The sequence below is a fragment of the Rhododendron vialii genome, chromosome 11a (assembly GCF_030253575.1).
Source record: "Rhododendron vialii isolate Sample 1 chromosome 11a, ASM3025357v1".
In the NCBI taxonomy this organism is placed as follows: Eukaryota; Viridiplantae; Streptophyta; class Magnoliopsida; order Ericales; family Ericaceae; genus Rhododendron; species Rhododendron vialii.
This window is the reverse complement of record NC_080567.1, coordinates 17,100,914-17,173,002: the sequence shown is the minus strand read 5'-3', so window position 1 is coordinate 17,173,002 and position 72,089 is coordinate 17,100,914. Positions and strand designations below refer to the sequence as shown.

General features: G+C 39.9%; 1 protein-coding gene, 1 long non-coding RNA gene and 1 pseudogene across 6 annotated transcripts; 2 read left to right on the top strand and 1 right to left on the bottom strand.

Moving 5' to 3' along the window:
- Positions 1-17,535: 17,535 nt before the first annotated feature.
- On the bottom strand, positions 17,536-19,483 carry LOC131306689 (uncharacterized). Its single transcript, XR_009193979.1, has 2 exons — positions 19,408-19,483; positions 17,536-17,818 (listed from the first exon to the last, which is right to left on the bottom strand). It is a non-coding gene; the product is annotated as an uncharacterized LOC131306689 (long non-coding RNA).
- Positions 19,484-29,018: 9,535 nt separating this feature from the next.
- Positions 29,019-51,961, top strand: LOC131306667 (bidirectional sugar transporter SWEET17-like). Of its 5 annotated transcripts, XR_009193960.1 has the most exons (8): positions 29,019-29,142; positions 29,263-29,299; positions 29,412-29,622; positions 35,036-35,197; positions 35,422-35,541; positions 35,826-35,926; positions 46,731-46,975; positions 51,944-51,961. XR_009193960.1 is itself a non-coding variant. In XM_058333065.1 (7 exons), exons 1-7 carry the CDS (start codon positions 29,109-29,111, stop codon positions 48,361-48,363), a joined length of 672 nt encoding a protein of 223 aa, XP_058189048.1. In that variant the 5' UTR covers positions 29,019-29,108; the 3' UTR covers positions 48,364-48,603. The 5 variants fall into 5 exon arrangements, 4 of the variants coding, with proteins under 4 accessions (XP_058189048.1, XP_058189049.1, XP_058189047.1 ...); XM_058333065.1 differs by lacking the exons at positions 46,731-46,975; positions 51,944-51,961 and adding an exon at positions 48,350-48,603 and having other exon boundaries at positions 35,826-35,919; XM_058333066.1 differs by lacking the exon at positions 51,944-51,961 and having other exon boundaries at positions 35,826-35,909; positions 46,783-47,152.
- A 6,552-nt stretch (positions 51,962-58,513) lies between these two features.
- LOC131306933 (magnesium/proton exchanger-like) lies at positions 58,514-71,817 on the top strand (annotated as a pseudogene).
- Positions 71,818-72,089: the final 272 nt, after the last annotated feature.

The following is a 72,089-nucleotide window of genomic DNA, read 5'->3' as shown; positions in this document are numbered from 1 at the left end:
GGGGGCAATATATGATGCTTAGAAACAGAATTCTATCTAGACCAAACTCTTTTGATCCCGTGCAGTCATAATTTCAATATCTCATTGATGCCTTTTGGCGCCTCTGTCATTATACCATCTCGAGGTAATGACTCCACGTGGCATGTTTCATATGCCTAGCATTAAATTTGAACTGACGTTCTATGAAACGGCGTCAGAACGGTTTCTTCTTTCCGTTACTTTTACCTGTAATGGCGTGAGAGGAAACGTTTCGTCTCCGTCTCCCAACCTTAAACCCCTGAAAGGGCTCTTTTTGGTTTTTTACCCAAAACATTCGAACTTTCAGTCTTTCTCTCTAAGCTTTCCGCCATCGCTGCCATCTGCAAACTTGATTGCAACCCAGGGAATCGTCACAGTACTCTTGTAAGATTTCTCGTTCTCACTTCATTTCATCTGCTTAGATTTCCATCTGAGATCTCATTTCTCAGATTCGTGGGTCGTTTCTAGGGTTTCAATTCGTACCCATTTCCATTGTTTCTCCTTTTCTGAATATACTCATGGCGGATGACAACCCTCCTAGACCCAGTAAGTTTAGGAAGCTTTGTGATACCCCTGCTGCCATGGCGGCATTTAGAGAAAAATACAATATTCTTGAAAACGTAGGGCTTGAACTCGCCCCATTAGGAGCGGATAGGGATGCTGGATCGTGGGATAGAATGTGTATCCCAATCGTGTCCATTGTCGAAGGCGGGGTCCATTTCCCCCTTCATCCATTACTTCGCCAGATTTTGAGCTGGTACCGTCTTACACCCATGCAAGTTTCTACGAACGTTTTTAGACTGATAATGGGGACTATAGCCCTAAATGGGATTCTAGAGACCAATTTAGGAATCTGGGACATCCAGTGGTGGTATAGTATAGTACTAAACCCTGAGTACAATACTTACTACTTCAAAGTTAGGAGGGCAGAGAAGCGCTTCGTGCTCAATCTGCCAGATTCTGCTCGTGACCATGAGATCGACTTCCTCTATGTGACTGAAGCATTCGAGCCTTTAGGGGAAGATGGCCAAGTGCTGGGGCTCCATTGCCCCCACATATGGGGCTATCCACGTATGCTCTTGATTTTCCTCTTTTACAATTCTTCATTTACTGCTTTCTCGTAGCTTTCTCATGAACTAAATTTGGTTTTTCAATTTGAATTTTGCAGCTGAAAACGTTAATCATCGTCCCAGACGTACACCAAGCAACATCCGAACAGAGGACATTAACAAAGTCCTAAAATATAAAGGCGTGCCTGGTACCCGAACAGCTGGTCGGGGCGTGACGCTGACGTGCTTCTGGGATACGATCCCGCGTACAGAGGTGTCATTGACAGGCGGCTTGCTCATCCTAGCACCAGTGCTGCCTCTACATCAACTGCTCCTCAGCCTAGGAGCACAAGAGCTAACGCAGGAGTAACTGTAGCTGGTCAATTGGGTGAAATCCCAATCTCTGAAGGAATTCCATTACCACGAGTGAGAGTTCGAAGATCCTCACGAAGTCAGGCCTCCTCTCTACCATTACCCGAACAGCCAGCTCCGATCTGTGTGACTAGCCAATCCTCGTCTTCAGGTTATTCTGCATCTCCTCCTATCTCAAGCATTATGACACGCCAGCCCCTAAATCTCAGCTCCCTCGTCACCGTCTCTTCTCGGGGACGTGGGACTGGGCGGGTGGCCTCAACTGGGGCCCCTCCCCTACGATCTCGTCGTAATAGGGGGGGTCCGCACGGTCATCATCTTCTCCTCGAGAAGTGGACGCCACTACAGAGGCTGCTGACCTTCATAAAGACAAACGCTCAAGGGTAGATAATCAAGATGGTACTACCACACAAGCAGATACCAAAACTCATCATCCCATCTCACCAACCACTCAAGTCCTCCCTCAGACGTGGACTCCTCCTTTCACTAGGGGGGACCGTCCCGTTCACGTCGGGGATAGTGCTGGTTCATCTGAAACCGCACTTGCCTTAGCTCAAGGATTGCTGCTCCCAGTAGCTATGCAAAAAGAAAATGCATCTGCACCTGATCGGCTCGTTTCTATTGGACTTGTCAGCGGTATCAAGGTATTTGTTACTTGATTTTTCTTTGTAAGGTCTATACGTATATTTGCTATCAAACTTGTATTGCTACACCTGTTTCTGACTATTTGATATTTTTGTCAGTTTATTCAAAAGATAGTTACTCTGGGTAAGAAGTACCAAGAAGCAGATGCTGAGAGGGTGAGGCTGATGAACGATAACACCAGATTGCTCCGAACAATCACCAGGTTGGAAAGAGAAAGAGACAAAGCCAAATCTGATTTCAACCAAACTAAAGAAAAACTTGAAGTTGCCGAAGAGAACCTCAACCAGGCTTTATCAGAGATTGACAATGCCAAGAAAGCTGCATATGAAGAAAGGTACCAGAAGGGATTCGACACCACAACTGCTAACTATGTAGAACAGATTCCTGCTATCCAAGATCAGATTTGGATTGCTTGCTGGGAAACTTGTCTAACGAAGGTTGGCGTTGCAGAGGACTCTCCTCTCTGGACTGACAATGAACTACCGAGCAGCCGTGCTGCAGCTTCCCAAGAGCAAGAAGTTCCTCTGGAAGATGACTTTGAACAACAAATTGAAGAATTTACTGGAATGGAAGAAGATATTCCCTCTGGATCTCAGACTGTCCAGTCTCCTGTTCGGGATTCAAATCCTGAACCTATTAACTTGGAGGAAAATGCGACTGAAGGAGATGTCACAGCTGAAGAACCAGACAGGGCAAACTCAGATGTCCAAAACCTGGACTAAACCTTTGGTAGGTTTGAAAAAAAGACTTTCTTTAGAACAGTTGAGCTGGTCCTGCGTGACCGTAGCTTTCAAACCCTGCGTGGTACCAGTACTTTCTTGTGGTAATACTCTGGATAATACAGGTATTCGGCCCTTCGTGGCACTTGCTCGGCTCTCCTCTGTTTGTTGCATCTGTTCGGATGCACTGTTTTAATCTCAAGTATTTCGTACTGTTGATTGTCTTATGTTATGCAAGTTTCACATACTTTAAGAGCCATAACAAACATACAATTTGTTCCTTAAGAGTCACGTACTTAAGAGCAAAACATATAATTTGCAACAGAACATACAAGTGTTTTTCGTACTTTGTAATTCTTCTGAGTTTCACGTACTTAGTTAGTTTTTTAAGTTTCTCGTAAATAAATGTTTTAAAAGTCTTTCAAGTGTTGTCATACAAACACTTGATCATAAAGGTTTTCCTCAAGTTTCAAATAAGTTTCATGTACTTAAACTAAATGTGGCTTACATTTAAGTCAAGCCAATATAGTTTCTCAAGTATCACGTACTTAAAATACCATATAAGTATCTCGTACTTTGAACGTCCATACAAGTATTTCGTACTTGTATTTTTTAAAAGAAAACATACAAGTGTTTTCATACTTGCTAAGTATCACGTACTTAAGAAAATACATACAAGTGTTTTCATACTTTCGTTCAAATGTATACCCAAGTTTCACATACTTGAAATTCTATACAAGTGTTTCGTACTTGTATTCGTTAAGTGTCACGTACTTAAAAATGTATAAAACTTTTAAGTTTCACATACTCAAAAGGTATACCCTGCTCCCCAATACGAATAAGGAGAACCAAACTCGTAGTTCGTACTTAAATACCACAACAGTTATTTGAAAGAAGTGATTTTATTCATAACCTGTAAAACGCAAGAGGGCGTTACTCGTACCCTTTGCAAAAATAATCAAAACTAGAACAAAGGAATTATATTCGTAATTCCCACACAATCACGTAGTGTAAATCCAAAACAGATTTTAATAGTTCTAAACAAAGAACTTTCGTAAATTATGAATATTCCAAGGCCTCGGAATTGGATCACCATCCACATCTGCCAATCTATAGGCTCCTATGCCCACAATCTCAGTTACTCTATACGGGCCTTCCCAGTTGGCCCCCAGCTTGCCTTCATTTGCCACCTTGGTGTTGCCGAGCACTTTTCGTAGCACAAGGTCCCCAACACCAAATTCTCTAGGATGAACATGTTTGTTGTAGCTTTTCATCAGCTGTTCTTGGTAAGAAGCAAGATGTACTAAGGCCTTTTCTCTCTTCTCCTCGGCAAGATCAAGCTCGATTTCAAGGGCCCTGTCATTGCCTCCACTTTCAACCAAAGCTGTCCTGTTGGTCGGCAGACCCACTTCCAGAGGTATGACAGCCTCTGTTCCAAATGCCAACGAATAGGGGGGCTCTCCCGTAGACCTCCTGGGCGTTGTTCGGTGAGCCCACAAAACTAACGGTAACTCATCAGGCCATTTTTCCTTTGCTTTGTCCAGCCTCTTCTTTATCCCATCTAGGATAGTTTTATTGGATGCCTCTGCTCGCCCATTACTCTAAGGGTAGGCCGGAGTGGAGTAATAATTTCGTATTCCATACTGGGCACAAAAAGCCTTGAATTTCTTCTGAAATTGGGATCCATTGTCTGTAATCAATGAATAAGGGACCCCAAAGCGAGTGATGATGCTTTTCCACACGAACCTTTCTATCATAGGTTCAGTGATTTTGGCCAATGGTTCTGCCTCAATCCACTTCGTAAAATAATCAGTTGCTACAAGCAGGAATTTTCGATTCCCAGTTGCTTTATGCAATGGACCCACGATATCCATTCCCCATTGGGCAAAAGGCCAGGGACTCGTCAAAGGCACCAGATCCTCGGCAGGTGTTCGAATCATTGGTGAGAATTTTTGGCACTTCTCACAAATCTTTACATAAACCTTTGCATCTTCTTGCATGTGTGGCCACCAGTAGCCTTGAGTAATTGCTCGGTGGGCAATGGATCTCCCTCCAGTATGGCTCCCACATGTTTCCTCGTGGATCTCATGAAGGAACTTCTGTACCATCTCAGGATGTACGCATAGCAAATAGGGACCTATAAAGGATTTCCTATACAACTTACCCTCCGGGGACAGCCAAAACCTAGCAGATTTGACTCTTATCTTGTGGGCCTCCTTTTTATCAGAAGGGAGTATCTCGTCTCGTAAGAACTCCATTATTGGGTCCATCCAACTTGGTCCTTGGTTCACGTCCAAGACCAAGTCTACACTCCTCCCAATGCTCGGCTCATTTAGGTATTCTACTGCCACCCTTCTTTTGAACTCTGTTGGTACTGCTGCAGCCAACCAAGCTAAAGAATCTGCATGAGCATTCTGTCCAGAACTTATTTGCTCAATATATACCCTCTCGAAGGTATCAAGCAAGTCTTTTGCTGCCTGCACGTAGGCTACCATCTTTTCATTCCGAGTCTCGTACTCGCCGGACAATTGATTCACAACGAGCTGGGAATCACAATACACCCTGACCCGTTCTGCTTTAAGGGTCTTCGCACTTCTCAATCCTGCCAAGAGTGCTTCATATTCAGCCACATTATTCGATGCACTGAATCCAAGCTGAACAGAGAGTTCAATCAGAACTCCTTGAGGAGGAAAGAGGACAACTCCAATTCCAGAACCAGTATTACACGTTGATCCATCAACGAATAACTTCCATTCTTTGGGATCCTGTTCGGCTATGGGTTGATCCTTCAAGGATGATGTCTTAGCTGCCTGTTCCTTTCTCGTAGGAGGCAAGGGAGCAACAGTGGGGGAAAACTCTGCCACAAAATCAGCCAACACCTGGCCTTTAATTGCTGTGCGTGGCTGATACTCGAGATCATACTGACTTAACTCCACGGACCACGTCGAGATCCTTCCCGAGAAATCTGCCTTTTGAAGCAGTGATTTCAATGAATACTCAGTATAAACCACAACCTTATGGCTTTGGAAGTAGTGTGGCAATTTCCTGGTTGCTGTCCTAAGTGCCAGGACAAGTTTTTCTAAAGGCAGATATCTCGTCTCTGCATCCAACAATGTCTTGCTAACATAATAAATGGGGATTTGCTCGATCCCCAAATCCCTCAACAAGACTGCACTTACTGCGTGCTCGGAAACAGCTAAGTACAGAATTAAAGACTCACCGGGCTATGGAGTTGACAACAGTGGGGGTTCGGCCAGGTACTTCTTCAGATCCTGGAAAGCTTGCTCACATTCTGCTCCCCATTCAAATCCCTCCCTCTTTTTCAGTAGCTGAAAAAAGGGTCTGCACTTGTCACTTGACTTGCTGATGAATCTGTTTAGTGCTGCTGCCATCCCAGTCAGCCTTTGGACTTCCTTGGTAGTTTTGGGACTCTGTAATCTCTGCAAAGCATCGATCTGCTCGGGATTTGCCTCTATTCCCCTCATAATTACCAAATGGCCCAGGAACTTTCCTGAACCAACTCCAAACGCACACTTCGAGGCGTTGAGCTTCAACTTGTATTTCCTCAAAATTTCAAAGACTTCTTTTAAATCAGTAATATGCCCTCCTTTTTCTTTACTCTTTACCACCATATCATCTATGTAAACTTCCAAAGTCTTCCCAGTGAGCTTCTTGAACATAATGGTTGCAAGTCTTTGGTATGTAGCCCCAGCATTCCTCAGCCCAAACGGCATGACACTGTAACAGTATAACCCTCGTGGTGTGATGAACGAAGTCTTCTCTTGATCTGGTTCAAACATAGCAATCTGATGATATCCTCGATATGCATCGAGAAAACTCATTCGCTCGTAACCAGAGGTTGCATCAACCAATTGGTCAATCCTGGGCAAAGGAAAACTGTCCTTAGGACACGCTTCGTTCAGGTCTGTGAAGTCCACGCAGACACGCCACTTACCATTCTTCTTCTTTACCACAACAGTGTTGGATAACCACTCTGGGTAATAGACTTCACGTATTGCCTTGGCCTCCAGTAATCGATCGACCTCATCAATCACTGCATCTACATGCTGCACGGCTGCCCTTCGTTTTTTCTGAATGATCGGCTTGTGCTGAGGGTCAATGTTTAAATGGTGACAGATCATATCTGCATCCACTCTGGGCATTTCCTCTGGCACACATGCAAAAACATCAATATACTCCTTTAGAAATCTTATCGACTCAGCCTTTTCGTTTGCTGGTAGTGATTCCCCAATTAAAAAATATCTTTCAGGATCAGTATCGTTGATCTGAATCTTTTCCAATCCTTCAATCACTTTTTCAGCCGGGCTTCTTCCAACATCCTCGATGGTTGGTTGATCTGGTACTTCTAATGTATGAACATGGAGGGCCTTTGGAGCTGTTTTGATGATAGAAATCAAACATTGTTGTGCCACCTTCTGGTTGCCTTTAAGGACTTCAATCCCATTTGAACCTGGGAATTTCACCATCTGGTGATAAGTCGAGGAGACTGCTCTCATTTTGTGCAACCACGTTCTCCCTATAATCGCGTTATAGGAAGATGGGACATCGACCACCAAAAAGTCTGTTCTCAACACCACTGATCCAGCCCGAACAGGTAACGTTACCTTTCCAAGGGGCCAGACTGCTCCTGCACCGAACCCAATAAGAGGTGTTGTTGACTGTTCTAAATCTGATTGGGCCAGGCCCAGCATTTTGAATGCATCATAGTACAATACCTCTGTACAACTCCCCGAGTCCACTAGAATTCTCTCGATGTCATATTCCCCAACTCGTAGGGTTACGACCAATGCATCGTTGTGGGGTATTTGGACCTCCCCCAAGTCATCATCACTGAATGCCAAGCTCTCATTGCATACATCAGTCTCTCGCCCTCTCTTGTTTCCCAATCGCATCACGTGCTGATCGTGTTTGACCTGTCTTTGCAACAGCCTCACCTCACTCCTCGTATAAGGTGCAGCCAACCCATGTATCATATGGATCACGCCTTTAGGGTGTTGCTCGTAACCCAGCTCCATAGCCTTCCCTTTCTCTTTAGGGTCCTCCTGGATAAACTCCTTGAGATAGCCCCGAGAGACCAAATCATCAAGGTGCCTCTTGTATACCTCACAATCCTCGGTCATATGGCCCCAATCTTTGTGATAACTGCAGTGCTGATTCGTAGCACGTTTTGCATCTTTGTCTCCGCCTAGACTTGGGGGCCATTTAAAATATGGCTGATTCTTTATTCGATAAAGAATCCTGTATATTGGCTCCTTCCAAACCGTAGTGATAGAAAAGAAGGACTTGGGGTCAGGAGCTTGCTTGTCCTTGTATGGCTCTTTCTTAGCTTGCCCATACTCCCTTCTGTCTTTGTATGTCTTGGGCTCTGTCTTATCCACTTTTTTGGCAGGTGCCTTCGGCTGTTCGGCAACCGTCCTGCCATCCTCACGGAGTATGTCATCCTCCATTCTGGCGTGTTGCTCTATCCGTTCCATCAATTTAGCCAAGGTGGCTACCGGATGTTTATTCAATGAACGGCGCAGCTCTCCCCGAACAGGCAAACCAGTCTTGAAGGTAGCAATCGCGTACTCCTCACTGCAACTTTCAATCTCGTTGAAAGTTTCCCAGTACTTCTTTGTGTAATCCCTGATCTGCTCGTTTTCCTCCTGCTTCATGGTGGAAAGACTTTCAAAAGTCTTTGGGGCCTTTCTGCTCGTTAAGAACCGAGCAGTGAATTCCTCTGCCAACTGCCTCCATCCTCGTATGGATCGTGGGGCCAACTTATGAAACTAGGATAAAGCCACCTTGCCAAGACTGGAGGGAAACATCTTGCACAAGATGGAATCATCCCCTTCATGCATAAACATGGCCTGTTGATAATGCTGTATGTGAGCCACAGGATCCGTATTTGTCTCATAAAGTACGAACGCTCCGTGCTTCACTCTGCTCGGCAATCTTGCTTCTTGTAGCCTTTTTGTAAAGGGGGAGGCTGCAATATTGCTCAGGGCCTTGCGCGCTGCTTCTCGTGCAGTTACTGTCCCATCCTCTTGCTCTTTTGACTTGTGGGCCGAAGCCTTGACCCAATCAGCATCAGGTCTCTCGTACCTGTCTCGATGATGCTTTCTCGTGTCCTCTTCCTCGGGGGTAGAACTTCGGTCTCTGCTCCTCCTTTTTCGTGAGGAAGTCCTTCTCTCTAGTGTTCGGCTTCTACTTTTTCTTCCCATTTTTCGTGGAGAAGCCTCATGACGCCCTATAACAGGACTTCTGCTCCTGCTTCTGCTCCTTCTTCCTCGTGAAGGAGCTTTTCTGTATTGTACCACAGCATACCTACTACCTCTAGAATTTCTTCGAGACAGTCCAGAATCCTCCGGATGCTCCCTAATTTTTTCCAATTCTCTGATCTCATGCTCTCGTTTTTTAATCAGACGAGCATACTCCTCGACTTCTTGCCTCTTTCTATCAAGAACGTCGTCGCTATGGTGCACACTCCTGGAGTGCGCGATCGATTCATCCCTTTGATGGGATTTACTCCTTCTCGTGGATCTCGAAGCCGTCTCTCCATCTCCTCTATTTTTGGAGTTATGATGCACGGTAAGGGGGCGGTCCTTACTCGTGTTCCTCCTGTGCCCACCCTGGGGCTTTCTCGGAGCCCCAGGTAGTGATTTGTCCCTTCCTCCATCTAACACATCTTTTGGTTCATGCGGTGTTGCTGGAGTTACTTCCACCATGGTCGTATTTCAAAAGGGAATTCTTTCGTTTCCCACAGACGGCGCTAATTGTAGGGGGATGAAAACAATTGATACTTCGGATCAACTGGATTGCAACGGCTTATTCGTGCCTCTTCACCGGAACCCTAGCTCGACGTCTGAACCCTAATCTGCAAAATAGACAGGGGGTGAGTGCACCTTTGCCTCTCGTGGCAAAGGCCCTCCGATGCCTTTGTTAGTATCACGTACTAGAAAACTTAACCCTAATTATCAGTAGGAAAACAATAATAATGCAATGTACTGCGTACCTTTCACCTCTAGGTTTACCTCATATTTATAGATTTATGGATGCTTGCTGTCCAAGCATCCTTGTTGCCATAGGATTCCTAACTCGTATAGGAAACTCAGGATATCAAGGAGTCTCATTTCCTTTATCAGTTTATGGAAAAGAGTCCTTTTAGGATTCTTTTCCTTTAAGAGCCGAACATCCCATACTCGTTGGGTATCTTTCTCAGATCCTATATTCTTGGGATCTTTATCCCTTTATGGGACATGACTACTCTGGAATCTTCTAGAGTATTCCCTCTGCTCCTACTCTTGATTGGAGCTCCTTCTTTGTTCGGCTGTCTCATGGCCGAACAGACTACTTGGACCAGGGACTTCACATGTAACTTGGTCCAAACGTAATCAAAATGTCTCCTATCTGCCGAACAGATAGTTTACACCAGTGACTTGTCATGTCATTGGCCTTTATTCAGCCGAACAGATTACATGGACCAAGGACTTCACATGTCATTGTTCCATATCGCTGTTCTTCATACTGCTCGGCGATAAGTCCAGTCGTATTTACCACGTGTTCCCAAACATCACGTGTTCCCAAACATCACGTGCTCGGTAACTAAATGTATCTGCTCGGGAATACCTCCCTACAAATTGTGAGCCTGTTAAGGCCTCCAGCATTTTATTCTATGTTTATGCTTATCTGTTTTAAGACTTGCTCAGCCTGTATAATAGAAATAATAGTTTGAATAAAATCGAAAGATTAAGAACTTTCTCCTTTTGGCCCAAATGTTGAGCACTGCGCCACTTCGGACATTTGAGATGTACCCTGGAACAAGCAACCATGGATCAAGTTGATTGAATATGACCGAGTCTCAAAGAGAGACTGCCTGCGTATCCCACATTCTGGGGAATCAAGTCAAAACGTAGTTCAGGCTAAGGTTTGCTCGTGTATTTTGGCTCTCCTTTTACGCTCTAAATTTATCCTAATGCCGCCACTTTGGGTTTTTGGCCTAGCGAGTTTTTGATTTTGGCTTATTTATTTTTGCCTAGACCGCCTCGTTAGGTTTTCGGTCTAGCAAGCTTACTCTAAATTTTGCCTGCGACCGCTCACCCTTGTGGTTTTCGGCCCAGTGAGCTTCTCTCAAGGGTAGTAACGCTTGAGCTGATCCAGGTTGACCAAAGTATTGAACTCGTTGCCGTCCAGATCAATAAACTGAGCTGCTCCTCCAGACAGAATTATCTTGATGATGTAAGGTCCCGAGCGCTTCGGACGGAACTTATCACGAGAATCAAAAACAGGGGCCCAAATTTCCTTAGTAACCATATCCCCTTCGACCAAGTCTCGAGACTTCACCTTCTTATTGAAAGCCCGAGCAATCCTTCGCTGATATCCCTGAACATGATACAAAGCACAGAGCCTCCTCTCATCAAAGAGCATGAGTTCAACGAATCTTCCACTGAGCCACTCGAATTCCATGAGTTCACATTCTGTCATGACCCTCAAAGACGATACCTCAAGCTCAATGGGGAGCACTGCTTCCATCCCGTACACTAGGGAATAAGGAGTTGCCCCTGTTGACTTTCAAATCGACGTTCGATACCCCCAAAGAGCTAGGGGTAGTTATTCGTACTAGTCCCTAGTGGACTCAGTCGACTTCTTGATAATCGTCTCGACATTCTTGTTTGCTGCTTCTACCACGCCATTAGTCTGAGGGCGATAGACTATTGAATGGTGCATCTAAATGTTGAATTCCTCGAAAAGCTCGAGAACTCTGCCTTTGAAATGAACCCCATTATCTGACACAAATGCCTGTGGGACACCGTATCGATAGATAATATTCTTCTTGATGAAGTGAGCAATTTGAACCGCAGTTACGGTTTTGTAAGACTCATCTTCCACCCACTTGGTGAAATAATCTATTGCCACCAGGATGAAACGGTGACCATTCGAAGCAGAAGGTCTGATCATGCCGATAATGTCAATACCCCACACAGAGAAAGGCCAAGGTGAAGTCATACCAAATAGATTGGAAGGAGGAACATGCATGAGATTGGCGTGAATCTGGCACTTGTGGCAGCGTCGCACATAATCCACACACTCGGATTCCATAGTGGACGAAAAATACCCCTGCCGGAGGATCTTCCTGGCGAGCATGACACCACTCATATGGGGTCCACAAATTCCCTCATGAATCTCCTCCATTATTCTGGTGGCCTTAGCACCGTTAACACAGAGCTTGTGCATGCCACAATGAGATCTCCTATACAACTTCCCTCCACAGATGATGTATTGGGCAGCCAATCTTCGCAATGCAAGCTAATCCTTTTCAGAGGCCTTAGCCGGATACTCCTCACTTTCTATGAAATTCCATATGTCATGGTACCAGGGTAGACCGTCATCGACATCATTGACGGTGTTGACGTACTGATAGGCAGGGCAGTCCCGCTGTTCGATCAGAATAGGGCGGAGTTTGACACCAAAAGGAAGTTCGATCATGGAAGCCAAAGTCGCCAAGGCATCGGCGAATTGATTCTTTAAGCGAGGAATGTGAGTAAATGTAACCTTGTTAAAACTAGGAATAAGATCTTCCAAGTCTTGATGATAAGGTTTCAATCTAGGGATGGCATTCGGGGCGTTCGGGGCGGATATGGGGAATTCCGTACCCGATCCCCGAAACCGAAATGCAACCCATATCCGCCCCGATACCCGAACGGGGAGAGGAGAAATAAACCATAACCGAACCAAACAGGGTTCGGGTAATCCCCGAACCGATTGGGTACCCGAACCAACCACAGAGAGAGGGACCATTGAGAACCCATAAATTTCAGATTACACGAACCCATCAATTCCAGATTACGCAATTAAGTATTAGAAATTTGGGAAATTTAAGTGAAAATCAAAGTCCTTAGAAGTTGGATTACAACAATCGCAAAACAAACAATAGCCTCAAATTCAATTTAGATCTGGTAAAGAGAGAGAATACCGAGTAATTATTTAAAACAGATCATACAACCATGTATAGAAACAACTCGAGATGATTCTTCATCACCACAACCACAGCAAAGAACAATAGTAGCCACCAACAAAAGCTTTTACATTACAGCTAGCAACAGCAGCTCTTCGATCTCCTTGATCGCCGACGACCGCAAGAGGAGTGATGAAGATCGACGGCGACTCGGCGAGAGCGGTGATGATGATCGACGGCAAGAGGTGTACGATCAAAGTGGCGATGACAGGAGGTTGGGGTTGGGATTGTGAGAGAGAGAGAGAGAGAATCACCTCACAGTGGAGGCTGAGGCGTTGTTTTTGAAATGGAAATAGGGCTGGAAAACCCTAACTCACGTAGGCCTATATATATAGGCAGGGGTAATTTTGTAATTTATTGGTTCGGTTCGGGTTCGGGTTCGGGTTCGGTTCGGTTCGGGTATCAGCTGAACCAGAACCGAACCGAAACCTGTTCGGTTATCCTGTGTGCCAACCATACCCGTACCCACTGGGAAAATTTCGGTTATGGTTCGGGGATAATTTCGGTTATCGGTTCGGGTACCCATCGGTTCGGTTCAAATTGCCATCCCTAGCCCTCCTCACGTACTTTCCAGTCCCCATTGGCTTGAGATACGACAAGGTTAGAATCACCAATGACTTCGAGCCTCTCGACACCGAGGGTGATAGCGGCTTCCATACCAACAATACAGGCTTCGTATTCGGCTTGATTGTTTGTAACATCGAAATTGAGTTTGAATGCAAGTGGAATATGAGAGCCATCAGGCGTGATTAACAGTACTTCAATCCCATACCCTTTTTGGTTGGCAGCCCCATCAAAGTAGAGAGTCCACACGTCTTCGACAACTGTCAGCACTTCCTCATCCGAGAATACGAAGTCCGAGTCCTCCGGTCCATCCACGGGATGATCAGCCAAGAATTCTACAACCGCACGTCCTTTAACGGATTTCCTTGTGACATACTCGAGATCGAATTCCGCCAGTAAGACCAACCAGCGTGCTAACTTACCAGTAAGCGTTGGCTTCTCAAATAGATATTTAAGAGGATCCATTCGAGAAATCAACTTCACTGGATAAGCCAGCATGTAGTGTCTCAACTTCTTAGAAGCCCAAACAAGAGCCACAAAAGTCTTTTTTAGAAGTGCCATAGCCATTGGAGAACCACCGGCCGGCACACGACGCCTAAACGACTTGCTCACCCCTCAGCAAGGAGGCATTCCCTTAAGGAACACCAATGCATCGTCGAGGAAGATTTTTTAAAATTTCAGTAAAAAGTGGTGTGCGAAAATCAAAATCCTTTTTTTTTTATCTGACCACAACCGAAACCTCTCATATCCTGGACCACACCTGACACCTCCCTTTACCTTTTACTCCCTCCGTCTCATTTTCATTGTCCATTATTCCTTTTGTCATTTTTGTGTCTATTGCGTATATCTTTTAATCTATAATATTTTTCATGATTTTGACATCTTTGTATTATAGAACAAATTGAAATCTATCAAATAAGATCCATATTGCATATTTTTGGAGATTCACATTGGAAGATATGAGTGATTGAAAACTGACACGAATATCAAAAAAGGACAATGAAAATGGGACGGAGGGAGTATCTTTTTGGTATAAAAACCTGGCACAACTCTCTCTCTCTCTCTCTCTCTCTCTCCCCTTTCTCTTCGTTTTTTACATTAAAACTTAAATTTAAAATTCTTGTAGTAACTTTTATGTAATACACTTATTTTTTATAAATTTATATATTTAAAATCCACTCTTAGATATCTACCTAATGAGACCAATATTGAATATAAAATTACGTAACTATTAATTAGTAGTGTTTTAAATCCCCAAACCCTAAATTCTAATTTTTAACTATTAATTAGCAATATTTTCAAACCTAATCCCTAAATTCTAATTTTTAACTGTTAATTTGCAGTATTTTCAATCTCTAAAACCTTGACTCCTAAAAATTCTAAACCCTAATTTTAACTGTTAATTAGCAGTAATATTAATTTGAAATTGTTAATTAGCAGTGTTATTAATTTCCAAAACCCCTAAATCCTGAAAACTGTAAAATTTTAATTCGTAATTGTTAATTAGTAGTGTTATAATAATTGTATTTAATATTTTTAGATCAGAACAAAAAAAGGAAAGAGAGAATAAAATAAAATACTGTAGTTATCACAGAGAGAGAGAGAGAGAGAGAGAGAGAGAGAGAGTAGCGGATGGGATAAGACAGTGCCTGCTTGACACACGAAAGAGGACGGAGAGAAATTAATCCCACGCACGCGTGTAGACGTAGGATTTAATGGGTCAAAGGGTAATTTTGAACAAAAAATACAGACAGGGCCTAGTAGGGTATGGACTTTTGTTGGATTAGATTGTAGAGGAATTTTTAGGCCGGCCCCAAAAAGTAGGTTTGGACTTAATTTAGTTCTGACAAAAATATTTCTTCCTTATTTCAGTCTTTTTTCTTGACTTTTCATGCATTTTTATTATTTTGCCCATTTTTCTTAACTTTTTATGTACATGTCCATTTTTAGTAAAATTTATATTTTTAGAATCAACTCCTGACCCATATTATTTCGGACAAAAATACTCTTGGCTATGTGAACTGGCTATGAGAACTGTCAATTCTCATAGCCAGTTAACATAATATTTCGGACAAAAATATCTCCGCCAGTTCACATAGCCCAAGTTAACATATTATTTTTGACAAAAATACCCTTGAATGATGGATATGAGAACTGAGACTATGAGAGCTATATTTTTTGAATCAATTCCTGAATCATATTATTTTGGACAAAAATATCATTGGCTATGAGAACTGCCAAGTCTCATGTCAGTTATATGAGAATTGCTCTGCCTATGTGAACTGAGCTATGAAAATTGACCATGTGAACTACTAATTCTCATAGTCAGTTCTATGAGAACTGCCAATCTCATGTCAGTTCTATGAGAATTGCTCTGGCCATGTGAACTGAGCTATGAAAACTGACCATGTGAACTGCTAATTCTCATAGTCAGTTCTATGAGAACTGTCAATTTTCATAGTCAGTTCTATGAGAAGTGACTGTTCTCATAGAGAACTAGCTTTGTGAACTGGTTATGAGAACTGGACTATGTGAACTGACAAATACACAGTTCACATAGTCTTTACCACACACTAAAATATATAGTTCTCATAAAAAATATATAGTTCTCATAGAAAATACACAGTTCTAATAGACAGTTCTCATGGACAATACACAGTTCTCATAGAAAAATACACAGTTCTCATGAAAAACACACAGTTCTCATAGAAAATACACACATGAACAAAAATTGAACAAAAACAAAAAGGTAATCAAAATCAAATATAGTTATAAATGTTCTCACCGCCATGTCTTAAATAATTAATCAAAGTAAAAAAGTAATAGTTCACATAGGAAATAAATTGATTTAGAATTGAATTTTTAACTGTCAAGTCTTATAGTCAGTTCTATGAGAACTGCTTAGTTCTCATAAGGAACTAGCTATGTGAACTGTCAATTTTCATAGTTAGTTCTATGAGAACTGCCAATTTTCATAGTCAATTATATGAGAATTGATTATTCTCATAGAGAACTAGCTTTGTGGACTAGTTATGAGATCTGGACTATATGAACTAGCTATGTGAACTAATTCTCATAGACAATTCTCCTAGAAAATACACACATACACTTCCCTTTTTTAAGTTGTACTACTCTCAATTCCGCTCCAAATTACACACATGCGTACATCTACATACAAAGAGATGCCTTACTCACCTGGATGTTAACAAATTAGAAGACGATAAACCTCTAATTTTTACCCAATCTGACAAGTCCAAGATCGGCGTGAGTAAGGGAAATGCCTTACTCTTAAAATATTACAAGATCAGCGTGAGCAAGGGAAATGCCTTACTCTTAAAATATTACAAGATCGCCTTACTCCTTAAAATAGTCCTGACTCAAGTCCAAGATCGGCGTCGGTTTCGACGGTGAGAGTCGGTTCGTGGAAGATCTGTTGTACGTTGAGACTTCCCGCATACAGAAACAGCATCAATAGATTGCACAAAGAACTCCTTCGCATACACAATTCGCATAGCACATCTTCAACAACTCCTTCTCTTCCCCGCCACAAACTCCCCCTTCAAGTCCCCGTCTCCGGTGCCTAACATCGTCATGCCGCCGGCGCTGTCCACTTCAGTGAAGTCCATAGCTGAGTGCAGCAAGTTCTTCTCCAATATAGATCGATCTCTCGCTGTCATCGACACTTGATTTCACCTGCACACACCCGCCGCTGGCGACGGCAATTTTTTGATCCTCCCCTTCGATTGCGGCCGTATGTTTTCAACTGTGTGCAAGTCTATGTCGTCAAACAATTTGTTCAACTTCATCAGAATGAGAGAGAAGAAGAAGAGTTCAACTCACGATGTCGCCGTCGGACGATTTGTTCTTTAACGGGAACCTGGTGCTGTTGTGAGATCGAGATGGGAGAGAGAGGGGATTTGTTGATGATGGAGAGATGGAGAGACGTAATAAAAAAGGCAAAAAAGTCCTCACATAACATATCCAAGCCTACACAGGTTTGGGAATAATATTCAGGGTTGGGATCAAACCGAACCTAAAAAGGGGACCGGCCTTGTCACGCCCCCGCCCCGCAAACGACACCCAAAGTGGGCCCGAGTCGGCGCGGCCACGTGGCATTCCACACAAAAGACCACACCACACTCTACAACCAATCAGAATACAACTTAGCGGAAGACTTCTCACAATAAAACAGAAATGAGTCAACATACCGATCAACCAATCACAAGCCTGCATAGCTAAAACCATAACCACTACTACAAGACTTATTAAGTTCTATACTTCAACATATTCACCAATGACTAAATTACAACTTATAAAAATCAATTCCTTCAATAACTACCTACAGCACGCTCGACCACCAACACCTCCCAAAGCTAATACTCGAGTACACCTCAACACGTCGACCGGTAGTGGAACCACTCTAAGGAACCTGCTACCTAGCAGACCAAAAAGGAAAGCCAGAGTGTGTGAGATATAGAAATGCTCAATAAAATATCACAATACCCATAAGAATATCAAAAAGAATATTCACCACCAACATAACTGCAATACCCATATGAGTATATTAGTTATAACCACCACATCCGCCAAACATAGCAATATTATCCAATAAACAGCCACATAACAATAACTGAATTAACGACAGCATGAATGTAAATCACACAAGCATGCAGTGACACGTCTGCCACATTCCCATGTACCTAAGGCATTGTGTCCCGCAAACCATGCTCCCAACCTCCGTTAATCAGACGGAATGGCATACGACATGGCGTGACTCACTCCACAATCCTTTCGCAGGTACAATCAACATACAACAAGCATGCATACCATTAGCTAAACAATATATAGCATGATATACAATTTCGACCACATATATCCATATCAATAGCTAAACCTCGATTAGCATGATATCATTGATATATAATCACCTCCACCGCATTATTTACATATCGATAATCATATTGAAAGCTAAAATACCATAGCAAGATATATACATACCACCATAGCAATATCTTATTGAGAAGAACCATATCAGACACACTCACCTTCGCTTCGACTGGAGTATGCCAAACTTATGGTTTCGACACCTCCCACTTGACCAACTCGCTACCTAATCACAAGCTAACCATATTAGCATACGACTCCATTGAAATGCTCAAACAAATATATGATAACACCTCATAACATTTTACCAAGCTAACACATGCCAAAAAGTTAACCGAGTCACCAAACATCCCTAAGGCATTCAAACGAATGTTTAATATCGAGTTGTAGAGCTAACTAGGTATTAAACAATACCCAACAAATACAAACATGTCCATCTCAAAGACCTATATGTGTACCAAATCATACATAAAGTTAGAGTAGCACTTAATCTCCAAAATCTATATGGAAACTTATAACCATTTCACCATATTTTGACCATAACTTCTTTTAGGATTAGAATTGGGTTATGAAACCTCCACCATTAGAAAGTACGTTTTGAGTACATCAATTTCGATATATTATTTGCCCAAAAAGGAGTTCGGATGAAAAAGATATGATCGTCCGAAGTTTCACAACAGTTGCTGAAACGTTACCCGAGAGGTACAGGTACCACAAAAACTCAGTACGGGTACCCACCCAAAATCGACCCAAATGTTTCAATTCTGATCTGCCGGTACAGGTACCACCAAAAAGTGGTACGGATACCGACTGGGTTTTCAGCGAAAATTCAGTTTGTTCATCCTCCGATTCCCAACCTTTTCTCCACTCAAATCTCATCTAAAACCCACTAAAACTTCACAAAATCATGCTCAAACTCGTACATAACAAAGAGCTACTCAAGAACATCAAAACCCACGAATCAAATCAAGTTCTAAAAACCAAATTCAAGGGATTTAAGACTAGGTTCTTAATTTCTCCAAGAACTCCAACCCACATCCAAATTAACCCAAGCCCATCTATTCTAAGCACGATTTCAACCCCCAAACATATGAACTCAACAAATTAAATATGAAATCAAATACAAGAAAACATGAATTACCATGTTAGGACTTCAATTCTAAGAAAGAATGATCATCCACAAGCAAATCCCCTTCTCTTCTCTTCTTCTTTTCTTTTCTTCTTCTCCTTCTCCTCTTCTTTCTCCCAGCGTCTCTCTCTCTCTCTCTCCACGAAAAATATCAGGGAAAGGGGGAGGAATGAGATATTTAAGAAATATCTCCTTTGAAAAATTATGTGGTGTAACCACACCACCCATCCACTTATGCAACCGACCAATAGCATTTAGTTAAATTCCCATCAAATAATAATTAACCTTGTAAACATATAATTCAATTAAAATATGAGTTTAAAATACTAAATATTCGGGACGGGTATTACAGGCCTCTAATTTTCTATAGATTGGATCAGGACTTATTGGACTTTCTTTATCTACATAGGACTGGCCCAGAAGAAGCCCCAAAACCTAAGGTCTTTTTTTGGATCGACCTTTTTTACAAGCTCATTTATTTATTAGAAAATTAGAAACCAGTCCTGGTTTTTAGGCTCGGTTTGATCCCAACCCTGAATATTATTTCCAAGCCTGCATAGGTTCGGATATGTTATCTCATGACTTTTTTGCCCTTTTAAGTTCGCATCGTCAACTCCATCTCGTCATTCCTCCTCCTCCTCCTCTCTCTCTCTCTCTCTCTCTCTCTCTCTCTCTCAAGACGATAAAATGAAAGTCCAGTGAGTTTGGGGACATGGAGACGGGCTCGACGACCCGGAAGACGTGGACGAGGAGGTAGGCGATGGAGGAGCAGAACTGCAGAAGGCCATGTGGATCATGGTGTGGGAGATTGGGAAGGGCCAGTTGAACATCTTGCGGTTGAGGATGTACTTGTTGAACATGATCACAGTGAAGCTGAGGAAGATCCATATGGCCATGTACATGTAGGACACCACGATCTTTCTCGACACCCTCGTTTTCATCTATTTTGGTGGCGGCAGCCGAAAGACAGCCTGTGCAGATTCTCCTTTTTTGGTCGCGAGCCTGCGACGGTGATTCGGCGTAGGTGGTGCCGCCGTCGCCGTCGCTGAACGTACATGCAAAGAAAGCTAATGAGGACGGAGCGGACGATGCTGACGTGGACGCCGAGGCCGTGGTTCTTGCCGGAGCATGAACACATGAAGAAGACGTATGAGACGGAGGCCCACTAGTATTTCTCCGATCTAATTCCAAAACACTTTTGTTTTGCGATCCAGATTTCATAACATAAATTTTTTGAGATCCAGAGACCAATTGGTATTCAAATTTGCAGTCGGATTCAAAACATCGCTGGTCGTCATTGGTTTTCTTGTATGAAATACGAAAAATTGGGTGAACTGTTGTGCAAATGGGGACAAAAAAGGCAGAGGGCTGTTTGGCTGCTCATTTCAATGCTTCATTTGGTTAGTCTTTTTGTTTTAGGAATTTTCAGTTGACTAATGACTTTCTTCTTAGTTGATTGAGGAATTTAGAACCATTTTTTATGCAAACTATACAAGCAAACTATATATGGGATTATGTGAGCGGTGTGTGTTGGGGTTATATGAACTGTTTTTTTTATTTATGAGAATTGTATATTTTTCTATGAGAACTGTGTATTTTTTTATGAGAACTATGTATTGTTCATGAGAACGGTGTATTTTTCTGAGAATTGTCTATGAGAACTGTGTATTGAACTATTTCACTTTGTTTTTTCTATGAGAATTGCCTATTTTTCTATGCAAAGTATATATTATTTCAGACTATTTCACTTAGTTTTTTTCTATGAGAATTGTTTATTTCTCTATGAGAGCAGTCACTTCTCATAGCCAATTCACATAGAACTGACTATGAGAACTGTCAAGTCTCATAATCAGTTCTCTATGAGAACAGTCACTTCGCATAGTCAATTCTCATAGAACTGACTATGAGAATTGGCAGTTTATATAGCCAGTTCTCATAGAACTGACTATAAGACTTGGCAGTTCTCATAACCAGTTCACATAGCCAAGGGTATTGTGTATTTTTTTATGAGAACTATGTATTGGACTATTTCATTTTGTTTTTTCTATGAGAATTGTATACTTTTTTATGTGAACTATATATTTTTTATGAGAATTGTGTATTTTAGTATGTGGTAAAATTATGTGAACTGTGTATTTTTCAGTTCACATAATCCAATTCTCATAATCAACTCACAAAGCTAGTTTTCTATGAGAATAGTCACTTCTCATAGCTAATTCTCATAGAACTGATTATGAAAACTGAAGGTACTCATAGAACTGACTATGAGAATTGATAGTTCACATAGCTAGTTCTCATAACTCAGTTCACATACTCAGTTGTTCTCATAGAACTGACTATGAGACTTGACAGTTCTCATAGTCAGCTTACATAACCAAGGGTATTTTTGTCCGAAATATATGATTCAAGAATTGATTCTAAAAATATAGCTCTCATAACCTCAGTTCTCATAGCCATAGTTCAGGGGTATTTTTTGTCTAAAATAATATGTTAACTCGGGCTATGTGAACTGGCAGGGATATTTTTGTCCGAAATATTATGTTAACTGGCTATGAGAATTGACAGTTCTCATAGCCAGTTCACACAGCCAAAAGTATTTTTGTCCGAAAAAATATGGGTCAGAAGTTGATTCTAAAAATATAATTTTTACTAAAAATAGACATGTACACAAAAAGTTAAGAAAATGGGCAAAATAGTAAAAATGCATGAAAAGTAAAAAAAAGGAACTGAAATAAAGAAGGAATATTTTTGTCAGGACTAAATTAAGTCCAAATCTACTTTTTGGAGCCGGCCTAAAAATTCCCCTTTATTTATTCGTTGATAGTGTGTTAATCTGGATTAAAACGTCAATAAAAAAAATATTAAAGCCATACAAAAGGCAGTAAAATCCAAGAAAGATAAAGGGCGCTACTATTCGCAGCCCTCGATTTTCTCCCATAGCCCATTATATTTCGGTAAATAGTTGTTGAAAATCATACATAACATTTCGGTAAATAGCTGTTGAAAACAAGATTATATTTCGGTAACTACATGTTGAAAATATGTTCAACTTTTGGTAAACCACAGCCGAACATACATTTTCGGTAAATAGCTGTTGAAAAAAATATTATATTTCGGTAATTGGATGCTGAAAATATATCTCAATTTCGGTAACTAACTGTTGAGTATAATTGAAAATTTTTATCGGGCTATGGGAGAAAATAAAGGGCTGCGAATAGCGGCGCCCAAGATAAAACCTTCTAGACAAAAGGTAGAGAATGAAAGCCTGCTGTTCCAATCTACCAACGTCAAAGTGTATATTGTCAAAGTGTATACACGAAAAATGGGTGTTCGGATTAAACACATTACACACCTCAGATGCCGTTGATTCCCGCGTGGGGCCCCCTCGGGTTTGTTTTATAGAATTTTTGGACGGCTCAGAACAGGCCGTCCGGTGGTCGGAGACGGCCCGGCGCCCATTACTCATTGCACAACTCCTTATTTTTTAAGAAGGTAATTTCAAGCTCAAAAATCATGTACTTACGCAAATAATTTTCTTATCAATATGGATCTTGTTTGATAGATCTCATTGAGATCTTTAATACAGTGCAAAAAAAAATTCATTTACATTATTTTTGAGTTTGTAAATGTGAAATAAACTTTTTATTTGGATTTTGTGGAATGACCCTTCTTATTTTACTTTGAGAAGTTTCAAAATAAGTACTTATTTTTTAAGAAGGTTTCTGGAACGGGCTCTAAGGCCTGCACTTGAAAAGACAAACAGCACAAGAAACAGCTTAAAATGGATCATTGCTCAAATTCTTTTACAAACAACCTAAACTATAGAGCACACATTTGTACATGAAACAATCGATTAGGGTTCAATTTTTTTACCTCGCTTATTAGCATAGTAGGGGCCCACACACAGTCCCCAGATTTCACCGGCCTGAAACATGAGTCATTCTTTTGACATTCTACAATTTAAGGCAAAACAAAAATGGAACTGAAAAGGTTTAGGATTTTACCGTTCCGCCGCGTAGAACGGAATCGACGGCGAGAGAAGAGCAGGGGACCTCGCCGTCCATCTTTCTCTCCCTTCATTCCTTCTCTCTCATCATCATAGGGAAGATGATCGAAAGTTTGGGAGGGATACTCGCAAGTACGAAAACTAGTGTGAAGATTCAGAATAAGTAGTGTGGGCTGGCCCGTCCTGATTTGGGCTTTAAGATAGTCTTGTCAACACCGAGTTTTAGCCCAATGTACACGTGATGGAAGCTAAATGTAACTCTAGTTTTGGCATTGTTTAGATTGAGGGATGTGGTCCTGGGCTACTAAATGAACCAAGCTACTCTGGTTTGGGCTCGTGTTCGTTCGTTAAAAACTTGTTAAAGATTGGTTTGCTATATAATCAAACCAAGCTTGAATATTCTTTTTGAAGCTCGTTAAGATTTCAAGCCAAGCTTGAACAAGCTACTATTCGACTCGTTTGGCTTATTATGTATGTATATAAAAATTCAAGCTACTCGAGATCGGCTAGTGTTTGGCTTGATTATAACTCGTTTGAGATCACCTCGTATTATAAACAAGCTAAGCAATGCCAAAACTAAGATTGAAGAGCTATCTGCTCGGCTCGTTTATCACCCCTAAATGTGGAGGGGAAGTGAGATATTTGGAGGTGATTTTTCCTGTTAGGTCATGTTTGAAGGAAAACTGATGGGGTGTAGAGGGAAATGGAAGAGTAAATTAGTGAAGTGAAACATTAGCAAACTCATAGTTTAATAGGAGTATTAGATTTAGGAGGAAGCTATGGTACACAGGGTATACCGTATGCCTAAATTATGACAATTTGTGATTTTCATTATGCCAATTTTTGGTTTTCTAATGCATATTTATGATTCTAGTTACGACTTGTACATTAAAATTTACATGTTGAACAGGTCATTAGCAGGTTACCCATAATTAAAAAATATTGTTATTATGTAACCATAATTATTCGTACCGAAATCCATAATATTTGTACCCTAACCAAATATATGCGTACAATATCAAAAATTAAATAATGTTACCCACAAATGTTATAACAACACCATAAATTGGCATTATCTTACCACAATGAATCGTACCAAATTTTTTTGACTCGTATGATATTCCGTAACAAAATCAAAATATGTCGTACCAGAATCAACAATTGTTATACCCAAGCCAAAAATATTTGTAAAATGCCACAAATTTTAGAAAATAACCACAATTATTATGACAACACCTAAAATTGTCATTTTCTTAATACAACGTGTCATATCAAAAGAAAATATATTTAAATACCACGAATTTTATAACAAACCATAATTGTTATGACAATACCATAAATTGACGTTTTCTTACCACAATGTGTCGTACCAAAGAAAATTAATTAAAATATTCCGTAATAACACATGTCTAAAATACCACAAATTTAGTAATATAACCAAATTTGTTATGACAACACCATAAATTGACGTTTTCATATCCACAACGTGTCGTATAAAAAAATTCAATCAGAATGTTCAATTAACGGTAGTTACAATCAACAAAATATCATACCTCAAATTCAGTAATATAACCAAATTTGTTATGACAACACCATAAATTAACGTTTTCATACCCACAATGTATCGTATAAAAAAATTCAATTGAAATGCTCAGTTAACGATAGTTATTATTAGCAAAATATCATACCACAAATTCAGTAATATAACCAAATTTGTTATGACAACACCATAAATTGGCGTTTTCATATCCACAACGTGTCATATAAAAAAAATTCAATCGGAATGTTCAGTAAACAATAGTTATAATTGACAAAATACAATACCACTAATTATTTTCAATTCCCGCCACATTATTTTTTCAAATTTTAAAATTGCCACCATATTGTCTTAATTTTCGATTCCCTCTACACTAATTTTTCAAATTCTTATTTGTCCCTACACAATACCTCAATAATTAAAACTAAAAATGAAGTTTTCGCACAAAATTTTCATCCAAGAAATTCACCAAAAAGTAAGTACTATACCCAAATTTTCGAATACAACTACAATTTCCTCTCAAAATATTAGTCTAAATCAAATTCTTTTTCTACGAAATTTAATTCAAAAAATCAAAATTCCTTTGTGGAAAAATTAGAGGTCACGAAAAAAATAATTATCCAACTGTCTCAAATGGACACACTTTCAACACTAAAATGGAGTACAAAAAAATAAGTGTGAATATCAAAAAATAGAGTGTGAAAATTACTCTCCTTTTTGTAATTGGTGAAATTAATTATATTAATACCCAATCTTATCAATATTTAGGGCGGTGCATTTAACAATTGGCACTATATATTTAACACATGGATCGGTGTCAAACCTTCACCCTATGCGTACCAATCCAAATTTAATGGTGGTTCTTGGAACTAGGTCGTGGAAGTAAAATCTAAATAATTTTGTAAATTTATTGTCATTGTACTTTCTTTCAAAAAAAATTATTATAGTCGACATTTTGATTTACACCAATGACATAGCTATAATATGATCTACAAGTGCAGGCCCATCACTAGGACGGAGGCATTTGAGGCCTCTGTTTTCTCAAATTTTCAGCCTGAAAATAAAGCCCTTACATATAAGAAAATATTATATAATTAATAGCATTTAGAATTACAAATTCTCAATTGTGTACCATAGTGATAAAGTGTTAGAGTTTGGACATTTATCTAAAAGATCTGGGGTTCAAGTCTTAAACCCTTCGTTCATATTTTTTTTTAAAAGAATGTCGTTATTTTTTAGAATAAATCACATAGTTAGTCTTTGAAGTTTCATACTTCAACAAATCTTATCGTTCAATTTCAATACAACATTAAAATATAATAATACACCATCTGAGCCCCACGTGAGGTGTTTTTTATTTTTTATTTTTTATTTTTATCAAAATCGTCTATCTTTTACATAATATTAATTAGGTCATTCGTATCAAGAATGAAGTTGATGGCTTATAGCTAGACACTTAATTGGATGGAAAATATCATTCTATTATTCAATTTGCGTGCCAATGATGGAGCTTCCTAAACTTGATTGAGACAAAAAATTACGTAGGTGACTTAATCAACAAACATAAAAAATTCAACGGATTTGATCGTCATTATTGTGTCACAGTCGTATGGCTACATTACATTCAACTATAATAGAGGACTAGGTTTCATACCAAATATAAATTGACTGCATAATCTAAATGTCGTTAGTGAGTGTATTTTTAAAATGATCGATCAGGACTGTTAGGATGTTAAGTTATACAATATTTAATTTGTGATATTTTAAACATGTATTTTGTTTGGGTATAATAATTATTGATTGTGCAACGATATATTTTGGTCTTGTATCTAGTATCTTTTGATCGATTTCTTTTGGTACGACACATTGTGGTAAGAAAGTGTCAATTTTTTGTGTTGTCATAACAATTGTGGTTGTGTTATATAATTTGTAGTATTTTACACATGAGGGAGAAGGAGAGAAAGTCAAGAAAGAGAGAACAATCTGTTACCTGCTAAGCCATTTTTTTATTTTATTAATTGGTTTAATAAATGGGTGGTCCGGATTATTTACTTTGAAATCCAATGGTTTAAAATCATGATGCGTACGGTACACCTCTTAATAAGGGGTGTGTACCATAGGACTACCCTTAGATTTAACACTTCTACCAGATTAAGTTAGCATATAGTATTTGACTTAAGATACGGTATCAAAATTGTGTAAACAATATTGCGGTCGACTTGATTTAATTTGTAATCGTGAAAAATAAATGATGGACACCACTGGCGTTGATAGCGGAAGAGAAAATTGTGATGTGAAATACTAGACCATAGCACCGGAGCAATAAAAATATGATGTGGAAATACCGAGGGTCCTGTAGTATGCATTTGGACCGTCCGTTTTTGCAATCGATGGTTCAGAACTCTGACCAGCGAATCTGAGTATCAATCGTAGAAACAGACGGTCCAAATACGCACTACAGGACCCCATTCTGATGGAAATAGATATCCATTCCCTCCTCTCGTCTTTTTCTCTTTCGAAGACTTGACCTTTGTGGAAATAGACATCTCTTAATTCCCACCTCTCTAGTCTTTTTCTCTTTCATAGAGTCCCCCTTGCTTTATCATTTCATACAAGTCATCCAGCAACCAACCGATTATATATATGATCCTTCTCCTCTTTGTCTTTTCTATTCCACCATTTATAAAATCATGTATCATGCATAGCAATTTAATGTTAAAATTTGTAAAATGGGCAATACGTTGTAGTTATGAGTAAAATTAATGTTCTTAAAAGGATATGTAAAAAATTGTAGTATCAAATATATATAACATACATTTGGAAAACAGAGGGGGCAGGCAAAGCCCGACCAACCCAAGTTTGGTCTATCCCGTCTAGCCGTCTTGTAAAGGGAAATCATTTTCCCTTCACATAATCAAATAATTTGGTAATAATGAAAAGAGTACGTACAAAAGAAATTTGAGTAATCTACCTTGTTACTATTAAGTAAATTATGCATTTATCCTGGTCATTTATTTGGTAATTTGAACATCAATATACTTATATGTATTTTATGACGTGTCATAAAAACAATTAGAGAATTTTAAAAAAGTCTAAAAAAGTCAGAAATTTTTTTGGCTTTTTCCAAAGAAATTTGAGTTTCAATAATAACTTTTTACTTTTTTTAGTTCCTCTCGTTAAGACGAATTTGACGCAAAACTAACAAACGCGAAATTCCAATTTTTAGCATAAATATGAGTTTTCTAAGTTATACTCCGTATCATGAATACTTTGAAAGTGTATCATGAGATACTCATACAAACAAAGAGCATAAAAAATTGTGGTGGAGCCGGCTGCTATCTCCAGCTAGCCCTGTGGATAGCAGCATCGATCCAATTAACGCTTAGGTGTAAAAGTCTAAAACAAGTGGATCGAGTTACGTGTAGTATCATTTTGTTGGGAAACAATTCCCAAAACCTAGTAATGACGCGTACAGATCAGACAAAAAAAAAAAAAATTGCAAAACCCTACAAAGCGGAATTAGGGTTTTACCACAACTCCGACGATACGAATTAAACACTGGTTGAACTTGTTATAGCACGCCTTGCTATAAATCACGAATACTGCTCGACCGTACCTTACAATCTTCTATCGTATCCCCTGCACGTCTAGAACACGAACCGAGTGTGGACTCTTTCGTGATTTGTTTGTTCTCTCTAAGCCTGCCTCTATTTCGTGAAAATAGAAAAACGTCCAACTGACCTAGAGAGCATAACATGTATATATAGGGCTACGATAGGGACCTAAGGAGTAATAAGTCTGGACTCCCAGTATAAATAAGAAAATTTAATCCCACCAGGATTCTATTTCTTATTTCACTAATTATAATTCACCACACTACAGAATTATAATTGCACTCTTGTCCTTATCTCAAATATATTACGAGCTTCATGATATTAAATACTTATTAATCTCTCCATGTTAAAATTATAGATACCCGTTGATTAAAATAAATTACTAACACATCTAACAAACTGACACCACCAAGTTGTGTTGGGATGCTTTAAATATAGACTAGAGTTGACTCCCAAATACTGTACGTAAGCTAGCTAGTTTCACTCGGCCTAGAAGAGATCAGTTGCTTAATTCCCAGATCTGATCGATCTTGCAGTACCCATCTCTATCTCACCCATGGAGAGCTTAGTTTTCCTTTTCGGTTTGCTCGGTAGTACTACTACTTATAACTTTCAATCCAATATTTTTTTAATTTGGTTGTACAAAATGTTCGTATTGTCGATCGAGTGAATCTGTATCTAATTTTTGCAGCTATATGTATTTGTTTCAGGCAACATTACCACCGGACTAGTCTATCTTTCTCCCGCGTAAGTCATTAAACTCCCTCACTTGTCGATCGGTACCAAACTTAATGTCCATATTAATTAAAGAAGTTGGGAATACATGTGGATTTTGGGGGTTTTTCTAATTTTTCTTCAGGAAAACGTTTTGGGAAATAGTGATGCGAAGAACAACAGGGGATTATGAAAGCATACCATACATATGCAAGCTGGTGAATGCGTATATGTGGGTTTACTATGGAGTTCTCAAGCCTGATAGTGTGCTGGTGGCCACCGTTAATGGTTTTGGTGGTGTTGCCGAGATAGCTTATATCATCATTTTCCTATTGTTTGCACCTCCGAGGATGAAGGTATGTATATACTATGATTTGCGCGCCTTCAATCATTCTAGCTAGCACCTTAAAAGAAATACAAACCGCATTCAAAAACACACTCGCATTCACTGTAGAACCCAAACACGGTGTGCTTGCACATGAGTGTGTTTGTGGATGTGTTTGTTCACTTGTTTATAGTGTTAGTATATCATTTTGTTTTTACTCTTTAGACTTTGGATTTAATGAATTGTACCAAATGGTCTGGAGTGACTTCTTTCACTTACGTGCTCCATTTGGACAAAGACAATGCTAGAACCACCAAAACTTACACTCACAAAGCACAAGGTCCTCACTTACATGCTCCATTTGGACAAAGACAATGCTAGAACCACACCAAAACATACACACTCACAAAGCACAAGGCACAAGGTCCTCGCTCAGTGTAGTATGAGTGGGACCTTCGATTTCGTGATTGTGTGTTTTGGGCTAATTTAAGTCTTTTCCTTTGAACAATTTCAATTGTTCTTTCTATCTATCTGGCATGTTAGTCAATGATATAAAATTGGATATGCGTTATTTTTAGGAAAATAATTTTTACACTCTCCTTGTACTAATGACACTCTCTTTTTCTTTTAATTGTGTGAATTTACTTAACTGTTCATCAATGCAGTAATCTTTTACAAAATGCATGAACTGTTATTTAAATTCACATTAATAGACAAAAAGTGGAATGCCATTGATAATAAAAGAAGTCTGAAAATTTTTTTTCCTTAATTTTTTCTTGAAAAATATGAAATTCAATCAAAAGAAGTTGAACAAATATATGTGTCTGTACATCAAGATCTAGGAAAGAAAACTCAACATCTGAGCCTATGATTTGATGGTTCCCCTATTTTCATTTTGGAAACTGATTTTCGCGCTCTACTTCTTACTGAATGCGCTCCACTTTTAATGTGAAATTACTAGTAACTTCAGTAATTTTATGAACAAAGTGGAGCGCCATCAGTAAAAAAATGGAGCGTAAAAATCAAAATCCTTTCGATTTTTTCTTAACATAAACATGTGCATTATTGTCGTGTACTGTCATCTTCAAACAGAAAGTCATATGAGAGATGCTACAACCACATCTAAATTTATACACCCAAATACACACTCTCCCACAAAACACAAGGGTCCCACACACACTGCACACATAGTGTGTGTGGGACCCTTGTATTTTTTGACAGGGTGTGTATTTGGGTGTGTGATTTTGGGTGTGGTTGTAGAATTTTTGAAGTCATATACCGTTAACAACAAGAAGTCAACAACAAGGGCAAATTTCACTGATCTCCCCTGAGGTTTTTAACAAAATCAAAGGCCTCCCTTGAGGTTTCTGAAATATCATTCCTCTCCCTTCCTTTTTCTGATAATATCAAGATTCCCCCTTCTGTCAATTTGTTCACAAACGGTGTTAGATTTGGAGGCAAAATGACACACATAACCTTGTCATTTCAACGTCTACCTGTCATGCTAGAGACCCAACAAGAATTCTATTAACATCATGCAAATGAACATCATAGGTCCAGCTTAATTTGGACATGCCTTAGAGTATCTCCAATCCAATACTCCATTTTTGCCTTCATTTCTTCATTTGAGAGTATCAAAATAATATATTTTATTACAAAAGTAATTTTGGAGGAAATCTAACTCCAACCCAATACTCTATTTCTACTTCTATTTCTTTAAAAACTCATCCCAAATCTCAAACTTCCCCACTTTCCCTCCAAAATTCAAATTTTCATTTTTCTAACTTCATTAAAAAAAATACCCAATATGGGTCTTATTTTGAAGATATTGTACATATCTTTTGATTGGTACCAATTTTATAAAGGATTAGTGTATCAAAACTATTTTGATGAACAAAATGGGATTTGGTGAGGGTGAATAGTGAAATGGAGGACATCCTCCATTTTTTTCTCCATCCTCCATATTTGGAGTACCAAACTTGATCCTCTTAAATGGAGGAGAAAATAGAGGATGGGTTGGAATGGTATTTCTTCCAAAAATAATCCTCTCAAATGGAGAAATAGAGGAATGGAGGGTGCATTGGAGATGCTCTTAGCCAACGGATCTATTGGAAATAATACCACTAGCTTTTACTCATGTAACAAAAAAAATCTAACTGCTAATTTTATTTTTTTTTGGAAAATGATAAAAATGCATTTCTAGCTGCTAATGTTGGATTAACCAAATACACGAGAGCAATGTATGTGATGTGCACTACTCTCTCTTTCCCCATTTGTTGATCCTAGGTAACACTTTTTGTTGTCATACAAAGATTGTCCATTTTAAAACTAAATGGGTAGTATTAAATGAATTTTCTCTTTCAAGAAGTTTAGCTTTCTCTCTTACTTTTTGGGATTGACTCATTATTTATTTAGACGAGAGAATTCAGAAAAGTAAATTGAAAAAAGTTCAAACATGCAGAATGACACTAAAGACAAAAAATAATAGTTGTTTAAAAAAAATCTTCTTTAGTGAAAAAAAAATTCTTTTCGCTGTTACTTTTTCCTTGTTAGACTCATCTTGTTAAGATAAATAATTAATTCCAAAAAAATATAAATTCAAAAAAAATGAGTAAAACTCATAAAAGACGAATAAAATACCGAAACAAGAATTAGAACGAAAATTGACCAATAATTTAGCTAAAATGATGGGTACTTTGGCACTCTTTGGAGTACCAAAAAAAATAGAGAGAAAACATACTTAAGCTACAAGTAGTTGTACATCAGGTAGGATTTTCCCTTTTTTTTTTGTGTGTGTGGTTAGCTTCAGTTAGATTTCATCCTTTTTATTTTTTTTAGGCTTTTCGGACTATATAACCTCGGCCTTTTGTCCTTGGTGTTTGTTCTAAAAAATAAAGTTACCAAAAAATACATTCACCGTATTTTGTGAAAAAAAATTATTTTTTCCTACATTAACTACTACGAAAAAATACTCCCTCCTTCTCATTTTTATTGTCCATTTTCGTTTTTCCTGCCGTTCTTTCAACGCTTATATCTTCCAATTTAAATCTCCAAAAATGTGCAATATGGATCTTGTTTGATAGTTCTCGATAGATCTATAATACAAAAATTTTAAAATTATGAAAAACATTGCAGATTAGGAGATATAAGGGTTTAAAAAATGGCACGAAAAAAGAAAATAGACAATAAAAATGAGACGGAGGGAGTACATTTTTTTGGTACACCTAGCATTGGAAAAAAAAAAACATATTGACATTGGGTCCTTGAAAATTTTGCTTCTTTAATGAAGTTTAGTCATTATCTTCAATTTTTTAAAATTTTCAAAATTACATCTGAAATTGAAAACTTAATTGTTAGACATTTTTATGGTAGTACTCCGTATAAGGAAAATCAATTGAAAAGTGGTTGAAAAGCCAATGGGTTCTGTACAGCAAGAAAGGCCAACAGGGCATTTTTTGCAGTTAAAAGGTTATATAAGGTGACATCAGTGTGACGACCCATTTCTGTCAATAATTCTAACGGCCAAGTAACGGAAGGGTGTGTTTTGGCAAAGTTATAAAAAGTAAGGGAGGACAGTGATATTTCAGAAACCTCGGAGGTTTCTGACAAAAGGGGAGGTCAGTGAAATTTGCCCAACAATAAATACTACTGTACCTCTCTAGTAAGAATGTTCGTCAGGATTGTCCGGCCCATGTGCTCTCCAGTCTCTCCACAATATGCGCCCCTCTTTCGCCTTCACCGTTCGGAAAAAATCAGAGCGAGCTTGGGTTAGTCCGGTAACTCAGGTTGTTTAGTGAATTTGCTTTTCGAACAATTAATCATAGTTTAATTCTTTAGAACATGTCAAAGGAAAGTAATTTATTGTGAATTATCTCATTCCTGCGTAAGTGACCTATTTTGATTAGAATGGAAAGAGAATTAATTAAAATGCGCGTAAAGTGACCCGAACATCTCTAACCGTCTAAAAGCAAAACAAAACATGTGCTCATTTGGTAGAGGTAAGTACTAATTTTAACAGTAGTACAGTACTCGTCTTTCCTTGAACTGGAAAAATTATACTATGCCCCAAGGGCATAGCCACGTGGTGCCCCCAGGGCTTTCTGCACCACTCATTTCAGTGGGTGCCCGGGGGCATGGAATAATCTCTCCTTGAACTGGCATTTTTCCAAACAGTGTACGAATCAAATCTATCTTAATTATTGGGCGCCGCTATTCGCAGCCCTCTATTTACTCCCATAGCCCGTTAAAAATTTTCAATTATACTCGACAGTTAGTTACCGAAATTGAGATATATTTTCAGCATCCAATTACCGAAATATAATATTTTTTTCAACAGATGTTTACCGAAAATGCATGTTCGGCAGTTGTTTACCGAAAGTTGAACATATTTTCGACATGTAGTTACCGAAATATAATCTTGTTTTCAACAGCAATTTACCGAAATGTTATTTATGATTTTCAACAACCATTTACCGAAATGTAATGGGCTACGGGAGAAAATAAAGGGCTGCGAATAGCGGCACCCTAATTATTGCCTTTTGATAGCCGGAAAATGCTAAAAACACCTCGAATCAAATCTATCTTAATTATTGCCTAATGATAGCTGGAAAATGCTAAACATCTCACTTGGCTGTTGTTAAGATTTTTAAAAACTGCATTGAAAAATGTAAAAAACTTATTAGAAAGATCCTGCTAACTTTTGGCTGGTAGGTGTAGGATAATAATAAATAAGTTTGGATTTCAATGCAAATAATTCATAGGGCGCCTTACGAATTATGAAAAAAGGCCTTATCGATATTGAATTGAGCTAATTTTTTGCTTGAACTATAAATAAAAACATTTTAGGAATAACGAGCAGTTTTTCTCATCTTTGAAGAACCCGAAATGTACCCCCAAATTAATAATTCATTGATCGAAGTTAATCACCCAAAGCTCCTAAACGGTGCCGTTTATTGTGGGGCAGCACCTCTGCCGACCCAAAGGGCCAGCAGGGTCCCCAAGTCCAAAGCCATGTGGCCCAAGATGCAAAGGCCCGTTTGATCCAATCATTAACAACAGTTTGTAGTGTGATATATTGTGGGCTCACCTTTTAATGGAGAAGAGTAAAGGTCAGTTAGGATCCGTATTTTGTATAGACTACGATCCTATCACCATGGACGGGCCGACCAACCATTAGGCCATTTATGCCTTTCCTAAAGGCCCAAAAACACCCTGGTGAGGCTGTACTGTGGTCTTAGTGAACCATAAAGTTCTGAGAAAATGTTTTGTAGGTTTTATATTCATTCGTAATGTAACTCAGAAATTTTCTCTTGAAATCGTACGAGTGATTCCCGTTAGCAAAACACTGTCGCTACGACATTAATGAATGAACTTCTGATAGTACTCATATAGTTTCTTTTGGATCATATAATACTGATCAGATACTATAATTGTTGATCTTGTAGGCTAGGACTGCCATAATGTTTGGCATATCGAATGTGGCATTTCCAGCAGCAGTAGTGTTGGTTACTCAGCTGATGTTGGATACAGAGCAGCAAATCGAAGCGGCCGGGTTCTTGTCCCTTTGCTTTAGCATGGTCGCCTATGCTTCTCCTCTTTCAGCCATGGTAAGAACTAAGAACCCTTTCCCCCCAAAACTATATACTCGTACTAACATCAATCCTACTACGAGCACGGACTTACGTACCATTCAGAGGTCTGTGTTTGGATCTGTGCATGCGCGTGGTCTGTACCCTTTTCCATTCTCAATTAAACTGATTGACGAGATCGACTAGAACATAAGAGGTTGATAATTTTCTAATGTGATGATCCCATTTACTGAAACATGCAGAAAACAGTGGTAATGACAAAGAGCGTGGAGTACATGCCCTTTCTTCTCTCCTTTATGCTTTTCATAAATGGAGGGGTTTGGACAGTTTATGCGATGCTTACAAGCGACTGGTTCATCGGAGTAAGCTTTGATTTAAGTTGAAATTAATGCACATATTACATGTTAATTAAATTAACGAAAGTGAGAGGATCAATGCTAATTACAAGAGACTGGTTCATGGTATCATTTTGATTTTTCTTTCTATGTGAGCGATTCACATGCAGTAAATATACAAAATAAACAACTCGAATCATAGACGGGTTTCTTCTTGGAAGGATTTTCGATGCCGTGTAAAAAGTCATTCAATATTGTCAATCACTCAATAGCTCACACTGAATCAATTACTTTGATGACTCTATATGCAGATTCCAAATGGTAGTGGATTTCTTCTTGGCACGTCTCAGCTGGTACTCTATGCAATCTACTGGAAACCCAAGGCCTCCCACAAAGTGATAAGAGGTGCTTTGTGATAAATATAATTGATTCTCATTGATTGATTAATTGGTGGAACACAGCCACACATATGTAGGAAAAGAATACAACCAACTAGGAAAGAGAATAATAATCCTAAAATTATGGGAAGAGATTGCTCCTATAATTATTCTGGTGGATCTCAATTGATTCAGTCTGCTAATACTCCCCCTCAAGATGGAGCATGGAGGGACGTAATGCCCAGCTTGGATGTCAGGAGACGAAAGTGGTCAACACCCAAAGCTTTGGTAAAAACATCTGCTCGTTGGTTCGCTGAGGCAATGTGATGGAGCTGAAGAAGGCCTTGTTGTACCCGTTCACAGACAAGGTGGCAGTCGATCTCAATGTGCTTGGAGCTCTCATGGAAAACTAGATTTCGGGCAATGTGTAAGGCTGTCTGGTTGTCACAATATAGCTTGATTGGTGATGAAAGAGGGACCGCTAAATCGCGGAGTAAAGTTTTGAGCCACAGTAATTCGCAAGTGGTGGAAGCCATGGCCCGATATTCAGCTTCGGCGGAAGAGCGGGAGACAACACTTTTCTTTTTTGTGCGGCAGGAGACGGGGCTGCCACCAAGGGTAATGAAATGACCCGTAGTGGAGCGCTGAGTCATAGGACAATTGGCCCAATCCGAGTCAGTGTAGCCAGTGAGTTGGAGGTCTGAACGGGTAGGAAATAGTAAGCCATGAGAGACAGAGCCCTTGAGGTAGCAAAGAATACGAGTAGCAGCTTCCAAATGCGGGACCCGTGGGACATGCATGAATTGACTAAGGAGATTGATAGCGAAGGTGATATCCGGGCGAGAGATGGTGAGGTATGATAAGCACCTAAGATTGCTTGATCGTGGTGCTTAAGTCCGTTAGTTAGAAGTGTTTTTAGTTATTATTTGTCACTTTTATTCAATATTGCTCGTAAGGTAGTTTGTTAAGTACTTCAGGCAAAACGCCCTTAAAAGGCGTATTTTGATTGCAAAGCCAACCCCCAAGTTAGTTCAAGTATCATCACCCGGTGGAACTTGTGCCAAAGTGACCAAAGAACGAAGGCAAGAAGCGTCGGGCAAGCCAGTGGTCGTCGGGTGTCAAGTTCTGGAGGCTAGCTTTCCTTTCTGAAGATAAGCTCTGCGTATCGATACGGATTAAGGGCCGTATCGATACGCATTGGTTAATTGGGCAGGCAGAGAGTTCCGTATCGATACGGCCATAAACCGTATCGATACGGGCGCGTTACGGGGAAATTGGTCTTTTCAGCTCAGCGATGTGGTATCGATACTTTGCATAATCTGTATCGATACGGGGAGCTCTCGGCCAGATATTTTGTTACTTTTTGGACTTTCCATTTATGGAATACTTGCCTTTAATAGTATGTTTCCCAGATATTTGATGAGAGAGAAACCCATTGTGTAAAAATAGGGGCTTCATCTCTCTCTCTCTCTTGGTAGCTAGCACATTATTAACTTTAGTTTTTCCTCCATTAATGTTCTTTTAAGCTTTTCAAGAGTAATTTCCTTAGAACTCAAGTAAGTTTGTTCTCGTTTGTTAATTTCTCGTTAATTAACGTTGTTCATACGACTTGGATCCTTTATAGTATCAAGTTTGTTTTCGTTTTTATCGGTTAAAAATCATGTCTCGTTTTTATGCTTTCTTTTATGCTTTAGCTATGTGTGAGTAGTTGATAGGCCAAGTCTCGGGGTAATCTTTCCCGAGTACTTAGGTGGTTACTTGGTTCTCAAGTCCTCGAGCTTAAAATCATGATTTTCGGAATAGAGCTTAACTTGCATCTTTGGTCTAAACAAGAGGTGTTAACTCCTTGGTAAGATGTTTAGCCAAGCGGTCTTGGCAAAAAGCTTACCGAGGGCTCGTGGCCTCCTATCATCAGTGATCAAGGATCTCACTTTTGTAACCGGTCCATGGCGGCCCTCATGCGGAAGTATACCATCATTCACAAAGTTTCAACGGCATATCATCCTCAAACGAATGGCCAAGCGGAGCTGGCGAATCGGGAGATTAAGCATATCTTGGAGAAGACAGTTAATCCTACCCGTAAAGATTGGTCAACTCGATCGATCGATGCTTTGTGGGCTTACCGTACTGCGTACAAGACTATCTTGGGGATGTCACCGTATCGGCTGGTCTACGGGAAAGCGTGCCACTTGCTGGTAAAGCTTGAGCATAAAGCATATTGGGCCATTAAGAAGCTGAATTTCAATATAGCCAAAGCCGGTGCCCGCCGCAAGCTCCAATTGACGGAATTCGAGGAGTTGAGGTACAATGCTTACGACCATTCTAGCGCTTACAAATCTAAACTCAAAGCCAGGCATGATAATAAAATTGTGATTAAAAACTTTGAGCCAGGTCAAAAAGTGTTATTGTATAATTCTCGGTTGCATTTGCATCCCGGTAAGCTGCGCTCACGTTGGGCCGGACCTTATGTTGTTAAAACTGTTTTCCCTTACGGGGCGATAGAAGTAGAAAGCATGAGTAACGGTTCCTCTTTCAAAGTTAATGGTCAACAGCTTAAGCCTTTCCTTGGCGGCTTCGAAGCTGGCGAGCCCGATGAGGTTTTGGCCGATCCCGTTTACACGGATGGCCCATCGGTTTAGTTTGTGTTACTTTACTTTGCACGGGGAGCGAAAGCGTAACCGCTGAACTTAACTGTTTGTCAGACCCAGCCCCCGGGTAGGGGGTACCCACCATTGACTTGGGTATTTGTAGCTCCGCACGCCGCTACTAAAAAAAGGATCGTATGCCCAGCTCTGGTTAGTAAGGGCCATGTTCGTTTCTTGTACATATTTGCGTGTTTTGATTGTTTTGGGATTTTCAAATCACGAGATTTCACCAATGCATCATCGTATCGAGTTTTCATTAGTCCTTCTTTGTAGTAGTTTGCCGTTAATGATCCATGCTCACCAGATATGTCCTTATCGGGGGCAACTTAGGTCTTTGGGTGAGACTTGATATTCCCGTGCTTTGGCGCCAGGCTCTGTCTTGTCTCACTTTGTTTCGATCATAGGGAACGCTGGGCTTAATTGCTTGGCGAGGTCAAGCGGTGAATTTTACTTCGGGCGTGATGTAACAAAATTGACGGTCTAGTATAGCCACCCGTGTCTTGTCTACCCGGTGAGACTCGGGAAGAAAAGTATGACTCGTGAGATTGCGTGAAGATTGGGTGGTGTTCTTTGATGTGTTCCTTTTTATGTATTTATATTTGATGGTGCCCGGATTCCACGAGCCGGGTGGTTCTCATGTCCTTTGGCTCTTAGTAGGTAGTTCGAGCTTAAGTCTTTTGCAGGGTGAACGTGCTACCACACCAGCCTTGATGGATTGGATCTAACGTCGGAGTGATTAAGGCATTCAGGAGCCCTAAGCATGGGTGTGATTACGTGTCGCGATTGTTAGTCCAATAAAGTTTTGGCCATGATCCTGTGTGACTAGCTGTGGTTCCGTTGGAAGAGCCGAAGGAGTCGACCTTGAAAGCCATTCGGATGACGAAAGGAGCTGGGGACGCAAAAACCTCCAACTTGGTCGAGGTATAAAGGGGTTGACATTCCCCCGTAGGTACGATCTTTTGTTCCTTTTTCCCTACTGTTGTTCTCCATGCTATGGGGCATAGCATATTTCAGGTTGGGGGGAGGGACATAAATCGGATATTTATGCTTTATGCTTTTTGTTTAAATTTTTCATATTTTTCATTTTTGGTAGATCAATCCTTCCGTTATTACAAAGTTAATGGAGCAACTTAGCACTTGGTCATTAGTTTGTTAATTGGCAAGAGTTCGTGTAAATATTTTTTGGTGAACTTGTACTGTCCAACTCGTATGCATGCTGAAAGAGTGAGAAATTAGGTGTTGAGTGTGTTGTGAGCAGGTTTGACCCATATCCCGTTGTTTTTCACATTATATTCTTAGTTAGGTATTAATCTCATGTCATGCCTAAACATGTTCGTTATTTACTTTAAATCGTTTCGGAATCTATGGCATATTTAAGAAATGATACAAGGCCATCTTTGTTTGATTAAAACCACAAGAGAGTCCCATTGTCCTTTAAAATAAAGCCTAGTCCGCGTCTCGCTCTTATCCATAGGAAACCGGATGTTCGGGTGGATGGTTGGAAGTTGGTTTTGAGCTTTGCTGGGCTGGCTCCAGGTTTTACAGGCTCCGGGTGTATTTTTAAAGTGGCTTCGGGCGTCGGCATTGGCTATCGGGTGGCAAAGCTGAACTTCTGGAGATAAGCTCCTCGTATCGATACGGCCATAAGCTGTACGATACGCGTTTGTTTCGTGGGGAATCAGGTTATCCCGTATCGATATGGATTAAGGACCGTATCGATACGCGTGGGTTAAAATTGAAATCTGCAGTTGATACAAGGCCGATCACTTCATCTTCCCAAGCCTCATTCTCTCTCTTAACCTCCATAACCATCCAAGTTCCTGAAACCCTAGCCCTAAACCTCCCATGTTCTCCCTCTAATCTTCACCAAAACTCCATAATCTTCCACCAAACCTCCAAGCTTTCAAGGAATTCCAAAGGATTTCAAGGTTTGCAAGTCGAATCCTACTAGTACAAAGGTAAATCCATTTTCTCTCTCTATATACGCAAAATCTCCCATTTTTCTTTCTCTATAATAGCTTCAACCCTTGATTACCCACCATATATTGCCATGCATTATCATTTTTGAACCATTTTACCATGCACTTTAACCCCTAATTCTGAAATTACCCATGAAACCTATCTGAGATTTTTGAAATTTTGATTGGATTGGGGACTGAAATTGCACTGCCATGTTACCATTATTGTACTGAATTTTAGAGGCTGAATTTGTGTTGTACAACTCGGAGTTTTGTGGACTTTGACGGGCTGCCTATTTTTGTTGGAACTTTTGCGTTCCTGGCTGCATTTTGGGTTGTTTTCTGTAGTGTTTTGTTTCAAGGTTTGGGGTGTTGTTCTGCTTGGTAGGTTTTTAGTGCAATGGTGAGAACAAAGACTGTGGCTGCTAAGGGTAAGGGCAAAGCTTCGGCTTCTTCTTCACAACAAGCGGACACTACGCCAAATTTTAGTATTAGCGGCATGAGAAGACTGCCGTTAATAGTCCCAAAACCGCCGGTAATACTCAAAACCGCCGGTAATAGTTCAAAAACCGCCGGAAATAAACCGCCGGGAAAACAATTGTAGGAAAAACAAAAGCGGCATTAGAAAACCGCCGGTAATACTAAAAACGGCAGTAAAGAACCGCCGGTAATAATACCGCCGGCAATAAAATCGGTGGTTAATTTTTTTTTGCTTTCCCAGGAATCGAACCCGGAACATCCGGATCCTATAGCGCGCGTGCTACCAACTAGGCTGACTCGCATATTGCGTCATGTAGGATAAATAATAATATTTATATTATACGGGTCGGTATTATTATAAACGGCGGTAATAAACCGCCGGTATTAAAAAAATCGTATATTCTATTATTTCCGGCGGTATTTTAAAAAACCGCCGGTAAAAGTTTGTAAAAACGGCATTTTAAAAAAAACCGCCGTTTTAGGTAGTTATTCCCGGCGGTTTTACTAATGCCGGTAAAAATAGCTTTTAACGGCAGTTTTTTTACCGCCGGTAATAATACCGCCGGTAAAAGCGATATTTGGCGTAGTGGGAGGAGATAGTGCAGGAAATGGAGGAGGAGGAGGAAAGGATCGCGAATCCGCAAAAACGGGGCCGGGCTAAAAGAAGGACGGCGGCTGAGATGCGAGCAGCAACTCAAAAGAAATGGGAAGAGGGAACTCGCAACCGGGGGTTCAAGGATGAGCGACATGTGAACGTCGACAACCTTGGCATTGAGAATCCGTTTGTTCGTCGCATCCGTGACCAAGGTTTGTCTTACTACCTTGCCCCTAATCCTAGTTATAACAAAGAGCTTGTCATAGAATTTTACAAAAACATCAAGATTCCACCCGAGGAGGATGAGAAGAAGGATGATGCTAAGGTAACATCGAAGATTGGAAAGATTCCTATTGAGGTAACTTCAGGGTTTATTGCATGGGTTTTGAATTACTGCCATCCACCCGCAAATGACGTGAATTATCCGGATGAGGAGTATGTGGCGGACGAGGCCATTGTTCAGGAATTGTACAAAAATCCTAGGGAGGCGAGTCTCCCTCATGTGCCAGGAAAGTTCAAGGATGTTTATCGGCTTGTCAATCAACTAGTGCACCACAATTTCAATCCGAGGGGGACGGAGAACAAGCCAGATAGTTACGAAGGGGGGATGATTCACGCGTTCATGAATCCAAATGTGGTGTGTGATTGGGTGAAGGTCATATTTCAGGAGATGATTGATTTCAAAGCCAAGGCCCCAACCAATTCTAGGTTGCCTTTCCCATGTTTGGTGACCGTTATTTGTTTGGCTCAGAAGGTCCCCGCTTCAAAGTTTCCGGAGCGTGAGAAGCTCAATCCGGGGGATATTAATAGTTCCATACTCACGCGGAGTATCTCTCAGTCCCGACCAACTACTGCTGCTACCCCACGTGGGGCGTACTTGACTACTTTGCCACCAAAGGGTGCAAAGTCGGCTACTTGGAATAAATTGCTTTTTTGCCAAGGGGTGGCCACTATGGGATGCCTGAAGAAAATTAAGAAGGAGACCCGAGCCAATGCAAGGAGACAGCGGAAGATAGATCACAAGTTAGACTGGGTCCTGAGTCAAGGTGTGGGGCAAACCAATGAGCAGTATGTACCACCGCCAGAGGAGCTTGATGAGGATAGCGATGATTTTGCTGGGGAAGAACCTGTGTTTGTGGATGATGAGTAGGGTTGGTGGAGTAGTTTGAAATTCCTCTACTTGGTCGGGGTGCTTGGTGGTTGACAGCCCACCTCTTATCTTTTATTTCGTTGTTTTTAGTCTAGTTTAGTTTAACTCTGACTTAATAGTTTAGCAAGTTTTTGTTGAGGCCGGCATGTGGCCTATGACTCGGTAGTTGGAGGAGGCGGCCAAGGGTAGTTGAACCAAGCTAGTATATGGCCGCCACCCCATTTTGCTAACCGTTCTTTGATTAAACCAAGGTCGGTATATGCTATGAAGCCCTTAGTAGATCTTTAATATGCCTTGATTCCATTTCGATTTATTGCTTGATAGTTAGCATACTTAGTTTGTGGCATGTTTTCTTTCGGCAATCAAATTTTCAATCCTTTAGTCGTAAATTCTATTTAATGGTGCTCTCCACTTAAAAGGCACGGTATTTTTGTTCCCCGTGCCTAATTCGAGCACCTTTCTTGTGGGATTTGGTTACTCTGAATGGAATTGGTTAAGTTATAGCTTCGTATCCGTCTTTTATCTTTTGACGCTCATTTTGGATACTTGATTATAACTTGCTCAATATTTAGTTGATCGCTCAATTGTCGGCTGCGAGTTGTTTGGGAATAATTAAGTTGTTTTAACTCTTGCCAACTAGTTGCAGTTTGAGTAGGTGCTAAGTAGTTTTGTCGGAAGGATTGTCAGCTTTTCTTTCTTTCCTTTATTTTTGATTTTGTTGTTAGGGGCTAGCAACGCTCAAGTTGGGAGTGTGATAAGCACCTAACATTGCTTGATCGTGGTGCTTAAGTCCGTTAGTTAGAAGTGTTTTTAGTTATTATTTGTCGCTTTTATTCAATATTGCTCGTAAGGTAGTTTGTTAAGTGCTTCAGGCAAAACGCCCTTAAAAGGCGTATTTTGATTGCAAAGCCAACTCCCAAGTTAGTTCAAGTATCATCGCCAGATGGAACTTGTGCCAAAGTGACCAAAGAACGAAGGCAAGAAGCGTCAGGCAAGCCAGTGGTCGTCGGGTGTCAAGTTCTGGAGGCTAGCTTTCCTTTCTGAAGATAAGCTCTGCGTATCGATACGGATTAAGGGCCGTATCGATACGCATTGGTTAATTGGGCAGGCAGAGAGTTCCGTATCGATATGGCCATAAACCGTATCGATACAGGCGCGTTACGGGGAAATTGGTCTTTTCAGCTCAGCGATGTGGTATCGATACTTTGCATAATCTGTATCGATACGGGGAGCTCTCGGCCAAATATTTTGTTACTTTTTGGACTTTCCATTTATGGAATACTTGTCTTTAATAGTATGTTTCCTAGACATTTGATGAGAGAGAAACCCATTGTGTATAAATAGGGGCTTCATCTCTCTCTCTTGGTAGCTAGCACATTATTAACTTTAGTTTTTCCTCCATTAATGTTCTTTTAAGCTTTTCAAGAGTAATTTCCTTAGAACTCAAGTAAGTTTGTTCCCGTTTGTTAATTTCTCGTTAATTAACGTTGTTCGTACGACTTGGATCCTTTATAGTATCAAGTTTGTTTTCGTTTTTATCGGTTAAAAATCATGTCTTGTTTTTATGCTTTCTTTTATGCTTTAGCTATGTGTGAGTAGTCGATAGGCCAAGTCTCGAGATAATCTTTCCCGAGTACTTAGGTGGTTACTTGGTTCTCAAGTCCTCGAGCTTAAAATCATGATTTTCGGAATAGAGCTTAACTTGCATCTTTGGTCTAAACAAGGGGTGTTAACTCCTTGGTAAGATGTTTAGCCAAGCAGTCTTGGCAAAAAGCTTACCGAGGGCTCATGGCCTCTTATGTGTTCGATAAATATTAAAAACAAGTTGGTTCGTCTCCGTTTAATCAAATCTTTCGTTAAACGAAGTCATTAAAGTTAAATTCTCCGTGCGTGAGCACGCGGTCGTGACTCTCGTATGAGTTATAATCGAGAACCGGTAACGGCTTAAGTCAAGGGTTAGACGATCCCTAGACTTGCCTTTTCTAGTTTATTAAGCTCTTATCTAATCTGTTACTTTAGCCTTTTCACCTTTCAAAGCAAAACCAAGTTGGCCGACTTAAACGCCACAAACCACCTTATAAAACCTACAATCCGATTAAGCTATCTTGCGAATTCCCTGTGGTACGATCCCCGTCTTACCGGTTTATTATGCTACCGACGACCTAGCCCTACGCTTGGGGTTTTTTCTCAACCTTATTTGAAGGCGAGGTTTGGAGGCTAAGCAAGGTATATCAGTCGTCCAATAAGCCTGCGATAGGAACTCGGATCGGAAATTGGTTCACCACTATCAGCCGTGAGTTTAAGATGTTGCTCCATCGGGGAAGAGGCTGGACGACATCCTGTTTGGCCGGCATCGGCGAGGATGTCAAGAGTATATTTGCGCTAATTAATGAAAATACCCGCGGTGGAGCGAGCCACTTCAATGCCCAAAAAATGAGAAAATTTCTTTTATATTCCTTCGACTTTGACCAAAAATTCATTTTGGTCTTTCACCTTTCAATTTCGGCATAAAAATACTTCGACTTTCCAATTTTTTTCAATGTCATCCTTTAGGGATATATACATGTATACACGAAAAATAGGGTGTTTAGATCAAGCACCCTACACACATCGGATGCCGTTGATTCCCGCGTTAGCCCTCTCTTTTTTTTATAGAATTTTTGGACGGCTCGGATTGGCCATGCGGTGTCCGGAGACGGCCCGAAGCAGGACTCAAAGAAAACAGAATCCTTCTAAAAGACGACATTGAAAAAAATTGGAAAGTCGAAGTATTTTTATGTCGAAATTGAAAGGTGAATGACCAAAATAAATTTTTGGTCAAAGTTGAAGGGATATAAAAGAAATTTCCCCCCAAAAAAATACTTGAGCTTGCCAAGATCCTTTAACTAAAATTTACTCGACAAGAATCCTTGTAAGTGGCGGATAGATGCTAAATCGTTGCCTGTAACAAGTAAATCACCAACATAAACGAGAACGACAAGAATTGTAGAACCAGTTTGCCGAGTAAAAAGGGAGTGGTCAGCTTGGGACTGTCGAAATCTGTCAGAGAGAATAACAGCAAACAACTTAGAGTACCAATTGCGGGAGGCCTGTTTGAGGCCATATAGGGATTTTTGTAAGTGACAAACACGCGTCTCCCCCTTTCGGCCATATCCCGGAGGAAGAGACATGTAAACTTCTTCGTCGAGGTCACCATGTAAAAAAGCATTGTTAACATCTAACTGGTGCAAGTGCCAGTTGCGAGTAGCCGCAATAGCGAGTACACAACGGACGGTGACCAACTTTGCAACAGGAGCAAAAGTGTCATGGTAATCTAACCCTTAGACTTGAGTATAGCCTTTGGCGACCAAGCGTGCTTTGTATCGTTCTACGGATCCATCTGCTTTTAGTTTAGTTTTAAAAACCCATTTACAACCAATTGGTTTTTTGCCGGGAGAGAGAGGACGAAGGACCCATGTTTTGTTGTTTTTCAGTGCCGTCAGTTCATAAGAAATGGCATCACGCCACTGGGTGTGGTGGATGGCTTGACTATAGGAAGTAGGATCATGCGAATGAGATAAGGTAGAGAGAAAAGCAAAATGGGAGGGGGAAAGATTGGAATAGGAAATGAAGTGAGTGAGCGAATAGACCATACCTGAAGACTGGAGTAGAGCATCGGGGGAGGCAATGGTGGCGGATGGAAGTGTAGGGCAAAGGTAGTCCCGGAGGTAGCCCGGAGGTCGATGGGCTCGTGAAGGCCGAGAGTTGGCAGCTGGGGGTGTCGGTTCCTAACTAGGAAATGGCTCGGGTGGTGGGGTAGGAGGAGGTGGAGTTGGCGGTTGGGTAGGTAGGGGAGGGGGATCGGGGTTTGATGTAGGAGAGGGGTTGTCAATTGGATTGAGATGGGGTGGGTCAAGATAGTGAAGGGGTTCGGTCGGGTATAAGTCAGTGTGACTGGGGGACGGGTTGGCAAGAGGTGGTATATAATGGGGGCTCTGGGTATGAAAAGGAAAAATATTCTCAAATAAACAGTGACGATGAACATTTGGAGGATGAACTCATCTCCAATTTCAGTTCATGATCGCATGAAAAGACGGATGTGTAATGTCTTCGATCATCGATTCAACCGCTTTGGATCATTGGAAGTGTAATCTAACATTTCCTTTGTCGTTTGCTTTGGCTTTCTAGCCATGTATTTCTCAGGCTAGGCTTTCATGGTTGAGTTGTTATGTACTGAGTTTGAAGCAGGGCAATGCCGGTGTTGAAACCTTATAGTAGTCGATTTTTGTTTGGAATGAATTTAGGTGGTGTTTGTGTTTCCACCAAACTAAAAGGAGTAGATAAGTTGTTTCACTTAATATACAGACAAGTTGTGGTGGTGGTAGTGGTGGTGATTTTGAAGTGGCGATAAATTTTAACTTTGAGAATTTATTGAATCGATAATAATCTCGATTCGCTGTGGTCGTACTTGAAATGTGGTGGTGGTAGTTTGACACATCAAGAATATTCTCAATCCTTATTTTGTTTTTTTTTTTGGTTGCATTGGTGGCGGTGGCAAAATAATGTTGGTAGTGGTGGTGAAGTGGGCGGGGTGGTGGGTATGCGGTGCTAAAATGATGCGATAGTGGAGGCATAGTAGTTTGCATGTGGAGGTGTGACAGTCGTGGCTTTTGGAGTGAGGGTGACCGTGGTGTTCATTGATAAATGAAGACGAAGGGGGTAAGGTTGAGGTGAGGTGCCAATGATGGTAGAAGAGTGAAAATTTGGTAGTAGTGGTGGTGAAGTGATGGTGGTATAGGTGGTGGAGGGGTTGTGTTATGGTGACAGTGTTGGTGGTAGAGGGGTAATAGTGCTCCGATGATATTCTTAGTAGTCTGTTTAGTACACACTTTTCACGAACTAAACTTTATTATTTTCATGGGATTCCACCATCTTTTAATATTTTAAAAATCCTCTTTATCCATATATAATAGGTATTTATCCCTTTTAAAATGATGGAGATGTGAACGTTTTACCGAAATGATGTATTTTTTGACTCACCAAGAGTAAATTGGTCATATCTTTTTGATGTTCAAATAATTTTAGATCCAAATTACTTGGGTTAGAAAGTAGACTCCACAAGCTTTCTAACAGTTCAGACCTTGCGAAAATCGGAGTTCGAGAGTGTTCGGGACAAATCTACGAAGTTTGACCAATTATGGAGCTTTATTGCGCCCCAGGCACAATCCCATGCGACTCAAGCGCACTTCAATGCGCCCCGGGCGGATCCTTCAAATTTTGACTAAACTTTGCGATCTTGTTACGGACACTCTCGAACTCCGATTTTTACGCGGTTTGAACCATTGAAAAGTTTTTCAAGCCAAATTTATAACCAAATTAGTTTGGCCCAAAATTATGTACACATCGAATGGTATGACTATTTTACCCTCAATAGGTTGAAAAATAAACTATTTTGAATAAATCTTTGAATCACAATAACTTTAAATCAGATCAAAACCTATTTTATATCGATAAAGAGGCTATTCAAATCATGGACGAGTTTCTTCTTGGAAGGATTTTTAATGCCGTGTAAAAAGTCATTCAAGATTGTCAATCACTCAATAGCTGAAACTGAATCAATTTATATGGTTATTTGATGACTCTATATGTAGATTCCAAATGGTAGTGGATTTCTTCTTGGCACGTCTCAGCTGGTACTCTATGCAATCTACTGGAAACCCAAGGCCTTCCACAAAGTAATAACATTATCCGGTGATGATGAACATTTGGAGGATCAACTCATCTCCAATTCCAGTTCATGATCGCATGAAAAGACGGATGTGTTATGTCTTCGATCATCGAATCAACCGCTTTGGATTGTTGGAAGTGTAATCTAATAATTCCTTTGTCGTTTGCTTTGGCTTTCTAGTCATGTATTTCTCGGGTTAGGCTTTCATGTAGAGATGGCAAACGGGCTGGTTTGGGCGGGTTAAAACGGGTTGTGGGTCAAATATGGGCAGATCGAATATGGGTCAAAAGGTAAACGGGTTGAGACGGGTTGGGTCAAATATGGGTCAAGCCAAACCCAAACCCGTTCCCCCCCCCCCCCCATCCCATTCAGAAAAGTAAAATTTTATGATTAAAACTCAATTTTTTTTGAATAAAAATGAAGCAATTAGAGGCTAAAAAAACTTTTAAAAAATCAATTTTTTACTTTTTTTTCCATTTCCAAACAGTAACGTAACTTCGATGAGGAGTTAGAGGCAGCATCAAAGAGTTGTCTGGAAGGCGATGATTGCAATAAAAAGAAATTTAAAAATAAAATAGTTTGACCAAACCATAAAAAGATTTATTACAATAAAGTTTAATAAACCCTTTAGCTTTTAATAGTAGAAATCACATAAAAAATTAAATGAAAAAAAATAATAGTAGGAGGCTTAAGCAAATTTTAAAAAAAATGTCCCACGGGAAGACAAAGATGAATCAGAGCATTTGGTCCCAAAAATTGGCCATTAGTTTTTTACAAAAATCATGATGGGAAGAGTGTGCAACAGAGAGAGAGAGAGAGAGTGATAAGCACCCGTTAATGCAATGCAAGGTGCGCTAGTATGTAGTTTTAGTTAATTTCATCGCTTAATTAGTTGCTTCTTAATTGCGTTTACTCGTAAGGTATGTTTTTAGTGCTTTCAGGTAAGTCGTGTGAATAAGACATATTTTGACATCATCCATGGCCCGAGTGCGTCCAAGTACCCGAGGAATCAATGAAGACCCCGTCGGCCCCTGAAAATCTGTCTAAGTATGGAAAAATCACTTTTCGAAAAAATATCGATTTTCGAGATAAAAAATGGCGGTAATTGATCCTTGAATTTTTCTAAGAGCAACTTCAAAATTGCAAGATTTTATTCAAAGATTAAGGTCATGTTTTGAGCCATTTATTCGATAGAAAAGTGTGCTGTTTTCTGTTTTACACTAAAAGCTGGGGGTCAACATTTTGATTGGATTGAAATCTCAAAATTCTGGTAATGCCATTGTTTCCAAATGGGGGGTACTTCCTTATTTTCATTAAATAAATTAAAGTAAAGAAAAGGTAAAAGAAAGGTTTAAAATGCAATCTTTACTTAAAAGAAAGGTTTAAAATGCAATCTTTACTTAAGTTTGGAGAATGAAAATAAGATGCTGTGGAGATTTGCTCGAGCAGAACCAGAGTTGCCCGAGCAGAACCAGATTTGCCCGAGCAAGAACCAGATGGCCAAGGCAGCAGCAGGCCAGAACGCCGAGCTATGGGGTTCGGCATCGATGGGAAAAATGGAGATCCATCGATGCCGAAGCACTTGAGAAAATCTGAGCTATGGACCTCGGCATCGATGTAAGGTTTCAAGGTCCATCGATGCCGAGCATGTTAGCAGAGCACCCTAAGGCCGTTGCCATCGATGCCGAAGGGTTTAAGGGCGAATTTTCAGAGCATCTAGGGAATATTCCAGGCGCGGAGCTTAGAAGTATAAAAGCTTATTTCATTGTTTTGTACAAACAAGTAGAGTAGATAAAAAGTAGAATTAGATTTGCTTACCTAATTTTAGATCTAGATCTAGATTCAAATTGTTCTTGAGTGTTCTTGTTGTTCTTCATTTTTCCAGCACTTATCTTTTAATTTTCTGTCCTTAGTTGTTACTTTTTGTTATTGTTACCTTAATTAAAGTTGTTTATCTTCTCCCGATCTATCTTAATCTCTAATTTTCTTCTAGTCTTATTATTTCAATTATGTCAAGTAGATTTTTGCTTGCTTTTATCTCTCTAGATATGAGTGAGTAGTTTCAAGGGTTAGGTCATGGAATGATTAGCATCTCATGACTCGGGCGAAAATTGCATTTTGCACCCGATAAAGCTTTAAACTTTGATTCGAAAATTGATGTGGGGTTCGGATTTGTTTGTCAAATCACCGAGGTGTTAACCTCTTTGATCATGTGTAGGTGGGAGCTTCGCCTACCCACCACACATGATGCTTAGAGCTCTTTCGCACGAGGTATTTGCCAAATGAATTCTAGAGCTAGCTTGATTCTCAAATCATTTTATTTTCCAATTTGAGAACTATAATCAAGTATCTTAAATTGTGTAATTGGGTGACGAGTGTGATTTAGCTCCGGTCTTGGGTGTTAATAATTCCTAGACCTAGCCTATCTTTTCCTTAGTTAATTCGCTTTAATTTAGCCCTTTTAAAGTAAAACAAAGTTGGCTGTCTAAAAGCCAAAAGCCCCTACTTGCATCTACAAATCCGAGCAAGCCATATAATTATTCCCTTGGGTACGATCCCGGATTTCCAGTTTATTATGCTTCAACAGACGTTTTAGGCCCTACGCTTGGAGCGTTATTCCATTATATCGGAGCAAACGAAGTAGAGAGAGAGAGAGAGAGAGAGGTGCGAAGCAAGGAAACATTTTCCCAAGTGGGGATTGTGGGTCCTAACTGCAGGAGAAAGTAACACGTATTCCTTTAAATGAAAAAGGATAGGAAACGAACAGAGACAGACGGGTGAAACTAGGGCTGCAAACGAGCCGAGCCGAGCCGAGTTTCAACATGTTCGGGCTCGGCTCGCCTTAATTTACCTTGGCTCGAGCTCGGCTCGAGCTCGTGACGAGCTGCAGAACTCGAGCTCGAGCTCGGCTCGATAAGTATTTACAGAGCTCGAGCTCGGCTCGTTCGGCTCGTTTATGAAACAAATATATATAAATAAATATAAATATGTAAAAAAAAATATATATATATATATATATATATATATATATATATATATATATATATAAAATTGAGCTCGCGAGCCAATTCGAGCCGAGTTTCGACTAGCTCGAGCTCGGCTCGTTTACGAAACGAGCCCAGGACTCGAGCTCGAGCTCGTTCGTTTGTGTCTCGAACCGAGCCGAGTCGAGCCGTTGTCGAGCCGAGCTCCGAGCCGCTCGCGAGCGGCTCGGATCGTTTGCAGCCCTAGGTGAAACAGAGAAAGACAGGGGAGAGAGTGCGGGCTGAAAGAGAGAGAGATGTTGGGCCATTTTTAATTGTAACCCATATTGAACAACCCATTTAAATTCATATAAATATGGGTTGAACCCATATTAACCCATCACACAATATGAGCGGATTGAGTTGGGTTATAAGTGGGCGGGTTTGGACGGGTTAAGAAATATGGATTTAGATTACCACCTCTACTTTCATGGTTGAGTTGTTATGTTCTGAGTTTGAAGCGGGACAATAATGCCCGTGTTGAAGCCTTATAGTAGTCGATTTTTTTTGGAATGAATTTAGGTGGTGTTTGTGTTTCCACCAAACTAAAAGGAGTATAGACAAGTTTTTTTTTACTAAAAATTAAATGGACAAATTTAGTGAAAACAAGTTAGCTAAAGACATAAACTTGTAGACAAATAAAATAAGAAAAACATGTACACTGTCGTGTTTTCACTAACTAAAAGGAGTAGACAAGTCACACTAAACTTAATTGACAAATTTAGTGAAAATAAGTTTGCTAAAGGCAAGAAGTTGAAAACAAGAATTAATACAGTGCAAACACACCATTGATTTTATCCACCAAATATATTTATCACTCAATGTACAAACAATGAACTCCCATTATCTCCATCATCAACTTCACTTAATAAATGGTATAATACCTTGTTATTAAAACGCATCCTCCACTGTCCATTACTAATTAACAATAGTGTTTAGAAATACGATGCCGTTCTTCTTGTTCTTTTTAATCTTTGTAACAATTTCGAAGATTAATATAAGTTTTTACCTTTCAGAAAAAGTAATTAACAACGGTGTTAGAACCACAAGCACTATAACAGACAAGTGCACAAAAAATCTCACAATGTATGATTTTTATCTTAAATTATAATGTGAAGCTGTGGTTTTTTATCTGAAAATATTATTTATGATATGATGATTCACCTTTTCTAGTGAGAGAACATGTGATCACGGAGGTTATGGAATCCTAACCACCCTTCACGTATAATACGATACTCCAGTGGTAATTACAAGAGGTTTGATCAAGTGGTTGTGATAATCAATAAGTGCTCCTCCATGAGGTCACGGGTTCCGAACCTTGGGGCCATTGGGATTATACCCGATCGTTACCTTCGAGGCTCTGGAATTAGTCGAGGTGCGAGCAAGCTAGCCCAAACATCCAGTTATAAAAAAAACACATTAACTAATCAGTCAAGTTAACATCGTGTTGCCAAAATCACAATGTCGCGCCCTGATTTTTACTGGCGGTGGTCGCCTAACCCACTTTTTAGGGCAAAAAGACAACGCTTCCAAAATCATGACTTTTAAATGCGACGATTGTGAATTTTGAGTACTTTGCAGCTATGACTTAGATTGTTGTTCGAAAATAGAGTCGTCACCTAACATTGAGTTCGGGTGTGTCAAGTCACCCATTAAAACTATTTTGTGAAGAAAACTGTTTTAACTCTTTTTTTATATTTCGGTTTGAGCAAATTCTTCTTTAAAACGTGGCTTGTAATTGACTCTCATTCGAGGGTTTGTGAAAACAAAGATGGATTCGGGGATTTACTATTACGTGTGGGGAAGGTGTTAGACACCCCACATCGTCCTCTCGGTACTTAATTTTCAAAGTTGGTCTTTTTCGAGTAATTATCCTTGGTAAATAAATAAAATATAAAATGCATACAATGGAGCTTTTGATTGATGATTGATTAAATGACCTTCGGTCCTCTTTCGTGTTTAAGGCATGTGGAAACCTAGAATCACCGGGACTCGATTGTGACTACATTATCACTGACAAAAGGTCATTGGGTACTTTTAAATTTCAACGCCATCCTTATATACACGAAAAGATCGAGCACCTCGGTTATTCAATTCAACACGACAATCTTCTTTTTATTTATACCGAAATAAGGGTGCAAAACGTCGGTCCTCTTTCGTGTTTAAGGCATGTGGAAACCTAGAATCATCGGGACTCGATTGTGGCTACATTATCACCGACAAAAGGTCATTGGGTACTTTTAAGTTTCAACGCCATCCTTATATACACGAAAAGAGCACCTCGGTTATTCAATTCAACACGACAATCTTCTTCTTATTTATACCGAAATAAGGGTGCAAAACGGTAATCTGAACATTGCAACCTTATTTTCGGTTTTAAGTGAAAAGAACATCGTTGTGTTATTAATCTAAGTAAAAAAAAAATTGAGTTGAACTGAAAATTTGAATTGAAAGGGGGAAATACCCCTGCGTAGGATTACATCTTCCTCGCCTTGTGCGGTGGATTTTTATAGAAGTGTGCTCAGAAATTAAACTAGACAAAAATATAACTAAAAATAGCACATAATTTGATCCATACTTATTTTTAGTTATATAATTATTGTCGTGTATTCTGGCTTACAATAAACTTGTGAAGATCGGATATTTTTTCCTTGAACCTAAACTAAGAGGACTTCGGCCTCAGAATTTGAAGAGATGCGTTTTTTGTTTTTTTTGACTGTGGAGACAGAAAAGCTTTTTTTTTAGGTTTCGGAGTGGAATTTGGTTTTGGTTTTCTTTCTGGAGAAACAAGCTGCCAACTACAATACTCCCTCCATCCTTATTTAATTGTCCACTACGGTTTTGCGTGCATTTTTAACGACTTATATCTCTCGACGTATATTATGTTTTCCGTTTTTTGAAATCATTATCTTATAAAAAAAATTGAGATCTATCGAACAAGATCTATATTGTATATTTTTAGGAATATACGTCAAGAGATATAAGGTATTGAAAATGAACGCAAAATCGTAATGGACAATTAAATAGGAACAGAGGAGTATTTGTCCTTGTTGAGATGTGAAGACAATTTTAGAGTGCAGTAAAAATGACCCGGAAGGTTTTGGGTCCTGCCCAACGCAGGTTTTTGCGTTTTTTAAGGTTTTCTAGTATTAGCTTGCTTGCACATATAAAAGCAAAGCTAGGGCTGCCTCTTTTTGTAACTCTGACATATTTTCATCATAGTGAAACACCCCAGCACCCCGTGGACGTACGATTAAGCAATCAGCTTAAGTCGGAACCAGGTAATCTCTGTGTCTTGTTCTTTTCTTACTTTATATTATTTTCTGTTCTTGGTTTGTTCTTCGATTGTGTGCGTTTGTTTGTGGGTTTGGACGTTCGAATCCCCAACAGTCCTGATCCACAAGAACTCTTGGCCAGCCAATTCACATGTTGGATGCAATATGTATATTGTCATTTGGTTTCAATATTATAATGCCGTGGATCCCAATTTTAAGTGGGGCTTGCTACATGTGCGCCTCACGGCAAAGTGCATGCGCCATGGGCCTCGACTGATTTTTGAACAGTGTTCGATTGGGTCCGAACACAGTCAAAATTAGAGTTTTTGGCCGAAATGGCCATAAATTGTAATCAAATTGGAAGAATATCCATCTTTCTAAACATTTTGTAAAAATATGTCATCGCTCCTTTTCAAAAGGCATTATAGCGGTTAAGCGCCATGTAGCCGCCACATAGATAGCTTCTTTTGAGAAAGAGCTATAATTTAAACTCTAATTGCTCCTTTTGAAAAGGAGCTATCATTCATTCAAACCCTAATAACGCCTTTTGAAAAGGAGCTATATATAATCCTAACCCCAAAAACACCGACGTTAGTTATCTCAATTTTTGAAACAAAAAGTGTGAGAATTTGTAGTATTATCCAAAGAAATAGATTGGCCATAAAGATATTAAAAATTTTTACGATTGTGTTAAAAAAATTAGAATTATTTTTAATTTGGAAAAGATTGGATATAAAAGAATTGAGTGATATGATATAGAAATTTTCAAATTAACTTCCCCAAGAAACGAGAGAGGAAGAGCCTGAATTGGTGATTTGAATGTGGTACATAGTTAGAGGGAGGAGTGGTTGATTATTAGTTGTTTGTTGATTATGTAATTTGTTTACAAATATGTATGGTGGGATATACTAGCTAGTGTGAGAGAGAGACCACAGAGAGAGGGAGAAGAGTTGGAGAGAGAAACCCACTACATGGGTTTGTTCTTACAGAGTGACATATATTGTTGTAGTATGATTATTTGTGAGTACTATTAATTTTTCTCTCCCACGATCACCAAGTGATTGAATTTGCTCTCTCTTGAATTTGCTTTCTCTTAAACCTCACCTAAGTACTTAATTTATTGAACAAATTCAACTAGTGAAACATGTCCGGATAAATAATTGATTAACATAAAAGACTTGTTGAGTACAAACTTTTCATATAAAAACATCATTTCACATGACATGTAGTTTGAATTTCATTTTCCGCATCTTCTCTTGTGGTGACCTTGTTGACCACACTTTGAGCATGTCATCAGGCCAAGGTCAAGAGAGATAAACGGGAGATCTAGAACATCACCAAAACCAGCTTGCCTAATCAATTGTAAAACTGGTGGCGCTGGGGGGCAATTTCTTTAGTCTAGCTTCAGTTCGTCGTACTTTAAGAGTTTTGAATCAACTGGAGGCTCTCCCTGCAAAAATAAGTCAACGTACTTTCACATTTTGTAATCTGAATCATATAAAGAGTGTTGACAAATACTGAAAATTTGTACTTACATTATTTACCCATATAGAATGAGAGCGATGACTTTGCTGAAAAGTTAACAAACTCCCGTCAATGGGGCCCTCCTGAAGAACCATATTTTCCCTTAGGTACCTAAAACAAATAGAGTTAAATTATCAACTCGTCAACGGTATTCCATTTGGTGTGAAAATTCTTGCTGCAAAACGCTACAAATGGTATTCGGAAAAATTATATATTCCAGTGTGACGTGTGTAAGAACTTTGCAAACTGTCATACTATAGCTTAATGGTTTATAAGGTTTCATATAGTATCATATTTAACATGTCTATTCAGAATCGCCCACTCAAAACGGTACCAATGATGATTCAATCGACGAAAAGTGTGGTCGCGGGTATATACGTGAAGCATATATACCATAACTCCCCACTTGCGTGGATCCCAATTAAAGCCATAGCAAATCGGGAAGCATATCTTATCTATGAGACTATGATACAGCATAAACCAAAACTGTGTAATGATAAATTTCACCGTTTAAGAAGTCCTTGTTAAGCCTAGATTGTAAATATATGATGATTTATGCTATTTGCACAAGCAGTCAGGCAACACACAGGAAAAATTTAAAACTTTTCTTATACATGAGTGGCGAAATATACCACTCCTAGGAAATGGAGGAGAGGCCCCCCAAATATAACATAGATTGAAGATTTAAAACATGAATAGGCGAAACCATGGACAACCCAGATATCCATAGCGAGGAATCGTACCAATTAGGGGTCATATGACCCAATACCACGAAATAACTGAACCAATCGCCAAGCTAACCACCAAAAATGAAAATTTCATAACAGCATTAAGACAAATTGCATCTTGAAAATTACCTATTGAGCCAAACCCTAGTATACACATACATATATACATATACACATACATGAGATAAGGAAGATGGAGAGAGAGAGAGACTTACTGTGAGTGACAACAGAGGGTGGAGAGCACGCCGGAGATGAGTGAGCACGCCGATAAGAGAGCACGCCGGAGGAGGATGGCGGCTAGAGGAGATCGCGATCGACGTGGAGTGAGAAAGAGAAATATCATAGGAGGAGAAAAGGGGATGGTTTAATTAAAGTCTGAGTTTTTAACCTATCGCTTCTTTCCAAAAGGAGCTTTAACCTATAGTAGCTCATTTCCAAAAGGAGCTATAATACTTACAACAAGCCTTTACCTATAACGCCTTTTGAAAAGAAGCGATGCCATATTTTTACAAAATGTTTAGAAAGATGGGTATTCTCCCAATTTGATTACAATTTATAGCCATTTCGGCCAAAAACTCGTCAAAATTAAATTTTTGCTCTGAGAGCATCCACAATGTAATAATCAAAATTAAAAGTTTGCTAAAGTTAGCAATATTTGCTCAAAAAAGTGCTCACATTGTAATAACCAAACTTAGCAACCTCTTAGCAACTCATCAAATTTTGACCTTTGAATAACCAAACTTAACAACTTTTACCAATAACCAAAACTCAATAACCAAACCAATAACCAAATTCAAAACTAAAAAATTAAAAAACATCTCAAATTAGAATCGTCTCGATAATTTGGTGTGGTCGGGTGCGTGATTGGAACTCGTTTGCAATTGGACATAGATGTATTTGCGTATTGGGGGGGGGGGGGGTGGGGTTTTATAGGGATACAAAAATAACCAATGTGGAGATCAAGTTTGTTAGGTTTGATTATGAACTAAATGGATAATCAAATGCTGACGTGACACATTTTAGTTATCGATTTTGATTATTCCCATTGCGGATGCTCTGACGGGGAGATAGATATGGTGAAATTGGCGTCGTCCAATGTTGCTCCAAACTCTTAAATTTTCGAGTGGTGGAGCAAAATTGGGTGTTAACACACAATAAAGATTCCCCTCGAATCTGTCTGGAAAACAATAAATAATACTCCTACAGATTCCAGAAAATCGAAATCCAATTTGAGGCCTCCCTGTCCCTGCACTCGATGCATTATTGGATTGATTGATCTGAAGCCAAGTCGGTCGTCGTCACTTGCGTCAATCTAGATACCTACCGGCGATCCTCACATTTCGCCGCCGCCGTCCCCTGCTCTCTGGTATGTCGGTCGATCGGCCCATTAATCCTATTCTTTTCTTCGCGACATTTCTTGGAATCGACCTGTATAATCTACTTTTCGTGGCTTATGTGTTTTATTACTCCTTGGTTCGATGCTAATTCTTTTACCAGATGTGCAACTACTTCTCAATGACAGATTCTGTGATTCTAAAATTCGGAATGCATACTAATACGACGATGGCCTCCGTCCGTAACCATTCTGCTGGGAGCACACCTATTTCCAATTTCCAATGTCTTAGGGTGGGGGAATTGCCAAGACTACTTGATTTTTCCTGGTGAAACCGCCCTTGGGGATGGATTCCGGACCTTTCTGTATTTTCTTGGTCTAGCTTATTGTTTCATCGGATTATCAGCTATAACTGCCGAACTGCGCGGTTCTTCCGGTCTATGGAAGCTGTTGTTAAGCATAGCCCGACTGTGGTGGAGATAGATCCTTTTACAAATAGTGAGGTTGTTAGACAAGAAAAGGTGTGGAATTACACAATTGCCGACATCACTCTGTTGGCGTTTGGGACTAGCTTCCCCCAAATCTCTTTGGCCACCATTGACACCATACGAAACCTTGGGAACTTGTATGCTGGAGGTTTGTTATTTCATTCTTGCTCTCACTTTATTGATTTGATATTCAAGCATAGAGATGAATTTTGCTTATCTGCAAGATGTAAGATTGGAAAAAGGTGCTTATGTTGTTGGACAGTTGGACTACTTGTGATTGCATTGTACTTACGTTTATTCTATGCCAGCTGACTTTTCTATTGTCCTCAAAGTTAAATAGCAGTAGTGTAATGATGATTTTAATCTGTCCAATTGTTTTTGTTACTTCACTTTTAATATTGAAGCATAGTTAATGAAGATGATTAAACCACTTACTGTCTTGTATTGATGCAAACCTACTTGTCTACATGGCATGGTCATGTAATGATGTTAGCTAATCCGGCTGAATTTCTGTACATCACTGCATGGTCATCTGACGTCTCTCTCTCTCTCTCTCTCTCTCTCTCTCTCTCTCTACGTTAACGATAGGAACAACCAAACGAGGAAAAAGAATAACGTGGAAGCCCTCTTTTGTTTTATCAGGCCTTTAGAAAAGTTATCAAGTGCATATGTAACCATGTGCTATTTTATGTTCCAGCCTCACTTAGCAAATAAGATCAAGTCATTAACCACTTAGTTAATAGAAGCACAACAAATATCCATGTATTAAGCTTAATTAGAATGAGGGTTATTACACCCTCCCCAACTTATAAAAGTTTGGTCCCCAAACTTTGCTTACCTTGAATTGGAAACAAATGCGGATACTTCTTCAACATAGCCTCTTCTGTTTCCACGACGCTTCTCCTTCTCGCTGATTATCCCACCATACCTTCACTACCGGTATCACTTTGTTTCTAAGAACCTTTTCTTTTCGACCGACAATTTTAACTGGTTTGATCTCGTAGCTCAGATTTTCTTGAAGATCAATAGGAGAACTTTCTAGCTTATCGTGTGATGGATCACGCAAGTAACGTCTTAACATGGACACATGGAAAACGTTGTGAATATAAGACAACTCCGGCGGCAATGCTAATCGATAACTGACTTCCCCAATCCTCTCAATAACTTCAAATGGTCCTAAGTATCTTGGACTCAATTTGCCTCGCTTCCCGAAACGAACCACACCTTTCATTGGCGAAATTTTCAGAAAAACTCGATCTCCAACTTGGAATTCCAAAGGCCTTCTTCTACCGTCTGCATAACTCTTTTGTCGACTTTGGGCAGTTTTCAACCTTTCTTGTATTATTCGGACCTTTTCCATAGTGACTCACATCTGCCGAACCTGGTCTGGCTTGAGTAACCGTTTCTCCCCCACTTCAGTCCAATGAATCGGTGATCAACATTTCCTTCCATTCAGTGCTTCAAATGAGTGATATGCTTCGGGCCTGTGTTTTAGATTTTCGAGGAAGTTGGGAAACTCATCTACGCTTGATTGAGTTCGCCTACAATAATAGTTTTCAGGCTAGTATTGGAATGGTGCAAATGTTCAGATGTCTTAGTGTAGCAATCCGTGACTGTTTACTCATTACATAATTCAAAGTGGATTTGAGTACATGTGTGCTTCTTATGAAAGATATGACTGAAAGATGTCAACCAAGGTTTTAAATTTGTTATTGGTACATTTGAGTACCAGACCTATGTAACATGGATCTTTTTCTTGAGAAAACAATGGTTGGAGTACACAATCTTGCGATAGAAAGTTAACACGTGTGTTGCAAGTTAACTCTTGAATTTAAGTTTTGTCACTGAGTGCATTTATTAGCATATCTTATTCTGAAGATGACTATGGGTGATTCACGTACTGTTATGCTTTCCGGAAGCTAGAATAGTATGGCAAATGTTAACTCACAATTGTGAAAGTAGACTAACAATTTATTTGCGGAGAATTTCAAGGAAAAAAAAAAGCTGTTAAGGTCTTAAACGTATTGAAGAAAGGTGGAAAAACTTCCAGCGACACCCTCAATAAACAAGGAAGCAGCCTTGCCAGGCTACTTAGGTTTGTATGAATCATGTAGGAACACAAGGTTATGTAACTGATTGCGCTGTAAACGTAACCCCGGTTGCATATTTATGTGATTTCAAAGAGAAGCGAAAGAGCTTCCACACACACACACACCCTAATTGCACACTCATACCAAAGCAGCCTACATTTGCTTGTTCACACAAGTAAAAACAGAAGGTTCCATATTACCTGTTATGTTTTCAAGTTTTGGTTAATAATGTGAACGTAATCTTCTTTCTGTCTGCATGTTTTGGTGATTGCTCAGTGAGTAGTTGTGTCTTGATGCTTTGCTTTCAGTTAGCACGACTATTTTTATGTAAATTGATCGTTCTGAAATTAATACTTGATTGCTAACTTGATTACTTCTGGGAACATTTGCATGCTACTTTTATGTTTTGCTTACAATCTACATGCAACTAGTTAAAGAGCTTACCTTTAGGTATTAAGTTTACGTGTATTTCCAGATATTAAAATCCACTTGATTAACAGGTTTGGGTCCTGGGACTCTTGTGGGTTCTGCTGCATTCGACCTATTTCCCATCCATGCTGTTTGTGTGGTGGTACCAAAAGCTGGAGAGTTGAAAAAGATATCGGATTTAGGAGTATGGCTAGTGGAGCTTTTTTGGTCCTTTTGGGCTTACATATGGTTATACATTATCCTAGAGGTGATATTTTGTATCTGTTTCCCGAGTAAGCCATCTTGGTTTCCACCCACTGTTTGTTTTTATTCTAGAATATTGTAGAACATTCCAGGTGCTCGACACTATATTTCGATTCAGTAACGACATGGTGCTTGACACTACATGTCCATTCAATAACCACCATATCATGACTCATGATAGAAATCAAGTCCCGACTTTGGGAGCTCTCCTTGGAAGAAAATATGGATAATGGAGTGCACTCCCATTGAGAGAACTGACGGCCACAAATAACCAAAGGTTTCTGACTTTCTGTGAAGTGAGCTAACTCGTCACTATATACATTTTCCAGCTCTACGGTCTCAAAATGATCTTGCTAATGTCTTCCTTTAAACACTCCTTCAATCATTACCAGAAGTAAATTTTTAGTTACCCGTATGGATTTTTCTCTACTTTCAACATATATGTGTATAGTATAACTGCAAATGGTTTATCTTCTACAAATGTTGCATGAACTACCTAATAGAAACAAGTTAATCAGTTCTTTTAATGGACTCATCTGCTATTGATCTTTTCATTCCCTTACATTCGCCATTTAAATCTCAAAAATTTTGAACAAAAAATGAGGACACCCTAATTTTTCTTACTGTAGCTGCTCTAACAAGTTAGGAATGAAAAGGTTATCCTTGTTTTGCAGGTGTGGACTCCAAACATTGTTACCTTGTGGGAAGCCTTATTGACAGTGCTCCAGTTTGGGTTACTGCTGATGCATGCTTATGCTCAGGACAAGCGTTGGCCCTATTTGTCTCTTCCTATGTATTATTTTAGTTGCTTGTGTTTATTTTTTTGCTCACGTGTGCATTGCATGCATATTTGTTCATGTATCACTGGCAAAGAGTCTCAGTAAAAGAATTGATGTGCAATTTTTATTCCATTTTGCATTCAGTGCGAGAACTGAGAGGCCAGAGGACTGGGTGCCAGAAGAGGTTGCTTCATGCAAACATGATAACAGTGTCTCCGATGAACACTCTAATGATATACTAGAAGTTGCTGATGGTGAACGGAAAGCCATTGTTGATATTTTCTCTATTCATTCAAGAGAAGGTAAACAGTTATTGATAGCTGTCTATTTGTATATACTGTTTATCTCCGGAGGAAAAAGGGTTTGGAACCTGGAGGTGCAGAAAGTCAACTCCTTACCAGACTACAGTAGAAGAGCCAGGGAAGGAGGGAAAAATCATACCTTTTCTTATCAGACAAACACTAAATTTCCAAAACCTACTGCACTATAGCTTTGCAAAAGGTTTTCCACTGAGCTATCAAAACCTCAGAAATCGCTCCATTTGGTTTGCACATGGCAGAAGTATCGATAAATTTTTTTTATGCCTTTGGTACGATTTTGATGAAGTCCTAGGAATGTTGAATAACTCAGAACGATCTCTAAGCTATGTCCATAGTTAATATATGCTATTTTATGCTTCATTAAGCTGTGAAAAACATGAAATGGAGTCAAGATAAGGTTGAAAACCAGATTCATGTTTATAGTGGCCGGTGGGTACAAGATGATTGAGAGGAAGCATAAAAAAAAAATGTCTCGAGTTTGGTTCTAATGTGACACACTCAACTCTGTTTGCTGTATGGCTCTTGTTTTTCATGCTACAGTCAAATCTAAATAGCCCTTTTCAAAGTATAACTTGCAGGACCTGTATATCAGAACGTGCCTGGTAATGATCTAGCTGAAGCCCCTGATGAACCTTTGAACAGAAAGATTGATGTCGAACAATCCCACGTGCTCTTAATTTGGAAGCAGCAATTTGTTGATGCGTTCACGGTACTGTATTGCATACCTTAGTTTTTGAAGTCTTCATTGAAAGCCTATAAACTGGAATTAGATGTCTCATCTTCACTTGGACGTTTTGGTTGCTCTATTTGCCTAGATTATATTGATAAACACTGCCTGCCATATATGATAAATTGATAGTAGTGGGAGGAAGACATGAATGTTTAGATTAAGAAAAAGATAATTCCACAGGGTTGCAAATCAAGGGCAACTCTATGTGAGCTCTTGTTCCAAAAAAAAAAAAACCCTCTATGTGAGCAAATGCATCATTAACACGTTTTTGTTTATTCACCTTATCATGGAACAAAGTTTGTAGATGACTCGCCAAACTTCACCGGGTATTGTACTGTACTACTATTCTATTCTAGCTGTTGAAAGTAGTCATAATTTCTTATTTCTTTTAACAGGTGGATAGCACAGAAGGGAGAAAATTGAACAATATCTACTTGAGGCTTGCGAGAATTTTCTGGCAGACACTCCTTGCACCATGGAGAATTTTGTTTGCCTTTGTACCTCCACATCAAATAGCTCATGGCTGGATTGCCTTCATTTGCTCTCTAATTTTCATCAGTGGGATAGCATACATTGTTACCCAACTCACAGACCTAATTACCTGTGTCACAGGTTGCTCCTAAATGGAGATAAATCCCCCAAGCTTTCTTCGTTCACCATGAATATTACTTCCATCATGTAGCTATCGCACTTAAGTGCTTCATTTGCAAATTTTTCCTGGGTTTTTCAGGAATAAATGCCTACGTGATAGCATGTTAAATTGTTAGGGGTTTTTTTGTTATGTATCTTTTACATAGGGGTATATTTGTACTTGTACCTTTGTCCATATATATACAAAGTGTGAGAGAGAGAAACCTAATTTTGGTTGGGCTCTCCTTTTTCCCCCAATTTCACATGGTATCAGAGCCATACCCAATGTTCTAAAAAGCGCTCGGCGCTAGGCGGGCAGCCGACCACCTTCAAGCTTCGAGACCTATTTATCGGCCATTAATCGCCTTTTAGCAATTAGTCGGGTTTTTTTTTTTTAAATATTCTACAACCTCCCTACCATCAATAATCACAGTTTTTCTAGTTGATGTGATATCTTCTCTACCATCAATACTTACTAGTTACTACACATCTACCGGTCTACACGGCTACGGCCTACACCAAACGGTCCAAACCATAAATTTACAATACTACACTACTCTGCTACTCAGACTCAAGTGTTAAATTTTGTCAAAAAAAATACTATTTACTACAGAGAGAGGGGGGGATCAAGAAATTAGAGAGAGAGAAAGAGAGATTACAAAGAGAGAGGGGGATCAAGAGAGAGGGATCGAGAGTTACAGCAGTCAACAATGAGGCGCAGTAGCGGTGAATGGTGATGAAAGGCGTCAGCAATGACCGGTGTCGGTGATGAAAGGCGATCGTCGATGTACTGGCGTCGGCAGTAGGCGATGACTGGGTTTCTTCCCAGACCCAGATTGAATGAGAGCCCTAGCACAATAATTCAAAGCCCTAAATAACCTGGTATGAGTATAACAGTTACCCCTTTTGTTTTCTAAAAATTCAAATTTACCTCGCCTAATCGCCCATTAGCCGATTAATCGCCCATGAATCGATTAATCGCCTATCGCCGCCCAGACGCCGACCAATTAAGCGGCGATTAATCGCCGCCAAAGTCCGATTAATCTTCTAGCCGCTTAATTCAACCTTTTAGCCATTAATCTCATCGGTCAGCCGAAATTTCCGATTAATCACCCATTAATCGGCAATTAATCCCGCCTTTTAGAACACTTGGCCATACCTGGAGACTCCTGACCATCGGCAATTATCTCGTTGATAAGGCTGGATGATGAAGACCCAGTCCTCGCCGAACACCTACAATCATTTTCCGATGCCGTACGACTCTCGTTGACCTTATACGCACCAGATCTGGTTCGTATCTTTTGGGTTCCGATGCCGTACGAGTCTCGTTGACCTTATACGCACCAGATCTGGTTCGTATCTTCTGGGTTTTCAAGTCGTATCTTCTGCTGTTCGTTTTTCTGACCACCGCCGGACCTACGCCAGCCTTTTCCGACGTTGGTGGTGCTGACCCATACCTGTTCTGACCATCTCTGACGCCGACGAGCTCCAACGCGTGCTCGCCTTACTATTCCGACGTCGTCTCTGCCTTTTCCAGCCATTTCCAACGACACCCAGTGCTTGTTCCACTGTTCCGACAACACCCAGCCCTTCTCCGACGACGCCAAGTCTTGCCGGACCACCTACGACCTCCTACACCACTCGCCGATGGCTTGACTTATTTTCTGACCTCGTACGGTGACTGTCAGGTGCGCTTTTAGGGTTTTTGGGCTGTCAGAGGTTGTTCTTTGGTTTATCAGTGGCTGGGTATGTTGATTTTGAGTTCATACGGGGTCGAATAGGTCTCTGTTTGCTGCTGCTGTTGTTGTTTACAAGGCTGTTTAGTGTTGGGTTTATTGGGTATTATTTGTTTGGAATCTCTGTTCGTGTGTTGATATGTCGGGGAATCCACAAAAAGCTTCCGCTGATGCAAAGAATGAGGGGAGTCGTGTTGGGACTCTGGATAACACTCCCCTTGATATTTGTCAAATTAAGTTGGATGGTACCAACTATTTGCTCTAGTCTCGCTCTTTTACCTTGGCCATTACGGCCCGTGGCATGTCGAAATTTATCGCAGGGCCTATTACACAACCAACAGATGCTGGACTAGAATTTGAGACTTGGAAGTCACAGAATGCTTTGGCTATGACTTGGTTATTCAACTCTATGATCCCTACTATTCGTCATACCTTTTTGCTCCTGGATACTCCATTTACGGTTTGGATTACTGTGGCACAAACCTATTCCCGAAAGAGTAATGATGCTCAAGCCTTTGAGTTAGGGAAGAAACTTAGGGGATTGGATCAACACAATTGATCTCTTGCTGAGTATTATGCTGAGTTGCGTGGAGTGTGGCAAGAGCTTGATTACTATCGGGTTTTTCAAGCTGTTTGCGCTACTGACGCCACCACATTTCACCAGATGGTGGAGAAGGAGCGCATTTATGATTTCCTTACTGGTCTTGACATAGAATATGATCCGATTCGAGTGCAGGTGTTAGGTCGAGTTCCTTTTCCTACTCTATGAGAGGCCTATGCATGTGTTAAACAGGAGGAGAGTAGAATGAGTGTGATGGTTCATCCTCCAATTCCGAATCGCTCTGCCTTAGTTGCTATTCCTCCTCCACGGGATGGTAAGTCTACCCAGGGTCAGCTTGGTGATAAGAGTGGTCTTGTTGATAAAGAATTGCTCCGGTGTGACTATTGCAATAAAACCAGGCATACAAGGGAATTCTGTTGGAAGTTAAATGGCCGCCCCTCTCGTGGGAAAGGCAGTGGTCGAGATGGTGGTCTTGTGTGTTCTCATGCACATGTTTTAGAGTCTACTGTTGACATATTGCCTTACCCTATTGGTGCTCATTTGCAAGCTCCTGTGCTTGGTACTTCCCAAAGTGGTGGTCCTTTTTCTCAGGGGGAGTTATAGACTCTCAGGCGCCTAATGGCCAAGCTTGATTCTCCATCTTCCACGGCTTCTACTTCCACTACATCCTCATACTTTGCTCACACAGGTATCCCAGCTAGTGCATCTACTGCTTTTTCCTCTCTTCCTTGGATAATAGATTCTGGTGCCACCGATCATATGACAAGTTGTTCATCCTTTTTTGACTCACACTCTACATGTTCTAGTAAGGATAAGGTCAGAGTCACTGATGGTTCCCTATCTGCTATTTCAGGGAAAGGTTCCATCCGCTATTCTCCAACCATTTCTCTTTCTTCAGTTCTCTATGTTCCAAATTTTTCGACTAACCTTCTTTCTGTTAGTAGTCTTACCCATTCATTGAATTGCTCCGTGACATTTTTTCCTACACATTGTGTCTTTCAGGAGCTGGATACGGGGAGAATGATTGGCAGTGGTAAAGCTCATGGTGGTCTATATTTTTTGGAGTCTGCACCTCGTCCATCTTTTACACCCCTGTCATTGGGTCAAGCTCTTACAACAGATACGAGTTCAGCTCTTCCTTTATTGCATCAGTGGCATCGTAGATTAGGCCACCCATCTTTTGTGATTTTAGAAAAACTTTTTCCTACTTTAACTAAGCAGTGTAGTAGGAGTCAATTTTTTTGTGAAGCGTGTGAGCTAGCTAAACACAAACGCTCCTTTTATGCCCATGTTAGTCAAAGAAGTGATTCTCGTTTTACGATTATTCATTTTGATGTTTGGGGTCCTTCCCCGGTTACTTCTATTTCTGGTTATCGATGGTTTGTCACTTTTATTGACTGTTATTCTTGTGTCACTTGGGTGTATTTACTTCGGTCCAAAAATAAAGTGTTTTCATGCTTTAAATCTTTTCATCAGATGGTTCGTATTCAATTTGACACCAACATTAAAATCCTTCGTAGTGATAATGAAACTGAGTACCTTGATGGGCAATTTCGGGCATATCTTAGTGAGTATGGCATTCTTTTTCAAACAACTTGTGTTGGCACTCCACAGCAAAATGGGGTTGCTAAATGTAAAAATCGTCACCTTGTTGAGGTAGCCCGTTCTCTCTTGTTCACCATGAATGTCCTAAAATTTTATTGGGACGAAGCTGTTCTTACTGCAGCTTATCTTATCAATCGCATGCCATCCAGTGTTCTTCAATTTAAAATTCCTCTTGAGTTTCTCCTTCGTAGTTCTTCAGTTTCTTCCCTTCCACCCAAAGTTTTTGGTTGCGTGTGTTTTGTCCATGCTTCTAAACATCCTGGTGGCAAGTTAGATCCCAAGGCTTGTAAATGCATTTTCCTTGGCTATTCCCCTACCCAGAAGGGATATAAATGCTATGACCCTCACTCCCAAGGCTTGTAAATGCATTTTCCTTGGCTATTCCCCTACCCAGAAGGGATATAAATGCTATGACCCTCACTCTCATAAACATTTTGTTTCTATGGATGTTACTTTTTGGGAAACAACTTCTTTTTACCCTCTCTCCGCTACATCTCTTCAGGGGGAGAATCATATGGAGGAAGAGATGTTGACATCCCATACTCAGGAGTCATGGTCTTACTTCCCAATACCTTGTTATGGTGAGGGGAAGAAGAAAAACTCTAGGGAAGAACCCATATCTAAAGCAAGAGCAGAACATGACATAAGTGGCCGAGATGTTGACGATGATAGGCTTTACCCGCATAGATTGCCTAACTTGCAGAAGTTTTCTCGACGGAAAAAAGGGACAGCTGGCCTGTGCGATACCACCTTGCCAATCACTATCACCTACTCCAGTTTCAAGTCCAGTGTCTGATTCTTTGGCTGACTCATCTGGTAATGAACCATCCCTTCTTGTTTCTGATAATCTTGATGCTCCTATTGCTCATAGAAAAGGAGTTAGACAATGTACTCAACATCCCATCTCACAGTTTGTTTCATATGATTGTTTATCTCCTTCGTATCGTGCATTTGTTTCCTCTCTCTTCCATATCTATCCCACAGAGTTGGAAAGAAGTATTCATAATACCTAAGTGGAAATAAGCTATGGTAGAGGAAATGACGGCTTTAAAAAAGAATGGCACCTGGGAATTAGTGTCTCCTCCGGAGGGAAAGAAATCAATGGGTTGTAAATGGGTGTTCACAGTAAAACATAAGGCAAATGGGACAATTGAGAGATACAAGGCGAGACTTGTTGCCAAGGGCTATACTCAAACATATGGAATTGACTATGAGGAAACTTTTGCTCCGGTAGCAAAGATGAACTCCATTCGAACATTACTCTCTTGTGTTGCTATTTTGAATTGGCTTCTTTAACAATTCGATGTTAAAAATGCATTTCTTCATGGTGATTTAGAAGAAGAAGTGTACATGGATATACCACCAGGTTTCTCTTCCTTTGCAACAGAAGGGAAGGTGTGTAGATTGAGAAAAGCCCTCTATGGATTGAAGTAGTCACCGAGAGCTTGGTTTGACAGATTTCTTAAAGCAATGTTGAGATTTGGTTACCGCCAGAGTCAGGTAGATCATACTATGTTCATCAAGGGAGGTAATGGCAAGATTGCTATCCTCATTGTCTATGAGGATGACATAATTATGACTGGCAATAATGCAGAAGAAATACTCCATCTTAAGGCTCGTCTTGCTTAAGAGTTTGAGATTAAGGATTTGGGGTCATTGAAATACTTTCTTGGGAAGGAGGTGGCCAGATCCAATAAAGGTATCTTTATCTCCCAAAGGAAGTATATTCTTGATCTCTTGGAAGAAACGGGGATGTTGGGGTGCAAACCTGCAGACTCACCTATTGAGGTTAATCATCATCTCAGTGGAGCTGTTGGGGAGCATACAGATAAGGAAAGATATCAAAGGCTTGTGGGCCGCCTGATATACTTATCTCACACTAGACCAGATATATGCCGTTGGAGTTGTCAGCCAATTTATGCATGAGCCACGTACAGTGCATCTGGATGCAGTCTATCGTATTTTGAGATATCTCAAATCAGCTCCAGGTAAAGGAATTTTGTTTTCCAATCATGGTCACTTGAGATTGGAAGCATTTACTGATGCAGACTGGGCTGGTTTAGTGGATGATAGGAGCTCCACTTCTGGCTACTGCACCTTTTTTGGTGGGAATTTGGTTACCTGGCACAGTAAGAAGCAGTCAGTGGTAGCTAGATCCAGTGCAGAAGTTGAATAGAGGGATATGGCTCACGGCGTGTGTGAGCTTTTGTGGCTCCAAACCTTGTTGAAGGATTTGCAAAGCGGCTATAAATATTGCTCATAATCCTGTGCAGCATGACAGAACGAAATATCGAGATTGATAGGAATTTCATCAAGGAAAAGTTGAGCAATGGTTTGATATGTATGCCGTTTGTGAGGTCTGAGGACCAATTAGCTGATATATTTACGAAAGGGCTTAGTAGTAAGATTTTTCATCCCATTGTGTTCAAGTTGGGCTTGATAGATATCTTTGCACCAACTTGAGGGGGAGTGTTAAATTGTTAGGGTTTTTTTTGTTATGTATCTTTTACATAGGGGTATATTTGTACTTGTACCTTTGTCCATATATATACAAAGTGAGAGAGAAACCTAATTTTGGTTGGGCTGTCCTTTTTCCCCTAATTTCACATAGCATTTACTGCATTGGCGAGTGGAACCTCATGGCCAGATTTAGTGGCAGGCAAGATTGCTGCTGAACGGCAGACAACAGCAGACTCTGCTATAGCAAACATCACTTGCAGGTTCATTTTTTACTTCCATTACAGTTATCCTTGCTACACTGGTAAAAACTTAGGCCCACTTTGAAATTCACTTCTTGTAGTCATTAGAGCGTGGTGTTCATCTTAAAATCTCATTAAGTGACATTTATATTGAACTTTACCTAGCCAAAGTTGTTTTCATACTGAACCCATTACCAGCAGTCAGTTCACTAGCTTGAGTATCATCATCTACTGTCCTGGAAGGGTGTGTTGCAGGGTTCAAGTCTCAGTAAACTCGAAACAAAAGGTTAAGGTGCAAGTCTAAGGATTGAATGCTACCATTTTCCCAGTCGGGCTAACAAATGTCGTTATTTAGAAGTAGAGGGGGACCTTTTTCCCCTTTTCAGGTCCGTCTTAAGTGAGGAAATACTCCTGGATTGTTTTTTGAATAGCAAAGAAGGATAAATTTATTAATCAGAATAAAATTAAAATGATTAAAAAGATAGAAAGTACAAAACATCATAATGAATGAAATGCATCACAATTGACACCCAACCCGCCCGGAAATCACATGCCGCTAACTACCCTAGGAGCATACCACATTAAACGAATCAAAACAGCAGTAAATACTCCTAGTTAAGAACTTTGAATTGATATTGTTGCCTCATTTCTCCTTTTGTAGCAATTCAGTGAACATTTACGTGGGCATAGGCATTCCATGGCTCATTGACACAGCATACAACTACATAGCCTATAAGGAACCGTTGAGGATCAAGAATGCCGAGGGGCTCAGCTTCTCTTTGCTTGTTTTCTTTGCTACTTCTGTCGGCTGCATTGTTGTTCTGGTATTTAGGCGAATAACATTGGGTGCTGAGCTTGGAGGGCCAAGGCTATGGGCCTGGGTAACTTTTGTGTACTTCATGTTGCTTTGCGTGATTTTCGTTGTGCTGTCCTCCCTTAAAGTTTCAGGCATCATCTGAGGAGTTCAATTTTCCCCTGAAATATTATTTGTTTCACTTCCCCTACTTTTCATTGATAGTGCTTTGTTTTAAAGCTTTCTAGGATTCAAGTATAAAATCCATACAAGGGTTTGGTCATCCATTGTGATAGAATTAGTAAATGAATAGAAAAAGAGAACGTTGACTGGTCTCATGGTATTCAAGGACATGTATTGGTAGACCATGCTTCTTTAATAGTGCAAGTAGTATTACAATGGTCCTTGTCCATGTTCTTGCTTCTCAAATTTCTTTAATTTACTTGTGGGTATTGTATTGAGTCGTGATGTATCCTATCCCTTTTCGTCTCTTATATAAACCTTGAAGCACTTGTTATGCAACAAGATCGCGAACCACACACACAACGAATTGGAGCAATCACAGAGAAACACACAAGAATTTTATGTGGTTCCTCAGAATGGGGTACATCCACGAGGGCCACTGATTTCACTATATGCAGGAGGATTACCATCACTCAACTCACACAGATTGTAC

Coding starts and splice junctions, on each gene's coding strand:
- LOC131306667 (XM_058333064.1), top strand. CDS start 29,109: ATGGAGAGCTTAGTTTTCCTTTTCGGTTTGCTCG. Junction 29,300..29,411: donor CTAGTCTATCTTTCTCCCGC/GTAAGTCATTAA, acceptor ATTTTTCTTCAG/GAAAACGTTTTGGGAAATAG. Junction 35,927..46,730: donor AAAGTGATAAGAGGTGCTTT/GTGATAAATATA, acceptor TCAAATAAACAG/TGACGATGAACATTTGGAGG.